At 34.8% G+C, this 67175-nt stretch overlaps 11 protein-coding genes and 1 long non-coding RNA gene across 24 annotated transcripts; 7 read left to right on the top strand and 5 right to left on the bottom strand.

Annotated features, from left to right (window-relative positions):
* Window positions 1–5895: 5895 nt before the first annotated feature.
* Window positions 5896–9482, top strand: LOC100245291 (protein IQ-DOMAIN 21). Its single transcript, XM_010664561.3, has 4 exons — window positions 5896–6484; window positions 7383–7685; window positions 8126–8491; window positions 8687–9482. The coding sequence occupies exons 1-4, from the start codon at window positions 6404–6406 to the stop codon at window positions 9323–9325; spliced, it is 1389 nt and encodes a 462-aa protein (XP_010662863.1). The 5' UTR covers window positions 5896–6403; the 3' UTR covers window positions 9326–9482.
* Window positions 9483–11194: 1712 nt separating this feature from the next.
* LOC100250417 (starch synthase 1, chloroplastic/amyloplastic) lies at window positions 11195–18150 on the top strand. Its single transcript, XM_002277336.4, has 14 exons — window positions 11195–11776; window positions 13027–13388; window positions 13501–13578; window positions 13679–13803; window positions 13933–14014; window positions 14370–14543; window positions 14723–14804; window positions 15248–15402; window positions 15485–15574; window positions 17075–17199; window positions 17284–17392; window positions 17490–17545; window positions 17631–17670; window positions 17774–18150. Exons 1-14 carry the CDS (start codon window positions 11512–11514, stop codon window positions 17930–17932), a joined length of 1902 nt encoding a protein of 633 aa, XP_002277372.1. The 5' UTR covers window positions 11195–11511; the 3' UTR covers window positions 17933–18150.
* Window positions 18151–18815: 665 nt separating this feature from the next.
* LOC100262242 (phytolongin Phyl2.2) lies at window positions 18816–19884 on the top strand. The gene has a single exon (XM_002277399.5). The coding sequence runs from the start codon at window positions 18816–18818 to the stop codon at window positions 19635–19637; it is 822 nt and encodes a 273-aa protein (XP_002277435.1). The 3' UTR covers window positions 19638–19884.
* Window positions 19885–20254: 370 nt separating this feature from the next.
* Window positions 20255–26473, bottom strand: LOC100267623 (PP2A regulatory subunit TAP46). Its single transcript, XM_002277294.4, has 9 exons — window positions 26193–26473; window positions 25997–26119; window positions 24068–24154; window positions 23777–23881; window positions 23432–23593; window positions 21783–21818; window positions 21611–21682; window positions 20908–21188; window positions 20255–20722 (listed from the first exon to the last, which is right to left on the bottom strand). Exons 1-9 carry the CDS (start codon window positions 26286–26288, stop codon window positions 20473–20475), a joined length of 1212 nt encoding a protein of 403 aa, XP_002277330.1. The 5' UTR covers window positions 26289–26473; the 3' UTR covers window positions 20255–20472.
* A 3752-nt stretch (window positions 26474–30225) lies between these two features.
* On the top strand, window positions 30226–37599 carry LOC100255603 (uncharacterized). Of its 6 annotated transcripts, none has more exons than XR_009464436.1 (6): window positions 31199–31841; window positions 32094–33305; window positions 33504–34429; window positions 34732–35114; window positions 35959–36065; window positions 37006–37599. XR_009464436.1 is itself a non-coding variant. In XM_059733638.1 (5 exons), the coding sequence occupies exons 3-5, from the start codon at window positions 32120–32122 to the stop codon at window positions 35074–35076; spliced, it is 2457 nt and encodes an 818-aa protein (XP_059589621.1). In that variant the 5' UTR covers window positions 30226–30434; window positions 30558–30722; window positions 32094–32119; the 3' UTR covers window positions 35077–35249. The 6 variants fall into 6 exon arrangements, 4 of the variants coding, with proteins under 4 accessions (XP_059589621.1, XP_059589622.1, XP_059589623.1 ...); XR_009464435.1 differs by having other exon boundaries at window positions 36998–37599; XM_059733638.1 differs by lacking the exons at window positions 31199–31841; window positions 35959–36065; window positions 37006–37599 and adding exons at window positions 30226–30434; window positions 30558–30722 and having other exon boundaries at window positions 34732–35249.
* A 697-nt stretch (window positions 37600–38296) lies between these two features.
* LOC100260674 (uncharacterized protein At4g00950) lies at window positions 38297–39657 on the top strand. 2 transcript variants are annotated; one of them, XM_019226222.2, is made up of 3 exons: window positions 38312–39181; window positions 39333–39354; window positions 39449–39657. In XM_019226222.2, the coding sequence occupies exons 1-3, from the start codon at window positions 38456–38458 to the stop codon at window positions 39460–39462; spliced, it is 762 nt and encodes a 253-aa protein (XP_019081767.1). In that variant the 5' UTR covers window positions 38312–38455; the 3' UTR covers window positions 39463–39657. The 2 variants fall into 2 exon arrangements, with proteins under 2 accessions (XP_010662866.1, XP_019081767.1); XM_010664564.3 differs by lacking the exon at window positions 39333–39354 and having other exon boundaries at window positions 38297–39181.
* A 60-nt stretch (window positions 39658–39717) lies between these two features.
* LOC100265885 (protein RKD4) lies at window positions 39718–40642 on the bottom strand. Its single transcript, XM_019226223.2, has 2 exons — window positions 40091–40642; window positions 39718–39998 (listed from the first exon to the last, which is right to left on the bottom strand). The coding sequence occupies exons 1-2, from the start codon at window positions 40607–40609 to the stop codon at window positions 39822–39824; spliced, it is 696 nt and encodes a 231-aa protein (XP_019081768.2). The 5' UTR covers window positions 40610–40642; the 3' UTR covers window positions 39718–39821.
* A 3607-nt stretch (window positions 40643–44249) lies between these two features.
* On the top strand, window positions 44250–48483 carry LOC100245321 (protein ABIL2). Of its 4 annotated transcripts, none has more exons than XM_010664569.3 (10): window positions 44250–44809; window positions 45695–45835; window positions 46085–46167; window positions 46258–46408; window positions 47201–47300; window positions 47433–47522; window positions 47617–47659; window positions 47741–47826; window positions 47906–48024; window positions 48100–48483. In XM_010664569.3, the coding sequence occupies exons 2-10, from the start codon at window positions 45734–45736 to the stop codon at window positions 48268–48270; spliced, it is 945 nt and encodes a 314-aa protein (XP_010662871.1). In that variant the 5' UTR covers window positions 44250–44809; window positions 45695–45733; the 3' UTR covers window positions 48271–48483. The 4 variants fall into 4 exon arrangements, with proteins under 4 accessions (XP_010662871.1, XP_010662870.1, XP_019081785.1 ...); XM_010664568.3 differs by having other exon boundaries at window positions 44259–44817; XM_019226240.2 differs by lacking the exon at window positions 44250–44809 and adding an exon at window positions 44813–44853.
* Window positions 48484–48783: 300 nt separating this feature from the next.
* LOC100250448 (uncharacterized) lies at window positions 48784–52354 on the bottom strand. 2 transcript variants are annotated; one of them, XM_002277001.4, is made up of 4 exons: window positions 52036–52354; window positions 49442–49514; window positions 49293–49348; window positions 48784–49087 (listed from the first exon to the last, which is right to left on the bottom strand). In XM_002277001.4, the coding sequence occupies exons 1-4, from the start codon at window positions 52098–52100 to the stop codon at window positions 48949–48951; spliced, it is 333 nt and encodes a 110-aa protein (XP_002277037.1). In that variant the 5' UTR covers window positions 52101–52354; the 3' UTR covers window positions 48784–48948. The 2 variants fall into 2 exon arrangements, with proteins under 2 accessions (XP_002277037.1, XP_010662873.1); XM_010664571.3 differs by having other exon boundaries at window positions 51383–52289.
* Window positions 52355–53039: 685 nt separating this feature from the next.
* LOC104882240 (uncharacterized) lies at window positions 53040–54618 on the top strand. The gene is made up of 2 exons (XR_787957.3): window positions 53040–53251; window positions 54195–54618. It is a non-coding gene; the product is annotated as an uncharacterized LOC104882240 (long non-coding RNA).
* Window positions 53727–58353, bottom strand: LOC100255632 (uncharacterized). Of its 3 annotated transcripts, none has more exons than XM_010664572.3 (11): window positions 58155–58353; window positions 57839–58046; window positions 57329–57411; window positions 56727–56827; window positions 56230–56325; window positions 55689–55742; window positions 54881–55029; window positions 54662–54779; window positions 54488–54575; window positions 54190–54392; window positions 53727–54047 (listed from the first exon to the last, which is right to left on the bottom strand). In XM_010664572.3, the coding sequence occupies exons 1-10, from the start codon at window positions 58270–58272 to the stop codon at window positions 54196–54198; spliced, it is 1212 nt and encodes a 403-aa protein (XP_010662874.1). In that variant the 5' UTR covers window positions 58273–58353; the 3' UTR covers window positions 53727–54047; window positions 54190–54195. The 3 variants fall into 3 exon arrangements, with proteins under 3 accessions (XP_010662874.1, XP_059589571.1, XP_002276809.1); XM_059733588.1 differs by having other exon boundaries at window positions 54190–54383; XM_002276773.4 differs by having other exon boundaries at window positions 53727–54392.
* A 1852-nt stretch (window positions 58354–60205) lies between these two features.
* On the bottom strand, window positions 60206–64434 carry LOC100243561 (uncharacterized). Its single transcript, XM_002272307.5, has 3 exons — window positions 64101–64434; window positions 61795–62742; window positions 60206–60998 (listed from the first exon to the last, which is right to left on the bottom strand). The coding sequence occupies exons 2-3, from the start codon at window positions 62736–62738 to the stop codon at window positions 60458–60460; spliced, it is 1485 nt and encodes a 494-aa protein (XP_002272343.1). The 5' UTR covers window positions 62739–62742; window positions 64101–64434; the 3' UTR covers window positions 60206–60457.
* Between the last annotated feature and the right edge of the window lie 2741 nt (window positions 64435–67175).

Below are 67175 nucleotides of genomic sequence, written 5' to 3'. Positions count from 1 at the left end.
ATCAACCCCAATCACAACTTAGTAGACACCCACCTCTCCTTGAACACTCTGATGTGAATAAGGCTCTAATGTCAAAGTCCTTGCCAACAAGTCAAAGTGTAAATGTTAGACCCCGTGCACCACAAAAGAAATTTGCTTATGGGAGTGATTCAAAATAGTTAGCTACTAGCAGAACTTCAAGTCAAGCCAAGGGATTGGTTAAACAAAGACTATATCTAGGGATGTTGTTTAGTCAGGACCATGCCATTGCTCATTATGGTGTTGTTACTGAATCTTCAGAGTGTAGATTCTGATTCAAGATTAAGGTTATGGGATTGTGTCCAACTATAACACACTAGTGAGCTTTGAAACTGTGTGGCTACAAACCAGCAAAGCAATGCAGTTGGCTATAACTAATCATCCAACACCTGCCCTACCTCACTGGGCCCACTCCCACATGGCCATGCATGGCCACCCCCCAGTGCACCACCCAAAAGCCAAGTGTCATCCTCTTAATTCTTCATCTTTTAATTTTCAAAATTTCAATTATCAAAATTTAATTTTCAAAACTCTAGTTTTCAAGTTTAATTTTCAAATAATTTTCAAAATTCCAATTTTCAAAATTTAATTTTCGAAACTCCAATTTTCAAGTTTAATTTTCAAAACTATAATTTTCAAAACTCCAATTTCCAAATAATTTTTAAAACTCCAGTTTTTTTTTTCAAATTTAATCTTCAAAACTCCAATTTTCAAAACTTCAATCTTCAAATAATTTTCAAAACTTTAATTCTCAAATAATTTTCAATATTCCAATTTTTAAAATTTGATTTTCAAAACTCCAATTTTTAAAATTTGATTTTCAAAACTCCAGTTTTCAAATAATTTTCAAAACTCCAGTTTTTTTTTTTTTTTTTTTTTTCAAATTTAATCTTCAAAACTCCAATTTTCAAGTTTAAGTTTCAAAACTTCAATTTTCAAATAATTTTAATTCCACTCGTGTTTTCAAATAAATTTAAGTCATTTCTTTTCTTCTTTATTCCTTAGGGTTTAGAGTCACCAAAAATATCATTTTTAATAAACTTGCTACTTTTCCCTTCAAATAAACATTTTTCAACAATTTTCAAAATTTCAATTATCAAAATTTAATTTTCAAAACTCTAATTTTCAAGTTTAATTTTCAAATAATTTTCAAAATTTAATTTTCGAAACTCCAATTTTCAAAACTCCAATTTCCAAATAATTTTTCAAACTCCAGTTTTTTTTTTTTTCAAATTTAATCTTCAAAACTCCAATTTTCAAAACTTCAATCTTCAAATAATTTTCAAAACTTCAATTCTCAAATAATTTTCAAAATTCCAATTTTTAAAATTTGATTTTCAAAACTCCAATTTTCAAATAATTTTCAAAACTCCAGTTTTTTTTTTTTTTTTCAAATTTAATCTTCAAAACTCCAATTTTCAAAACTTCAATTTTCAAATAATTTTAATTCCAGTCGTGTTTTCAAATAAATTTAAGTCCTTTCTTTTCTTATTTCTTCCTTAGGGTTTAGAGTCACCAAAAATATCATTTTTAATAAACTTGCTACTTTTCCCTTCAGATTAACATTTTCACAAATTTTCTTTGACTTAAAAAATAATTTTCCATTTTTCTCAATTTTTTTATATATAAATATGAATGAGTTTTCATAACTCCAAAACAATGTAATTTATGATATTAATTCATGCAAAATCAATTGGGTTTTGGTGAGAACCCTACATATGAGTTTTCTCATTTTGATTGTCAATTGTTATGCTTAATGAATATTGTTGATCTTTATCTTGCCCTTTATTATGCATATGATAATTTTATACTTGAGCTAACTTTGTCTCTATGATAGCACATTATTATTCGTTGCTAAGGTACGTTCTCGCTCTTACTTTGTTTATTTATTCTCCATGCACGATTGACTTCCAGTGTATAATTATTCATTGGTATTAATTGATTTTCTTGTCAATTGTCACACTTGTCTTATTTTATTTAGTAGAGACCCATTTTTAAGGACTTGGAGGGTGGTTACGGTCTTTTACCATACCTTCCCAATAAGTAACCTGCCTCTCGGACTCGACTTTAGTTTTTTACAGACTTGTTTTTCTTTCAAAAATCACACTTAGAGTTTTTTTTTCTTGTTTTTTTCTCTTAAAAAAAATAAAACAAAAATAAGTGACGATTTCAAGTCTTTTTCTAAAAATCAATTTTTTTTCACAAATAGATAAAAAAACGAGTTCAACATCGAGTGGGAATGCATCGTACAAAATGCAGGGTCCACAGTCTTTTTTCCAAAAAAAAAAAAAAAAAACCACCCTTTTATATAAGAAATATTTTTTAAAAGTGTCATCAAATTATCTCTAACTTAAAATCTTTATTTTGTTACCATCAAGTTTTTTTTTTTCGTTAACTTTGAGTAAAGAGAAGGAAGTGGACGAAAAAGGTGATCTAGTGTTAGATTCCACAATTTTATTAAAAAACAATAAAATAATTAGAGAATCTAAAAAAGCTTGAATTCAAATAGAATTCCCCCCAAGTCCAATTAAACGTTCAAAATTGTCAATTGAATTCACAATCACATCCTTCCAAACCCTAGAATGATTAATTAATGGGCTGCGATCCAAAACTTAAAAGATAGATAAATTAGATGCGTTACACCAACCCTTAATAAGATGTAAAGGAATGCTTAAATCTCATGATTGCCATAAGTAGTTGAGGTCTCAAATCATCTACTTAGTCATTTCTTTCTTTACCATTAGATAGTAGATGAGAGAGGTGTTGCTTATAATCCACTTGTTCCAACTCAAATTTCATACTATTTTGCTAAAAGTGACCACCCAACACCCTCATCTTCCAATCTTATAAGACTAGTCTTTCAATTACATGGCCCCTTTTTAGGGTACTTTCAATCACTTTTCAAGTCCATAAGCTTTTGCTTATTATGTGGGTCGATTTGACATTTTGTTTTATTGTGAAGGTCAATTTATTTGTTTGCCCCATTATTCTAAGTTCTAAATTTTTAATAAATAGGATCTCAACACTACCTTTGCATAAATTGAAAGGAACTTACATAAAAACATGTTTTGTAACTCTTTTATGAGATCATTAATACACATGAAGAAGTTGATCAATGTCCTAATTGTTTTAAAGTTAGTAAACTTTTAATTATTACATGTACAATGGTGCAATTTCGATATATTAGCCTAACAAATCTAAACCCAACACGATATTTAAGCGGAGTTTGACAATTATTTTCAATATTTGAATTGAGTTTCGATTATATTTTCTCACCCTAAACTCAATTTGGATTGGGTTCGGATAAAGGTTCAAATAACTTAAGTTAAACCCAAACACGATTTAATGTTTTATAATATTTATAACGTATATTATTTTATATAATAATATTTTTTAAAAATTTTAAGAAAAAAATATCAAACTATATTATATTATATACTGTTCTATATATTTGTAGAAAACTATACAAATTTATGTTTATTTTTTATTTTTATCTTTAAATTTTATCCTATTTATTATTTAAATTTTCATATAAATATATAAATAAATAAAAATTTATAAAAAGTACTATAAATGGATTTTATATTATGTAACCCAACCCTACCCCAACATGAAAAACCTGAAATTAACACGAATCTTTAAAATGAGATTGGGTTGAGGTTGGATTGAACTTGAGTTGAGCGTCTCGAATTAGAAGTTTGGTTAGGCTTGAGTTAGCCTTTAACTCGACCATTCCATCCAAGTTGCAATCCTAAATATATCAAAACAACTAAATTTTTATTATTTATTACTATATGGGTCGATTCCTTTGTTTTTTTTTGTTTTTTTTTTTATGATATTATAAATTATAGTATTATTGTTCATGTCTTGTTTGAGATAACATTTTGTTTTCGATGTGAAACAACTTATCATAAAAAAGTTTTACAAAAACATTAGAATATAATTTCCTTATTAATTATTGTTTAAATAAAAACCTCTTTTATTGAAATTATTCATATACATCCAAAGATATTTTTTGAGATTACAAAGAGCTTTTTTAGCTCCAAAAAGCCAAGCCAAATGGGATTTAAAGGATTACTCCTCAAAAACCAAATGGGATTTAATAATTTTCTTTTAATATTTATATTATTTTTTAGAAATCATTTTCCACTTATTTTCTACGAACATATTGTGGACTTGTATATAATACAAAAGTTGTTGGTTTAGTTTTCATATTTTCAATTGTTTCCATGATACTCTAATAAACCAACACACACTTGAAAACACTTTTAAACTTTGGTTTTAAAAATCATCATATTTTTAGAAAAAAAACAAATTATTTTTACTAGTAGTTTCCAAACAAAGCATTATTGACTTGACATCAACATTACACTTGTGTTTGTTTTTGGTCCCAAACAAAGCATTATTGACTTAACATCAACCTCACATTTTTGTTCTCTTTTTTGTCACGACTCATTTATGTAACCCATATGATCTCAATACTTTCCTTAGGGTAAGGTACCCTACAGAAAAACAAAAAAAGTCGATCTACGATTAATTCTATGTTTTAATTTAACAAATTTGGCCTCACACCTGTGCATACATACATTCATCGGTGGTCCTCCTCCGACATGCGCGCACGGAGAATGGCCCTCCGATGAAAAACCCTTCCATGAAGAAAGGTACTTGTGACCAAACCCAATCAATCCAACGTTTCTAAGTATAATTTGCTTGAATTTTGCCTTTAAGTGCAAGCAAAATGAGCCATCTTCTTTAAACTAAAATCTAGACGTGAGAGGTTGGATCTAGAAAATGTGGGTGAGAAAAAGTTCTTTCCTTCCCACCAAGCAATGAGAGAAGAAAAATATGGGGAATTTATTTATGTGGTGCACACCATATTGACCTTATTGTAAATGGGTTCCATGATATAGACCCTACTCACCCACTTGCGTTTACTTGTAACAGTCTCCCAACTCCCAAAAAATGAAAGAGTGAATGTTATTGGGTAGGTAAAATATATATAATAGTAATAATATAAGGGCATTTAATAGAGGGCATGCATGGGATGAATAAACTTAAATTTTAGAATTTATTAACTTAGGTTTTACATAATATAACAAAATATGCAACATGTTTTGTTGTGTAAAATTGAGAAATATTTAATGAATATGATAAAATAATTTTGATTAGAGTATAGGTTTTTTTATTTATTAATATTGTGCTATATAATTTAAAAATAATGTTCCCGTACATATTAATCCAAATTCAAATCAAGTAATTTTCTAGATTTTGAAAAATAATTTTAAAAATTCTACCAAATGATTAGGTGTTATTTGGGTATGTTTATTGTTTTATTATATCTTCTAAAATTAAAAATTAATATTAAATCTTATATAAAATGTGAAACTCTTCTTGACCTGTCTAAAAGGATAATAATTTAAAAAAAAATTATTTTCAAAATTAATATATTAAAAAAATTTATTACTTCAAATTTGAAGTAATGCTAGTCTTTGTGTTTTTTTTTTTTTTTTGGTTTATATAAAAATAGCTTATATTTAATAATTTTTTTTTGGTTTATATAAAAGATTGTCTATATTTAATAAAAATTTTACCATATTAATATAATTCCTATAAAATATGGTGTAAATATTTTAAATATTTAACAAACAATAAAGAAAAATTAAATCTCCAAATTATATTATATGGCAATTGGAGAGATCATTATATATAATTTCTTAAAAGATGCCGTGGCAACTGGGGCAATTTTTTTGCTTGCGTGTCAAAGCAGAATGCACGTGAGGAGGCCAATTTTTGGTTACGTGTCAGAAGCAGAGTTGACCACGTCAACAGATCCAACAGAACTCTTTCCTCCGTGAAAACGATAAATTCCAACGGCGATTCCGCGGGTGTGCAGTTACTCTCCTCACACCATTCGTCCACTCTCTCTCAACACTTTCTCTCTCTAGAGCCCACCTCCTTGTCTATCTGTATATCTTTCATTGCTCTCTTTTTCTTCTTCTGCTTCATCAATTCTCATCTCAGCTCTGTTTCTGATCTCAAAGCGATGCCGTTTTGTGGGTCTTCATATGCCCATTGCCCTCATCTTACTCATAAGCGATCGTCTCAGGTCCGATTCTGATCACAAAACTGTGCCGTTTCCTTGGTACGTGCGTTCGTTGCTCTCAGCTTCTTCATCAGTGTTCATCTCAGCTATGACTCAGATAGCAAAACGCCGCCATATCATGGTCAGAGCTCGTCGTGCTGATTAATAAACGGCGTTGTTTCGTGGGTGTTGATCCGGCTTTCGGTTCCTGGGTTTGGATTGGAAGCTTGGATGAGGGTTCGAGGTCAAGGTTTTTGACGTGGGTGTTTGGTAATTGTGGTGGCAATCTGACCGTGGCCTGAGATGGGGAAGAAGGGTGGCGGGTGGTTATCGTCGGTGAAGAAAGTGTTCAAATCTCCGTCCAAGGAGTCGCCGGAGAAGAAGGTAAACTTTTCTGTTATTTTCCATGGAAGTGATGCGAGCGCCTCTGGTTTTGATTTAGGAGCGCCACCCTTTCATCAGGGACTGTGAGTTGATTGGCTGATGTGTGGTTAGAGCCTAGAGGGTGCTCTTTCAATATAAATTCATTATTTTTCCAGTATATAATTATTTTTACCGAACATTTAGAAATGGGTAAGTAAGAAATTAAATGTATTTTGTCTAATCAGTAATAAATAAATTGTTATGAAAGTGGGTAAGTAAAAATTAAATGCAGTTTTTTTTATTGGATCTATGAGGGTAATTCAGGGATTAACTTTTTTAAATGATTTCACCTAATAATAAATAAAATCTATAATTATTTTCCTGTGGCATGATAATTTTATCATATGCAAGTCAAAATCATTCAAACATAATTATATTCTTAATTTTATAAAAAAAATGTATTGGAGGTTATTCAAATATTATCTCAAAATTTATAATAATAACAATAAAAATTATAGGTATAATCATTCATTCATTTATTACACAGGCAAAGGTTCATATACCTATAATTTAAAAATAAATAAATAAATAAAATTACAGCGATGTTAGATTCTCGAAATTCAATCATTTGCTAAACAGACAAAAGGGAACAAACAAGCCATGCTTATGGACTTGCAGGAGAGGAATGAATATAGGGTTGGATTTTTGTTGGGAGCAACATTTAAAGGCAACCTACTCTTTGATGAGTGCATAAAGGGCATGGTCCCATATCAACACATGTAGAGCTCAGGACACATTGTTATCAAGCCAACAATGCCATCACATCATCCCCCATTGATCTCCATGTGCTTCTTGTTGGCATCATTCACTATGATTTCTGATCAGTGTCTGTTGTTGGATCAATGGCTTCAATTTGCAGAAGGCTGATGTGGAGAAGTGCCACAATGAGGCACCGGAGGTTGTGTCATTCGAGCACTTTCCGGCGGAGAGTTCGCCGGATGTTACTAATGATGACAGTGATAGGGAGGAGGAGGGGTCGTCTCCGGTGACTGGGGATAGGAGCCATGCTATTGCTGTTGCTGTGGCAACTGCTGCAGCGGCCGAAGCGGCTGTTGCAGCTGCGCAGGCTGCTGCAAAGGTTGTTAGGTTGGCCGGGTATGGCCGCCACTCCAAGGAAGATAGGGCTGCCACCATCATACAGTCTTATTACAGGGGATATCTGGTGAGCTTCTCTCTCAGGCACTCATCAAACACTCTGCATTTTTTGATACCCTTCTGCTTAAATTAAATAGATTGAAGCTTTTGCATACTAGTTGGGGAATGTTGTGAATACCGGGTTGTTCTCTCTCAGGCACACATCAAGCACACTGCCTTTTTCGAAATCCTTTGGCTTAGATTGGATAGATTGAAGCTTTTGTGTACTAATTGAGGAATAGAAACCATCTTTTAGAGGAAAAATTGAACTATGTTAGCATTGAGAACCGACATAGTTTAGGTGTTTGATTAAAGAAGGTTGTGAATACTTGGTAATTCTATGTCAGGCACACATCAAACACATTGCATTTTACGATACCCTTTTTGCTTAAATGGAACAAATTAGAGTAGCACTATGTGTTTGGTAATTTGGGCAATTCATTGGATAATGTTGTGATTTCTTTGTAGGCTCGTCGGGCCTTGCGTGCTTTGAAGGGACTGGTGAGGCTGCAAGCGTTGGTGAGGGGCCATAATGTGCGTAAGCAAGCGCAAATGACCATGCGGTGTATGCAAGCATTGGTGCGTGTGCAGGCAAGGGTGCGGGCGCGGAGGCTTCAACTAGCCCATGAGAAGGTTCAGCAGAGGGTGGAGGACGAAGGGGAGAGAACACATGAGGAAGAACAGCCAAAGACAAAGATCCCAGTCAAGAAACTTGAGGCCGAAGGTTGGAATGGCAAGCACCAAAGGTCGGAGAAGATGAAAGAAAATCAGACGAGAAAACATGATGCTGTGATGAAAAGGGAGAGAGCCCTTGCCTATGCTTTTAGCTACCAGGTTAGTTTAAAAGTTTCATATCCTTTTCGTCACCTCTATATTATTAATTTCACGGAAAATGCTAAAATAGAGCAATAAAAGTAAAAAAAAAAATCATATCGGTGGTATGAATATGATGAGATATTCATCTATGTACTTTAGTGAGACCCTAATTTCATATGTACCCTCATCTCATTTCTATTTTTGATACAACAGCAACAAGAATCAATCCCGAGTCGAAACGATGGTGGGTTGAATGACAATGAGCGGGAGAAGTCCCAATGGGGGTGGAATTGGCTCGAGCGTTGGATGGCTTCACAGCCCTACCACTTTCGCCAATCCAGTCCTCATGACCCCTCTTACATGACCCTCCCCACCACCGATAACATGTCGGAGAAGACAGTAGAAATGGACGTCATCAGCCCTCCAGGGCTCGACAATATCTACACAGGCCAACATGGACAACATGTTGTCGGAGACTCATTTCGCACACCCACTGACCCGACCCGACAACTTAAGCAGCCAAGCTCAGACAATGTCCCTAGCTACATGGCCCCAACCAAATCCACAAGGGCCAAATTTCGCGCCCAAGGCCCAACGAAGCCCCGCCCTGCTCCGCAGATGCCCCAGTGGAACCCCTCAACAAAGAAAGCACCATTCCTCGGGTCAGGTTGTGACTCCTCAAGCTCGGGTGGAGGGACTGCGACCACAACATACCCAACACCGAGAAGCCCAAGCCCAAAGGCTAATGGACCGAGGGCGCCGGCAAGGCGGGTTGGCAGGTTCAACCCGGACTCAAATGGGGCAGAGGAATGGATGGTCCATGTGGGAGGTTGGAGACATGATTTCGGATGATTTTGCTAGGGTTTGAATAATGTGTCATGTGTGTGGTATGATGTATGAAAGTAGCATTAATACATTATTATTTATTTGCCACCCATACTTGTTTGTTTGGTGTCATGTTATGTTGTTTGAAAATTAATAAACACTTGTATGATTAGTTATGATGAAAGCAATCTTGTTTATCTTTTATGAAATTCTAAACTTGACCTCAAAACCCTTTTGTGTTTTTTTGTTTTTTTGCTATTATGAGGTAAAATTGCTCTTCAAATGCAGATAATTTAAAATTTCGACTTTTATTTGATTTTTTTTTTAAAAAAACCTTTATATTTTGTATTATATTAAATTAGTTGTTAAGTTTGAATATAAATTTAATATAGTAAGTATTAATATCATATTATTATTATCTATTAACATTATATAAAGCATCGTAAAACCTATAATTTTAACCCTTCAAACCAATAATACATAAATATTAATTTATTAATATAAAGGGTTATTCATTTAATATAATATAAATTTATTTATTATAAATTACATTAATATGAACTCATTATGGGTTTATTTATCATCAACAATATTCATAATTTATTATTAATAAAGAGTTATTCAATGTAAGGTAGTGTTTGTTTTTTGGCTAAATATAAAATTTTAAAATATTTGATTTTTTTTTATTAAATTAAAAGTAATTTGTTGATATTAATTAACATAATTAAAATAAATTTGTTATTAATATGTTGATTTTAGTCATTAGTTGATATCAATAAATTACTTTTACCTAAATAGAAAAAATTAAATATTTCAATTTTTTCTATTTAATAAAAAAATAAACACCATTTAAGTTATTTTATTAAAAAAAATTCTATTATATTTAATAAAACATTAAAAAAGTTATATTCTATTACTTCAACTCACATATTTTTTAAGTAGATTTATAAAAAGGGTCAATGATTTAAAAAATAATTTAATGTATTTGGATTTATAAAATAAATTATTTTATTTTTAATGATTTCTAATAAGATAATAAATTATATCTTATGCTAATAAGTCTTATTTTTTAGTATAGATAGGTGAAAATACGTTTTGTGATAAAACACGTGTCTCTTTCCTGTGTGGCCACGTTTTATCAAAATGCAGTTCAATACAATATGGTATAATATCTGCCCGGCGATTTTATATAGGTGATTTGGCAATCAACCCGGGTCAGACCCGCTACAGTGCCTGAGTCTGAGAGGATTTGAACCCCAAACCAAAAGGTTTGGGATTCACCCGCTTATCACCTGGGCTAAGTCGTCCTTTGATACATAATATGCAACAGCTATATATATACTTAAATTCATATATAAAGAAAATTTAAGAATATTTTAAAGAGCAAATTAATTATAATTATTTTATTATTAAATGTAAAGTCTTTTAATTAATTACCAAAAATATAAAAATTATATAATTTTCTTCACAATGTTTTTAATATCATTAATAATTAATTAAATATTAAAAAATTATATATATATATATATATATATATATATATATATATATCATTATTTATTTTATATTGTTTAATACAATTGAATTAAATAGATCATATTTTAATACTAAAATATATTTTAAAATTAGACATATTATAATCAAATATCATAATATTAGACGTAATTTAATAATAAATGTACACTTATAAAATTCATATTTTTATCGATGCATACGATATTATTATCAAATATGATAAATCATGTTATACATATATTAAAATTTTCAATAAAATAACTTTAAAATATCTATTATACTTCTAATTATATTATTATGAGATTTTCCTTACATTTTCATGAATTTTTAACAATTTTAAACTTATCCATTTTTTTTCCAAAATATCCACCGATATTTAGATCTCGACACATCACCTGGGCCTACATGATCTGACGTGGTGGCGGAGCAACCGATTTTGGAGCCGACACTGGATCTTGCTGTTCAAGGTTCTGTGCGGTCGAGTCGATCACGGATGCATCACGTGAGATCCAACGGTAGGGACTGATTGGAGTGGATATGAAGTTCTTGTGACTCTGGAACTACGTGAGGATTCTCCGTTTAGATTTTCTCTCACTTTCCCAGATTTTCTCTCTTCCTTTTCACAAGAACATGTGAGCCCTTGCTTTACAGCTCTCCCTCTCCTTCTCTCTCTCTCTCCTTCTCTTTCTCTGTCTAACATGGAGTCCCTGCAATCTCCTCTTGTTCTCTCGTCCAAACTTCTTCCAAATTCATTAAAAAAGCCAGTTTTAGAAGTGGGGTTTGCTTGCTTTTTCAAACAAAGAAGAGTCATCCAATCTGTTTCAATCAAAAGATCAGTTGTGTGCTGTAGCAGAAAAGGAGGAGGTGGTGGTTCTCAAGATGGGTCTTCTGCCATGCTAGTGAATACTGATAAGAAGGATGCCTCGGACTCTGTTGGGTTCCACTTGGTTCCTCCTCCATCCGGTATGTGCATACTTAACTTAAAAAGACAATTTTTATTTTTGGCGTTTTTTGAATTGGCTTTTACACCTCTGCATCTGGGTTTGTGTTGTTTTGCCTTCTTCTGATGTATTTTTGATGGGTTTGGTTTGAACTTTTGCATCTGGGTTTGTGTTGTTTGGCCTTCTATTGGTGGATTTTTAATGGGTTGTTTGTTCTGCTTCTTCTGCGATTTTGGCTTAACAATTTCTCAATGATTACAGTAACACTTTACCTCTTCCTTTTCTTTTCCTTTAGATTTGTCAATTGCTTTTGTTGCTGTCTTGAATAGTCTAATTGTTTAATGATTGGTATAAACCCTTTTGGTTGTTTACAGTTATTCTTTTTCATGTCATCCTTGATGTAAGATCATTGATTGTTTTTATTGTTTGAGGGTCTGCATAGTATATGCAAAAGTTTCATATCTTAATTTTGATTAATTTTGGAAATAGAGTTGGTTGGACTGATTCCATATATGACATTGAATTGGGTGATAACATGTGGTGAGGAGCAATTGTGACCCCACTATTGACATGGTAAGGGATTTTGATGCACTGAATTGGGATCTTTGCTTCTAAGTTCTGATGTATGCCATGATATATATGGCTGATTGGCCCTTATAGCCATCTGATTAGAGCTAATTTTTTTATCATGTATGCCATGAAAATTTTGCTATCATACTGCAAGACTGATTTTGAACCATGTTCTCATTGAAGAAGCAGTAGTTTTTTAATCATGGGTCCTCAATTCTGGATTGAAAGTAATGTTTTTCATCTCATATATATCATTCATGGGTGACCGATACATATTAGTATTCTGTGGCCATCACTTCTCCCAGGGTTGGTCTGACTTTCTAGATCAACTACATTTATTCCTAGTTGGTCTCAATCTGAAGGTTTGTACAATTCTGAAAAAGCTAGTTGTTGGAGTCTGAAAGATCCGTTTTAATCTGCAGTTACAATCACTTTATCTAGCCAAGGGTATCTTGGAAGAGAAATTGACGGGAACCATAGTTTTGTTCCCTGCATTTGAAGCACGTGGAAGTTGTTCTGTTTTGGAAGGATGCCTTAGTTATACTAAACCTTTTTTCATTATTTCCAAAAATAATTCTAGAGTTCCAAATGATCATGAATGGTGAATAATTTCCAAATCCTGAATTTGTCACTTTAGCTGGTGTATTTTGATTATGAACGTGTTCAGTAATTGACTGCGAATGTTGCAAACTTCTGCTACAGGTGATAATGGAGTCATTGACCCTCATGAGAAGTTATCTACTCAAAAAGAAGCAGAAACTGGAAACAGTGAAGGTGAGGAGGAAAGAAAAACCAAAGTGACCTACAATATTGTTTTTGTTACCTCTGAATCAGCACCATATTCAAAGACTGGAGGTCTAGGAGATGTCTGTGGTTCTTTGCCTATAGCTCTAGCTGCTCATGGGCATCGTGTAATGGTTGTATCACCTAGATACCAAAATGGTACTTGTTCAGATGAAATTTTTTCAGGTGCTTCAGATCTTGAGCACCCCATCAAGGTCCATTGCTTTGGAGGGGTGCAGGAAGTCTCCTTCTTCCATGAGTACAGAGCAGGTGTAGACTGGGTGAGAAATTTCGGCACATACATAACTTACTACCTTTTTTTTCCAAATAATTGTATAGTATATACAGAGATGAGTAGAGAATCTTCATTACATGAACTCCCTCTTTCTTTAGGTATTTGTGGACCACCCTTCATATCATAGACCAGGAAATCCATATGGTGATGGTTATGGCGCTTTTGGTGATAATCAGGTATGCGTATAACTATTCTAGTCATGGAGTTGAGCTCATTGGAGAAGTAGACCCTTCTCTATTCACTAACAAGACATTGTTTCCTATTTTGTTTTTGCAGTTTCGGTTCACTTTACTTTGCCATGCAGCATGTGAGGCTCCATTGGTGCTTCCATTGGGAGGGTTTACCTATGGGGAAAAATGTTTGTTTCTTGTTAATGATTGGCATGCAAGCCTAGTGCCAGTGTAAGTGATTTTCTTGCTCATGCCCATGATACTTGTTTCTAGTAGCTGTTTTTATAATTTGTGGTAACCATTTTTGGATAAAATCAGTAAAGGTGGTTGAGATGCTGAGTTTTTCTTGTCTTGGTTCAGGCTTTTGGCTGCCAAGTATCGTCCACATGGAGTTTATAAAGATGCACGAACTGTTCTTGTAATACACAACCTTGCACATCAGGTACAAATTCTGCACTATCTACTCTAAATAATTCAATTCGAATGTTCTGATTGAGAGATCCCTTAAAGGTTACTCTATAATCCTACTATTGGTATTAGAGACATGAACTCATGAAGCAAACAAATATCCAATGATTTCTGTATTCAGTGTCACATATTGGAGATTTTTTGGTGTTAACCAACTCAAGAATCAGTTACCAGCCATAAGACACATGCATCAGAGAGTAGCTTAGCTTTGTTCTTACACTATAAGCCTCTCACAGTCCATGAAACTCAGGAATCGACCATTCATATACTGGTATCTTGAAAGTATAATTCTGCAAAAATGATTTAGAAACTTATGTCGCATGTACCAGGGGGTGGAACCTGCAGTAACTTATGATAATTTGGGGCTGCCTCCTGAGTGGTATGGGGCTGTGGAATGGGTGTTTCCCACATGGGCAAGGACGCATGCTCTTGACACGGGCCAAGCTGTCAATCTTCTGAAGGGTGCTATTGTGACAGTTGATCGGATACTGACAGTTAGCAAGGTAATAAAATCACTAGGCATATTCCTTCTTGGAGGTTTCTCATTTGGTGAAATAGCAGGTACTGCTTGGTGTCATATACCAGTTCATCACAATATACCCATTACTTCTACCAGACAAATGCCTTATATCTCGCAATTTTCCAGTACTCTTCATGTTACGGTTTTTCCTTCTGGTTGCAGGGCTATGCTTGGGAAGTAACAACTCCCGAAGGTGGATATGGTCTGCATGAGCTCCTGACCAGTCGAAAAGCTGTTATAAATGGTATGTGTTTTGAACTTCATATCAACAATGCCACTTATGTGACTAAATATTTTATTGGATGAAAGAACAAAAAATAAAACAAAAAAACCCCTCATGATTAAGAGGTCAAAGGCCCATATAGCTCTATGTATAGGTTAATAGTGAAAAAGCATTCATATAGCTGATCTCGAGTAGTTGAATTTGAGGCTTCACAAGCTAACTACTATGCTGGACTTTTTTTTCATATTGAGTCAAGGATCAATCTTTGACAAAATTTCAAGAATTTTTTACACCATGTCTAAATTTCAACAATAGTCTGAATCAGTATTAAATTTGCATGATCCTAGGAGAAAAAAAAAATAATGGTTTATATATCACCTGTTCCACATATTTGTTCATAGGTCTGTAAAGGTGTCTCAGCTGTTGATGTTGTTTTTCAAACAAAATTTTATGGTTATAACCAGGGATCACAAATGGTATTGATGTTTCCGAATGGGATCCATCCTCAGATGAGCATATTCCTTTCCATTACTCTGCTGAAGATCTCTCTGGGAAGGTTCAATGCAAGATTGCTTTGCAGAAGGAATTAAGCCTGCCCATTAGGCCGGATTGTCCATTGGTGAGAGCACATTCCTATTTGTGCATTGGCGTTATAGTAGTTACCTACTCTAGCATTTATCATCTAAGTCAGAGTTTTGTAGATTGGATTCATTGGGAGATTGGACTACCAGAAAGGAATCGATGTGATTCGGTTGGCAACTCCAGAGCTTATGGGAGAGGACGTCCAATTGGTAAGTTCTATCTCATTAGAAAGATATGGTTGAAGGCATCCAAGGAAAACTGAACTTGTAGTATGAGTGAAGCCTGACTAAAGTTTTCCCCAGTAGGAAGTTTAAGTATGTCTTCGCCTTCTTTTTCTTCCCTTGACAAAGCTTCATCAATCGCTCATTCAACCATTCTTCCTTTCCTTTGTGCCCAAAACACCCGAAAAATCCTCGTGTAGAAATTTGTGGCTTCAAGTACACAGAAGCACCCATCCCCATACTAGCTAAACTAGCTATTAGTCCAAGGGTTCTCGTAATCATGTTTTGATAATAACAAATCAGGGTTAAGTTACTAATTGATTTGAATTATAAAGAATTTCAGGTGTTGATTTGAAAATTCATCAAATGACCTAATGGACGCAAGATCAAGACTTTTGAAAGACCTTTTAATCATAGAAAACATATGTAAGATGAATGTATGGGTGCACTTAGGATTTTTATATCATTTCATGCATCTTTAAAACTCAGTTTATGCTTTAAAGTTACATTTCCATCAAAATCCAAGTTCTATCAAATGAACCTAAGGCAAAACGTTTCAAAATTGGCATATTATTTTACCTAAAGACCTTGCCTAAGTGCTAGAAGAAAAAATACCAGAAAAGATAGGTTTTTGGGCCAAAAATGGTGAACTGGTCGAAGCACTAGCCAATCGGCTCAACTAGCTAGGGTACCGGTTGACCGGTTACTCCTTCCTGGTCGAGGTCCGATCGAGAGATGCAAAAAACACTCTCTCTTCTAGTAGCCTTTCTTTCTTGGTCGAGAGATTTGCCTTCCCGGTCGAGGTCCGATCGAGGGTAACGGTCACCTGCCAAGCATTAAATGCTCTAACGGTTAGTGAACCGATCGACCCCCAGCTCGACCGGTCGAGGCCACTTTTTGACTTCTTGGCTCCCGATGTTAGAAACCTATAAATTGAGAGCTTCACTTCATTTATGAGCAAGAGAACACCTGTATACTTGTTTACCTACTTGTTCTTGTCATAAAAGTTTTCATTCTTTTCTTGGTGCATTAAATCTTCATTTGCATATTCTTTAGTGCACCACCTTTGTGATTCATCCTAGCCTTGAGTTGTCTTTGAGCCATTATTGAGTTAGGTTGAGAGATTCAAACTTGTCAATTGAGTGTTAAAACCTTCAATTGAGTAGAGACTTGAAGAGATTGTGTAAGATTCCATTGGAGCCAGAATCCAAGTGTAAAAAGTGATTAGAAGCTTAGTTGAAGCTTCAAGTATAAGTGAAACCCTCACTTGGTTAGGAGCTTGAGGAGAGTGGATGTAGGCAAGGAAGTGTCGAACCACTATAAATATGAGTTTGCTTTCTATATCCTTATCTTTTTATATTTGTGCTTCTTGTGCTTAATTTTATTGTGTTTAAAAATAATTTTTTTTAACTCCAATTCACCCCCCTCTTGGGTGTTTTTATCTATTTAGATTAGTTCTTTATTTTCTCACTGGCTAATTTGTTTCAGGTCATGCTTGGGTCTGGGAACCCAGAGGACGAAGAGTGGATGAGAGTGATGGAATCAACATACAGGGACAAGTTCCGCGGTTGGGTTGGATTTAATGTCCCAATTTCTCATAGAATAACTGCAAGGTAATTCAAAGATTTGTGTTTCATAGTTCAGATTTCCTCAAAAAACTCAACGACATAAACTTACTGAAGTTCTGAAATGAATAGCTGTGACATCCTGTTGATGCCATCAAGATTCGAACCTTGTGGACTAAACCAGCTCTATGCAATGAGATATGGGGCTGTACCAGTTGTACATGGCACTGGAGGACTCAGAGTGAGTTGACTGTCAAAAAAAACTTGACACACATTGTTCTCTATATCTCTATGTCACTCATTATGCATCAAATTAACTCCTGCTCTTCGTATTTCAGGATACAGTAGAGAATTTCAATCCATATGCTGGAGGAGGCAGCGGTGAAGGAACCGGGTATGCTTTTTAAATTTCATGGATGCCCCCACATTAATCAGAAAAACTTAAGGTCTTACACCCTTTTCATGGAATGTTTCAATAGGTGGACGTTTTCTCCCCTGTCAAAAGACACTATGCTGGCGGTAAATCTTCAGTTTCCTCTGTTTCCTTTTGTCAGTTTTTGGATTCTTGGTTCTGGGTTCCTCCTTTCCCCATTTCTTAACATCAATGGGTGACTATCAACAGGCACTGAGAGTTGCTATCAGGACATACCGGGAACACAAGCCCTCCTGGGAGAGGTTGATGAAGAGAGGAATGGAGAAAGATTATACATGGGATAAAGCTGCACTTGAATACGAGCAGGTCTTCAAATGGGCCTTCATCGATCCGCCTTACGTTAGCTAGAAACAAACCCAGAAGAAGAAAAAGAAGCAAACGAAAAGGAATACACCATAGATTGCGGAGTGTTAGTTCTTCCATGTATATAGAGGAGGGGGAGGATTATATAACACTTTCTTTTTTGCCCATGTCCAAGACTGGTTCAAGTTTTTTTCCATTCTTTTTCCTTGTCAAACCCCTTTTTGATTGATTAATAATTATATTCTTGATTCTTAGATCTGTAATTTTCGATCTTCCAACAAGCTTCAAGTAAACAGGTTCTGTGTAGTGAACCCAAAACGGAGAAACCTACCGAACATGAAAGGTTTCATTAGTTTTTTAAATCGTTTTAAAGTGCCCCTTTTCACTCAGAGCCAAAAAAAACGGCACCGTTTCCACGAACGGAGAATATTGAGATGTGCCACGTGTCAGAACTATACTCAATGGTATTTCCGTCATTACATTGTTCGGTAAGGGCAATTCAGCTGAAGGAGGTGATATTCCCTTGCGATCTCTCCATTCCCGACCTCAGAGATTCCAATTTCTACGGAGAGAGAGAGAGAGAGAGGGAAACTGGAAAGTGAGAGAATAAAAAAATAATAATTTCGAAATTTCTTGCAATTATACTATCCTCTCCTCGGATCAGCATCTTCTCCAGCTCCCAGCCATCTGCGGATTTTTCGATGCTGTTGGTGATTTGTGATTCTCGATCCTTTTTTTATTTAGCCATTGAGAGTCTGCATTTCTGCGGATTCGATTACTGATTTCTGATTCATAGATTGCGGTTTGTATCGATTGGTTTGTTCGATGCGGAAATTAGCATTCTGAGCTTTCTACGGATTCGATCAATGATCTTTGAGCTATTTGATATATAAATTGTGGTTCTTCGTGTGAAATTGCGGTGCTATCGATGATTTCGGATCCGAAATTAGTCTTCTACGCCTGCATTTCCAAGGGGACTACGATTCTGGCGGAGTTTAATTCAGTGGATCCGGATCTGCAAACCCTAGCTCTCAAATGCCTGGAGAAAGCTCCTGCGTTGCACTCCATGTTCTCCCATACAGTTCGACAACGGACGTACACGTTCTTGCTAGACGAGCCCGATCCGTATGTTTATTTTGGCATTTTCGATGAAAAGATGGAGAGATATGAGACGCTATGGTTCCTCAATCGGGTAAAAGAGGCGTTCAAGGGCATGATTCGGAATGATCCGATAAAGAATTTCGATGATCTTAGCTCTCATTGCTTTCAAGGAGAATTCAATCCCGTTTTTCGGCAATTATTGTCTCATCCGGTGGAGCCAGAGCAATTGAATTTGGATTTGAATTCGAGTTTGCCTCAAAATGTCTTGAAAGATAAACGAAATTTGAGTCTGGATTGTTCTACCAGAGGGAAGAGGATTGTATCCTTGCCATTGCTTGGGAAGCCAGGTAAGGGGCTGAAGAAGAAGAAGAGATTATCGGGTGAAGTCAATGGCGATACCCGAGATCATCTAATGGAGAATAAGGTGGTTGATGTATCAGATGATGGCGGTAGCCAAACAAGGGATTTTCCGGCTTCTATGCAAAAGAATGGTGGATATTTGGGCGACATGGCTGCAGGAAGACAGAAGGCGAAGCAAGTCTGGAAGCAACAAGTTTGGATGGTGTTGATACTGGACTTGTGTGTGTGTTCGGTATTGTTCGGAGTTTGGTTGTGGATTTGCAGGGGCTTCAGGTGCGTTGATGGTTGAATTATGGGTTACAGATCTGAAGTGGGTGTTCTTGTTTCTTCTCAAGAATTATAGCGGAACAGTAATGTGGATTCATTCAACTCGTACTTTACTGATGTCATTGAGTTCTGAAAAGTGTGGTAATGCTTCTTGTTTCCTACATGAGCTGTGTATGAATATCATGAAGAGCCATATAGCTCTTCTTTTACGTATTTACGTAATGCTTCAAATTGTGAATATCCAAAAACCTGACCTCTGCCATCGCAAATTTCGAATGTTTCTATTTCTTTTGAAGTTCGTAGCACTGTTGTACTTCACTCGACCCAAAAGCACGAATGCAGATTCTTCCAATAACAGCTTTTCATATAAGCACCGAGGATTTAAGATAATTTATTTTCCTTCTCACCTTATACATACTGCGTCCTAGACTTACAGAAGCTTATCCGGTATCTTATCCATCCTATTACCATTATTGGGGGCCAAGAAAGATAAGAAACTGGGAAGAAGCCGGCCCCATTGGGAGCTGCTGGAGCTCAACTTGTACCTCTGGTGTTTCTGGTTTTCAACATGTCAGGCTCAAGAAAAAAATTGTTCCAGAGTCATCTTTTAAGTGCAGGTCAAGATATGTTACTCATCCATACACAAAAGTTCCTATATATGAATTCTTCTTTGAGGCATGATCGTTTTTATTGTACAAATAAATAAGTCGCACTCATTACTATATGGTAAAACCCTGCCCTGCTGACAACAAAAAAAATTGTAGGACTGGCTTTCAAAGACCTAAATGCGCACAAAACCATTATGAAGCAGGTTTTGGAAGATTACATGCCAGAAACAAAAAGCCCACCCACCAGTCTTACCCACAAGGAGTGAGCTTCTTATTGCCTGCACCACGAGGATTATCATCTTTCCAGTCATCCCATGCCCTTGCCTTCTCTTGGGCAGCATCATCATCTTCATCATCCTCTTCACTTGGCCCTGGTTTCCGACTCTCCTTGTGCCATGAGGAATTGGCTTCTTCAATGAGCTTTGCGTTCCTCTCTTGCCATTTGTTCATCATTTCCATCTCCCTTAATCCAGCTTCCTCTATGCTCATAGTTGGCAGTCTAATAATCCAGAAAACATTTTATTTAGCATTTCAAGTAAGAACGAGGACCACTTCCTTCATATATGGCCACGAGTGACAATTTATAAATATTAGGTTTTTATAATTTTTTTTCATACTTGAAGAGGATATTTTAAATGTCCCATTTACACAGCTCAATACCAGTTTATCTACACATGAATATACCTGTGACTAGGCTGGAAAACCTGTGCTGCCATTATTTCCCTTTCATTTGTTAGCCTTCCACCCACGAGACTTGCTGGTCCAAATATCATTGGCTGGTGTTTGTGCTCATGTACCTGAGAAACTGTAGCTCTCCCTTCTAAAACATCTTGAGCGAATGTGGCACATGTAATGGGCGGTGCAGGCTTTGTATATTGTGCCCGAGCTGCAGCATCACGATGCCAATCTTCTGTTCTCTTGGCACGTTCATCAAGAATAGCCCGAGAAACTTCCTTATCACCTTCCTGAAAAGTAAATGTCAAATTGTGACCTGCTTCATGCTTCATGTAGGGCATCTAACCTAACTGCTCATGGGAGTAGGAAACACATGTGGCTTTTAAAACAAAAGATTGATATATAAAATAGGCAAGGCCGACCAAAGAGATCTTCATTGTAAAGTATTACAATCACATGATCATTCTAATTTTACTTGTCACTCTACTGCTCAATTTATATGTATATATATGTGTGTATGTGTGTGCGCGCACATGCACACTGTTCAGCTCAGAAGCATTGCATATATTTTCCAGTGAATAAGGTTTAAGAAAAAAGGGCACAACTTAAAAACAAGGGACTAGATCCAAAGCACTGAGACACCAATGTTTTGAGAACCATCAGAAATGAAGCATGAAACATTGCCAACTCTCTCAATTAAGCATATTAGTACCTGTAATTGTTTTTCCTTGATAGCAGAAAGCATTTCTTCCTCTTTCTTGAGCATTTCCAGTAGATCAAAAGCCTGTAATATGGTTTCAAGACAAGAAGTAGCATGTAGATATGAGCAAAACTATAATCAGGAAATTGGGAAACCATAGAATCGTTTAATTCATATGACCTACCTTACAGAGTGCCAAAGAGATGGTTGTAAGCCAAGCCTGCACAAAAGAATGTCCCAATTTTAATAGGCACCAACAAATCACATTTACTTCACAAATTCAGTAAGTATTTTGAAGTTTCAATATATAGTAAGCTTTATTCCAACAAAATGAAAACAAAATCTTTTATAAGAAAGTGCTGTTAAATGACCATCATGGTCAAGGGTTCAGTTTCAGGAAAGAGTATCATTTGCATTGTTTGACACGGGGGCACATTCATAACCACCAAAACTAACTTGTTTAATTTTTTTTCTTGGGTAAGTAAGAGAATGCATTAAAAAAATGCTAAAAGCACACAAGGGTACACAAGACATATACAAAGTACACTTGGCAAAAAAAAGGAAAGAGGAAACATACAAAAAATACTCCCTCCCTCATCCAGACCCCAACCAATCTAAGAAGTCAACCATATTTGTATACCCACTGCTTATATACACTACCCACATAAAGAGATTGTTAAGGAAAATATTTTTTAGCCTCTGATCAGAACCTTCATCACAATTAAACAATCTCCTATTTCTTTCCTTCTAGATCGTCCAGAAAATACAGGGAGAAGTGGCTCTCCAAGCATTAATGCGTCTTCTATCTACAAAAGAGTCATACCACCCTAGGTGAGTCTCCCTAAGCGACTCAGATAAAACCCACCGAACTCCAAAAATGGAGACCACCAGCTGCCATAAAATTCTCGTCTTGCCACAATGAAGGAGGATATGATCAATGGACTCTAACTCCTCTTTGCACAAAGCACACCTGTTAGCCAACTTCCATCCTCTTCTTCGAAACTAAACCAACGTCAAAACCTTTCCCCAGCAAGCCTCCCAAGTAAAGAAACTCAACTTCACAGGGATCCACAAGTTTCAAATTGTCTTTAAATGGAAAGGGGTGGTATAATCTGTCTCTAACAAAGAGTAAAACCCTCTTACAGAGAAGACCCTTTTATTATGTGCCAAGGGCTCACTTTTCAGCAATCTATGCTGGTGCAAAATCAAATTCCTTGGAAGATAATCTTGACACCAAAAGATAAAAAATGACCCTATATGAGGAACACATTTTTCGAGAGTGAAAGAGCTCAACAAGCGGGACAGATAATTGACTACCATTCATTGAACCTAAGTTGACCAAGGTCTTATTACTGAAAAGCTTAAGAAATATAAGACTCATAAATTCAGTTTAATTATAATTTATTAAAACCATTCCAATGCCCTTCAATAGCTTAAATGGCAGTCTTGATGATCTTTCAACTTCCACAGTGATCGTTGCACCAACTATGTGGTGGTGGTGCTTGTGGTATTTGATTAGATTTTACTAAATTATCCTTCAAAATCCTTATTTCCTAATGGAAAAAGTATAAACTAACTAATAGAATCTAGATTTGATATATTATTATAATGGCCAATAGTTGTTTATTAATAGGCAAGGCTTTTTATTGATGCGGAGATCTATTCCCAAAAGACAGCAGCAATATGAATCCCTTCAAAGCCTTCCCATGTCATCTATTCAAAAAAAAAATTTTTTTTTTAACTTTTTATTTATTTATTTTAAAAGCAAATATCAAGTGTATTAACAGCGCCTAACATCATCTATTCAATAGTTAGTAAGGAATAAGATAAGACCTCCCGTTCTTCCTCGCCATCATCATCCAGCACATCTTCATCTCCAGTATCAACAGGAGTAGATAACGCAGATGCTTTAGTTGAACGCCCACGCCGCTCCTTCCGCTCCTTTATTTCCAATAGTTTTGACTCTGCAGCTCTTTGACGTTTGAACCGAGCAATCTGCACGGGCACAATAACATTAAGATCTGTGGCGTAACTCCAAGCTTCCATTACACATGCTTCACTACTACATAAATTGCATCATTTTTTCTTGGGTACAGTGCAATCATACATACTACATGGCATAAAGGAGAATAAAATCAAGACACCCAAAATTCTCCTTGATAATAAACTTGGAAACACCTTTTTTGCCCTTCGATCTGCGAAAGAATTTGGACCCCCCTGCGTGGATGTTTCTAACTCCTCTTCTGGTACAAGCTCCATTGCCTCACAAAATGAAATGAATTCCTGAAACATTTAGCCATGCCACTAATTTTATGTCAATATAAAAAATGAAATCTTGAGACAACAGTTCTAAAAAGATTATCACAGGCAGACAATGTAACATATAGGGCAAAGAATACATTCTAAGGCTGTAATGCTATGTATACAAGCATACTTTGAACTATGAGTAGGACAGGGATTGGTGTTCACCTTTAATTTTGCTTGGGAAACCTTAAGAATCTGTATCCTATCATCCTGTGCAATTTTCTCAGTCAACTCGGCAAGATAAAAAGGTACCTGTAGCAAAGCATCATGAGAAGCTGCTGCTGCTACAAACATAGATAAAATATTCTCAGGAAAACCAAACTGACTTAAAAGTTGAAGCTACCACATTTTTATATGATTGCATTTAAGTTCAATTATTGTTTAACCCATCGATTCTGTGGTAAAAGATTGTCCTGAAATTTTCAAAACTTTCAAGGTCATCCATAAAAAACTATTTTGTCTGCCCCTAAAATTAAGACATAAAAGAATAAAAGCTATAATAGTTATTGAGTACCAATAACATATGTTACATACCATCAAAAGTGAAAGTACAAATAAAATCCATAATCTGTGAACATAACAATGTATGTTGCATGCCAACGAGGCTATAAGGTGCCAAATACCCCAATTACCCAAACCAAGACACGGGTACACATTTGTCTGTTGACTTACTGTGCTGGATATATACATATGTTTTTTCAAATGTTTTCTTACATAAGTGAAAAAAGTAGTAAACACAGCAACTTTTTTTTTTTGATAGATAAATGCAGTGACAACTTTAGAAATGAGTTTGATAACTAGAAGGCATAATTCACTTGTTCTTTGGCACATTTTAGTATGATGGATAATTCACTTCATTCGTAACTAAAAAGCATGAAGAGTGGACTCTCTAGTAAGTGCCTAAAGTTCAGAGTTGTTCATGTAAAAAATATCCGACATGCTACTCGTTTATAGGAATGAGGTCCTAAATTCACAGACATAAACTCATCATGTGCTTATTCAATAGGAATGATGATCAAAGTTATTGAAAACTCATGCTCATCTGGCTCATTTGAAGTGCCCCCAAAATGTGAAAACTATCCCATTTATGATCATATCCCTTGCAATTATACAACTATTTGCTCTTTTACCACACATTTTTTTATAAACAATGACAACGATATATTTAAAAGCACCAAAAGAAGGGCGTACAAAACACATGAGACGTATACGAGAGTGCCACAGTGCAAAAAACAAGACAAGCAGAACCCAAAAAATTCCCTCCCCTAGTTACAACCTAACAAATCTACGTAATCTACCAAGGACATGGGCACATCCTTCAAACCCCCTTTGACCCACTCCGACAAATTACCTTAAAAAAGGGATTTAAGCTCCTGATAAGTAAGCTCTACATTATCAAAAACCCTCCTATTTCCATCGTTCCAAATGGTTTGCAACAAGCATAAAGGAGCAGCTTTCCATATTTTCTTTCGTTTCTTCTTAACAAAACAACCATGCCAACTTAAAAGAGTTGATTTCACCGAAGAACTTAGCACCCAAGCAATACCAGACAAGAAGAAAACTAACTTCCATGGGATTCTTGCCTTGGAACAGTGAAAGATGATGTGCTCAACAGATTCTTACTCGCGTTTGCACATAAAACACCTTTTATCACACATCCTGAGATATATATTTTTAAGGTAAAATCATCAATACAAAGCACGTCATGAAATCAATCCACTTGTCAATATGGTTCCAAAAATTCTAAACTAGATTTTACTAACCTAAAACACTATCAGTAAGTAAGGCTACGTTTGGGCATCCCCTAAATGACAATGTCCCCACTCGTTTCTAGGCAATATTTCAACATAAAACAGAAAAAAGTTTGCAAACCCTCCTTTCCTTTTCTTTTCCCACTATTTTCTCAGCAACAAATAAGAACATGAAAGGGGGGAAGAGAACGAAAACCCAATCGTCTTTTTCCTGTTATTTTCTTCCGTTTTCCTACATTCTCACCAACCAAACAACCCAATACAATAAAGGAAAAAAAAAAACAGATGAAAATTCCACTAACCCATGAATCAAAACATAAAATTCAACCACAGATCGCCATACCAGAAGATATTTGAGATTACTTGTGCTGATATCATCCTTAGTCTCGTTCGAGGAGAACAACCCCAGCTTGCTTACCATCTCCTCGCACTTCTCCAGCGCCTCACAGCCCTTCCTCACAGCGTCCTAAAGTCCAATCAGAACATAAGTAAATTGGAAGAAAAAAGGACCGCATGACCAAATTTGTTGACGAGCGTACCTGATCGGCGCCTGATTCAGATGCCGCTAGATGAATCTTCCGAGCTTGTTCGAATAGGGCTAGGAGTGACATCTCCTCCATTTTGTATTCACCCATCGGTGAAGTTATCAGAATCAAAACCCCCAGAGTTGTACGGACTCCCAAATCTGGAAAATTTTAGGGTTTGGAGATTTGGGGAAGAAATATGAGGGAAGGTGAGCAGCGGGCGCAGGTTAGAGCGGCCCCTATTGAAAAATGAAAGATAGAGCCGAGGCCAGATGGGTTAAATGTAGAATTTTTGTATACTGCGGACGACTCCTAGAACGTTTGATTGTTTGACCATCTGAGTTTTGTTTTGACCCAGAACGTCGGTTGATTTAGCCACGTGGCAAAACAACTTATCACGGACCAACTTTAATAATCTGAAAAATAACTTCAATCCGGAAATTTATTTTAAAAGAATCTTATTTAGTTAGATTTATAAATTAAGAAAATATGAAGTTTATGGATAATTATTCATATTGATGAAATGATATGTTATTTTTCTTTGTGCATTCTTTAATTCTTATTTATTTTCTTATGCTTTCTCCTTTTATTTTTTTAATTATACCCCAAGTTTTCTAATACTTTGAACATCATTCATTTTTTTTTAAGACTTCTATGTCAAATATTTTGACAACATATGTCATAATACAGTTTTCATAACCTATTTATATATAATATTTTTTTCCCATAAAGCTATGAAAACAAACATGTAAATATCATTTACATATTTTTATAATAAAAAATAAATAAATATTTTGCATATTATAAGGTATACAAATAATTCTTAATTCTATTGTATAACCAAAGATTCGTGTATATATATATATTTTTTAACAATCATATAGCTAAAAGCTACATAAAAAATATTTCATAACGTGAAGTTATGTAAATATTTTATTTTATTATAATATTTTTTTTTCATAAATAGAAGGGATGACAGAATTGTTCTATTTTATTTTTATTATTAGTTAATGTTATGAATTTTTAGTATAATTTTTATTATTAGTTTAGTATGTTTTTATATAATTCTAATCAAATAATATATGCGAAATCATATAAAAATGATAAATTCTCTTAAGGTGTGACTATAAAAAATCAATAAGAAGATAACAAGGGTGCTTTAGGATTAATATCTAAAGTAATGATAGAGGATTCATAACATATTTTAGGCAATGTCATGTAATATATTTAATTAAATTATGTCCTTATATGACCTAAATTTGAGATTTATAACTATTATAATATTATAAATAATGACAATTTTTGTTATAAATAAGATAATAAAGAACTACTTGGTTTAAAAATATCTCTATCTCAGTGTTTTTTGTGCACTATGTATCTTGATAATTGTACATGACTAAATATAGTATTCTTTATCATCCTGCTTGCAAAATATAGTCATACACAACTCGAAAACAATGAAATAAAGCCAAACATGTACTATAATATCTTATTAAAGTGCAACCAACATAAGTTTATTTTATTTTAAAGGACTAGAATCAAGATTATTTGGATATGTTGATGTCAAGTATCTTTTGAACCCCTAGAGAGGTTAATCCCAAATGATGCATGTATTTACCTATAATCAAACAACGATATCATGGAGATCGGTTAAGTAAATAATGGTGGTTGCTTCCTTAAATCATTTTGAGACACTCTTAATCCATGAAGTAGGTCGTGAATATGGATAGCCCTTCATCAAAGACAATGTTATCAAGTTATATGAAGATAATGTTGTTTATATTATATAAATTAAAAGATAATTTATAAAATATAATAAAACTAAATATATCTTCCTCGAATTCTTCTATACTCACAAGTTACAGGGAAATGATGAAAATAATGTTCAGTAGATTTGATAGTGTGATAATCTAGTAGATCGATTCATAAAAACATTGTCATCAACTACAATGAAAAAAAATTAAGATACAATATTAAAATGTGAAAATTGAGATATTTATTAGTTGAAAACAATAAAGAAAGTATATTCATGTTTATATGAAACGGATAATATTTAAATAAATATATCACTTTTTTTTCTTTCATCTAAAATTTGTCTTATTGGGTTTTACTAACAAGGTTTTACAAGGTAATTATAACAATCAAATCATTTAAAGGATATTGTACTTTTTTTTCATCTACTAAGCTATTTTTCATTGAATTTTTCTTAGCGAATTTTTAATAAGATATATTCTTATGATAATCCAATGAGAAATTTTTATGATCATTCACTAAATTCGAGAATGATAATTTATATTGATGTAAATCTTTTCCCAATTCTATAAAAGGAGAAGATATGTTAATAGATTGTATTCTATTTTTCTCCTAACATTTTCATTTATTCTCTTTTTTTTTTTTTTTTCAATTTCTTTATTTTACAACAAATTTATATTTTTAAAATTTTAATCTATTTAGAGGAGGATTGTGACGAAGATACTTCAAATATGTCCTAGCTTTTAAAAATTTTGTTTTATTGAAGATAATGTTTTTAAAAATTAAAAACATGTTGGAAAACTTATTTTTTTCAATGTTATTTTTTGTCTTTTGAGGTTTTGTTAAAAATTAACCTTTTTTTTTTTAATCATGATGCCCTCTATTGGTTATATATATATATATATATATATATTAGTTAGCTCATCCTATAAAAAAAAATGAATAAGGAATAATAATATACATGGATAGAATATTTTCATAAGACAAATGTCTTATTTTTAGATTAAAAAAAAATTATAACACATATCATTAAATATAATGATGGAGTAAATCAACAATGCAATCAAGTGAATAAACATTTGGCATAATCATGTGACGGTGACATGAGCCATCTATGCATGGTCGAGGGCTTCAAGATGTGAAAAGATTGATTGGAATGGGGGTATGCAACTAGGGATGTAAAAGATTCATAATGATCTGAAATGAGTTTTGAACATTGTGAAAATATGAAAATTTTGGTATATTAATCATCAAATTAATATTTTTTATTTACAAATATTATGATATATATTACAAAGTTACGTTTAAAATGACTTTTAAATTGGATTGAGATTTAAAAGTTGTTTTAAGTTTATTTAAGAGGTACTTAAGTTTAGTATAAATTTTAGCTAAGAGAACTTAAACTTAACTTTATTCGATCTATTTACATATCTAGCTGCAATACTTACTAAATGAAAAATTTATACGCCTAACATGTCATTCCGACGGATAATATCTTAACATGGGCCGATCATGGATGCCCCAAAAGTTTTAACATGTGAAAGAAATTATTGAAACAAAGAAAACACAATGATTGTTTTAAGAGGTAAAATTTAAGATCCAAGAGGTATGTTAAAGAGTCATTAAAATCAAATATGGGTTAGAATTAGGGTTGATTTCAAATAATTGAGACATGGATTTGGAATGAAAGCGTGACTTGTAAGGTACTTAAAAAAGGGGTCCATTCCAACGTGAATGGTAACAAAACTTTTTCTTTTGGGTATTGAACACATGATGCCTATTGACATGCCTTTTTGAACCCTAGACGTGGAACAAAAACAATTGCTCATAGCTGGGTTTGTACTTAGGGTTGGCCCATGCCCATGCCCATGACTATATTTTTCCACTACACTTCGGAGTTTGGCACACCCAACATTTCCTTTTTACAAACTTGGATTCTCTATCATAAAATTTTTACGTTATACTTTAGTTTTCCCTATAATATGTGGTCATGTATGATTGTTTTTATTAAATATTCAATTAAATCTTTTACATATTATCATATCAATTGATTCTTCATTATTGGTGATTGGAGAGTGATTTTTTCATCAAGCATGATATTGAAATTGAACCACCACAAGTTGGTACCTTCATGTGGCACTAGAATTTCCTTCATCTTCATAATGGTAAGAAAGCAGAATTCACTATTTTCCGTACAAAGTCTACTCAGAGATTGCCCACAAACCTCTAATCATTAATTCAAATCACACGGCTGAGAACATGGGTTGTCACCCCAATCCTCACAGTTGACTGTGACACACTGGTTCTTTTCCATGCTTTTCTGCTCTTTTTCCTCCATACTTTCACCAATATTCCAAAAAGAAAGGAAAAGAAAAAAAAGGAAAGAAAAAAAAAAAGAAGAGGAAAGGGTTTGGCTATTATCAAATGAATCCAGCATAGGCAGAAAGAAACCCAGATTCCAAGGGCGGATCATAGCCAAAAACAATTAAAAACGGCATGTGGGTGGTGAGTGGTGATTGGAGATTAGATCATTAGACTACCTTTTTTTTATCATATACATGTTGGAAATTGGTGATATTCTATAGTTATGTTGTACAGCTTTTGTTCAACAAGGTTCCTGCTTTACAGGTCTCAGCCAAGGTAGCAAGTTGTGGAGAGGCCAGGCTCTCTCTGGACCCATGAGGAACTGGTTCCTTAGGTGGGCCCATGATGATGATGATGATGATCATGCATTGACAGTGATGTTCTCCAATACTTATTTCCATCATTTCCCCAAGGAAATTCTCCTCACAGGTATATCTGTTTCAATGTTTGTATGATAGGGGTTTTTCTCCGGTGAAAAGGGTCAATTTTCTGGCTCGTGGGTTGTTGGTAAACTTTCGGTTTTTGGAGAAATGATTGGTTTTCTGGTGGTTTTTGGAGGCAATTGAAGAGTGGGTTTGTTGGGGTTTTAGGGCATTAAGTGAATTTGGATTTTTGGTGAATATATGTTTGAATATCCGGGGATTGAAGGTGATTTAGTGCTGCGAATGACAATGATACTGTGGTCCAATGGGAATTTATTGAGTTTCTCAAGTGGCCTCACACTGGATTTTTTTCTTCTTCAGCTTGTGAACCATATTGGATTTTTTATTTTTTATTTTTTATTTTTTATTTTTGCTTTTTGTTTGCTTATTCAGCTTGTGGTTGATATTAGGCTACCAAACCCTAGAAAATGACCGAATTATTAGAGGTGGGTGAGAGGTGTAATCAATACTGCAGAGAATCATTTTCAAATGGTTCTCCAATTATAGAAAAAATGTTGTGGAAAAGCACTTTTATCATAGATGAAAAGTACTTGCATCTTGTAACTTTTTGCTGTTTTCTTTCTTTTTAATAAGTATTTTTTTGTACAGGAAAAGCCACTCTGGAACAATACAATATCCTCTATGTTTGATAGAGACATGTTCCTTCTCTTTTTTATTTCAACCCCCCCCTTTTTTTTTCTCATATTTTGTTATTAGTAATGGTGACAAACCATCAGGAATCTAGAGCTATTGCTTCCCGGCAGTTATGATCAGAGGTGAGAAGGAAAGGAGGGAAAAGAGGACTTAGTGGGTTGAAATGGGTCATGGTTTTCACTGAAATCCAGGAATAAATTTCCAGGATTTCTCTTCCATTCTGTTAAAGTACAAGCCTTTTCAACCGATTCTGCAGTTTCACACGTGTAAATTACTCATGATTTTGGCATTCTCTGGGCATTTATCTTGGATGATTTCCATAAGCCACAGATAAAACAAATTTTCTGCAGTTTTGTGTGTGGCTGTTACCTTGGAATTTGTACTGGAACACTGTTTCTTCTGGGTTGCAATCCCTTTCCATAGGGCTGTGCCCTCTGGTTTTGAGTTGAGGAAGACTTAACCTGTGGTTTCTGTAAGTTGTTGGGTTGTTTTGGGTTTGAGTCGAAGTTGATTGTATTGTGCTTTTTGCATACATTTAATTGTATTGTGTTTTCTTGTTTTTCTTTCTTTCTTTTTTATTTTTATTTCTGTGATTTATGTGGGTGTTCTTTTTCCAGTTTGATTTGTCTGAACTGTTTTTAGGCTTTGTGAAAGAGAAATTGGGGATTTTATAATTTTGAGTGGATTCTAACTTTTAATTTCCTCTTTGACTTGACATTTTCAGAAGGAGAGGAAGCAAATTCTTGAGCAATGGATGAAAAGGAGGTCTCGAGCTCACACTTGATCTCTGAAGGCAAAAGTAATAATGTTTATCCGATCTATTTTGGTATTTCTTGTGCATTCTCTGCCCTCAGGCTGATTTCAGGGCCTGACGAGGATGATGAAAAATGGTCCAAGATACGGGATAGAATGCTTCAAGGAACCGCTCAACTCTTGGGATTGCTGGTATGGAATGTTCAAAGAGAAGGAAACAATGTGGGGAAGTCTGAGCTTCTCCATATGCTTCAGGTTGCTGAGAAAGAAGTTGAAGAGTTGAAGAAACTGAGACGTGAAGATGCAAAAGCCAATGAGAAAGTTGTGAGCATCTATGCTGCACAAGAACAGACCTGGTTCAGCGAAAGGAAGAGGCTTCGGCAGCAAATTGGAGCTCTTTTTAATGAATTCAGGGTTCTTCAGACAAAGAAGGATGGAGCTCTCTCGGAATTGAATGAAAAAATAAAGGAGTTAGAGCTTTTGATACAGTCTAAGGATAAGGTATTGGAGGAAGAAGAGCGAAAGAAGAAAGAGTTAGAAGAACAGCTAAAGAAGGCTGAAGATGCAGCAGAGGAATTGAGAGTAGCTGCAAAACATGCAGCTCAAGAGCATTCTTCTGAGCTTTGGAAGCACAAAACTACCTTTCTTGAGCTTGTTTCAAACCAGAGGCAGCTTGAAGCAGAGATGGGTCGAGCCCTGAGGCAAGTAGAAGCAGGAAAACAAGAGCTTGATTCAGTCTTGGAGCAAAAGGAGGAATCGGTCTTGATGGTCCAAAAGCTATCCATGGAGATTGTAAAGATGCGAAAAGACTCTGAACAGAAAGACAAAATTTTGTCTGCTATGCTGAGGAAATCCAAATTGGATACATCAGAAAAGCAGATGCTTTTAAAAGAGGTTAAATTATCGAAGGCAAAGAGAAAGCAAGCTGAGCTAGAGACAGAAAGGTGGCGGGCAGCTTCTGAGTCTAGACATGAGAGGCATTCATTGAAAAGCTTTTTGTCTAACCAAATTTATGGTGCAAAAGGGGCGAATCCTAATGCAACCGCATCATCACAGATTGGAAGGACCAGATCACAGCCAGCTGATCTTCTTCTTGAGTATGTGCAACCTGAGCTTAGAGACGAGTCAGAAAACCTCTCTCTCCTTTCTGAACAATACCCTTCAGAAGAAAATGAAGAACTAGGTAAGATCAAATTCAGTTATTTCCCCTTCATTTAGAATTTATGTTTTCTTCTATTTAACCAGCATCAAATATAGTCAGCTATGATCATCTTCTTGGTTTGGTTCCCTTTTTATTAAGTCCAGTCCCAATGCTTAAAATTATAACTGTGAGCTTGTTCTAATTTCTCTCTTCCTTTATTTTCTTTTTATCACCATGAAGTGATAGCAACTGATGTTAAGCAGTTGGAAGGTTGGGTGCGCTCAGAAGCAGAAAAGTATGCAACTCTAATTGAGCAGAGGCATCACCTGGAAATAGATGCTTTTGCAGAACAAATGAGACTCAAAGATGAGAAGTTAGAAGCTTTTCGGTGGCGGTTGATGAGCATGGAGCTAGAATCAAAGAGGCTGCAGTCACATGTTGAGGGGCTGAACCAGGATATGTCACAGCTCCGACAAAAGAATGTGAAACTTGAAGCCTTGTTAATGAGCCGGGAAGCAGAATTAACTTCCTTGAAAGAGCAGTTGACATTGCATTTAAACCCCTTAATTTTCCCAAAGACCAACTTCAATTCATCTCCACCTGATCCAGCTTTAGCCCATGATACCATTTGGTCCAAAGTTAAGATCATAAAGGGAAAATTGGGGGAGGAAGAGCAAGAAATAAAGACGAGTACAGTGGAAATTTCTGAAGAGGTGGAGCATGAGAAAGAAGAGGATAGTCCATTTGTAAAACAGTCTAGAGAAACAATTTTGACAGTCCAATCCCCAGAAAAAGAGTTTGAAGAAGAAAAGGTTGTGCCCCTCTGCCCAAGTTCCATTCAACATCAACATGCGAGCAGCCCAGAGAAGGTTGATATTGTTGAAAAGTTAGCACCAGTGGGTCAGTCCTTGAGTAAGAAAAATAATACTCCATGGAAGATGGATCTTCATGCTCTTGGAGTCTCTTACAAGATCAAGAGGCTGAAACAGCAGCTTGTCATGCTTGAGAGGTTGACTGGAAAGCAAGAAAGTGGTGAAGATAGGGAAAGTGATGAGAAAGGGCAGTTGGGAATAAAGGGTTTTCTTTTGTTAATGTTTTTACTGAATAAACAAGTTAGCAGGTACCAGTCCCTCCAAGAGAAGATAGACGATCTTTGCAAACGAATGGTATGCTCCTTAAAATTCTAGCAGAAATTTATAGTATTCTTTACATTTTATGAACTTTTGACCTGTTTTAAAGTTTCAATTCTTTATTTTCCTGTACAAACTCAGAACAGATCAATGGAACTTCATATGATATAAAAGAGACGGGACTGGTTTTTTTATTTCAACTAGGTTTGAAAGTGATGGTATTAAAAGTTAACATTTCTCCTAATTTGACTATCTGACAAGACTTGTTAGTCCATCTTTTGGAGATTGAAAAATTAGAGATGTAGTGATTTGATTATTGTTTCTATATCTATTTTCAGCATGAGAGTGATGTAGATACAGGCCGAGGAGATTCCAGTAGTTCAAGAGCAAGGGAGGAAACTAAAGCACTTGAACACTTTCTTGAGGACACATTTCAGCTGCAGAGATACATGGTTTCAACAGGGCAGAAATTGATGGAAATGCAATCCAAGATTGCTTCTGGATTCCTTGGAGTTGCTGAAGATCTGGATGGGTCTGCCAATTTTGACATGAAGCGGTTTGCTGATAATATTAGAACTCTCTTTAGGGAAGTTCAAAGAGGTCTTGAAGTTCGAATCGCTCGAATTATTGGAGACCTTGAGGGAACCCTGGCATGTGAGGGGATCATTCATTTAAGGAGGTAGAAATGTGAACTATAAGATCAAGATGAAGGCTCAATAAGGTCTGAAAGTCGTAGTGTGATTTTCTACTGTTCTTTTTTCTTTTTCCTTTTTTGTCCTAAATTCATAGTTGAAGGTGTATAGGGAATTACACATTTGTTTTTAATGCAATAGAAATGCCTTTTGCCCTTGCTTCATGTTCAATTCTACTTTCTTTGAAGCAAATCATCCATTAACTAGCAAAACAGTTGGAAAAGAAAATGACTAATGTCAATGCCATGCAAGTGTTTTGGTGAGTGCTGCCATCTGATCACTACCTTAGTGAGAACATGATTTTTCTTGGAGGCTTAGAGCCCTTTCTTAAGCATTTCCTTTTCTTTCTATTTTCTTCAAGCATTGGGTGAAGCCCCCTGGTGTCTTTCATGTTTTGCTTTATACTTGACTGCCGATAATCTCTTCTGAATGTTTTTGATGGATTTTCTGTATTCAAACTATGTTGTCTGAATGGTTACAGATATTTCTAAGATTCAGGATTCTATTTTCTTGTTCCAATTTTCTCTGCAACTAAATGGTTTGCTGCATTCTTGACAAAGAAGAGGCATGGAGTATTAAATCAATTCTGTCTAACTATGGTGGTTCATGGGTTTTTCTATATTCTCATGAAGCAATAGTTCTTTTGGTTTGGGTTCCAGGGGTGTCACACAAACATTTAATTGAGGGTATAACATTCACTGATTGATGCTGGCAGTAGGAAACCTGATTCTTAGAATCAGGTGATACAAATAATTTTCTATTTGACAACACAGAGGGCAATAGCAGAAGCAACTGAGGAGTGGTTCCAGTTCTTTCCTCAATGAATTCAATTTTGTATCATTTTATGGTCAAACTTTCCGTGTTCTTTTGCAGGAATCAAATATCCTGATGCAGAAAAGCATATATCTTTCAATGACCTGTGCTTGCCAAATGTTGATGGCCTCTTCCAGCCAAGATGTGTCTGCTGAATTCATGAAAAGGTAAATGACTTTATAATTCAACACGTATTATTCCATGATTCTTGCAATGGATTCATTATACTCAAATTTGAACTAGGTCTTTATAGCCAAGTTGTTGGTCTCATTTTTGCTTGATTCTCCATGTGTTTGATTCTGGTCTTAAACTGCTTGAATTTCTTCGCACTTTTAGTAGCAACCGAATTTGGTCGTGTCAGTTTCTCATCTACCATACTTTAAGAGCTACTGAAGTAGCATTTGATATTGTTTTTGTTATTGATTGAACTGCTTTGAAGTGACTATTAATAGGCTCTGGTGCTGAGATTTTTTTAGCTAGTCTACACATTGGGTTACATGATACAGGACTATTGAGTGCTGATTGCCCCCTCTTTTCAAAACTTAGTGTTCCTTTTGCTTTTTCTTAACAAATGTGAAGGAAAAGCAGAGGAGGGAGCAACTAGAATCATTTTCGATTCACCCATGTGACTGGCCTAAATTTCATCAGCCATTAAGTGGCTATCACTCCGTTGGAACAAGCTTCTGGTTCTAAATTCATGTTACTGTCAAGCTTCTAATGGTACAACTAGATGCTATAATAAAAGCATACATGTCGTCACCATCACTATGACCCCCTATTAGCACTGCCACGATGGCCAGAGCCATGATCTCCTCCATGTCTTCAACCCCAACACTGATCTTTGCCATTTCCACCACCAGTATGCTTGTTTCTTAGTGTAGAAAAGACTTTCCATCTGCTTAGTTCTGAACCCAGGGTCATGTTGGTTATGGAATCAAGAGTCAAATCTTCCTCACCGGTTCATTTCAAAGTCGAAGAGCGTGCTTGAGCTCTCTCGCTTTTTTTTCTCCTTTGTTAACAATTCAACAGTTTACATTGATGACTTTCTATTTCCTGACGAAGTCAAACATCAAACCAATTAAATGGCCCGACTTTGAAGTGTCACAGCTGGTTGATGATGAGGATGGAGCAAACAGAAAGGGACCCCAAAGCGCATTGAATCCTCCAATCCACGAGCTCCTCCTAACAGGGACCCCATGACACATGACAGCATGAGTGGTATTCGCTGTTTTTGTAGCAGAAAAACATGCATGGGGAGGTAAGTTTCTGTTGGCCCACTTGTGATTAGTTCTGAAATTAATGGTTTCGAATAGGAGCAGGATGGGATGTGACCCGGGGCAAGGCCGGAAGAACATGGGTTTGTTAGGGAGAATGGCTGGGGATGAGGTCTCATGTCTCAGTCGGTTTGAATGGGGACCATCTGCTTCTGTTCCCTCTTTCTTCAACATAATTTCAATTGGATTTTGGGGTGGTTGTGTTGGGCTTTTAGCCATTTATTGTGGCCTGTGGGTGGTGATCTCTTCTCATCCACTCCGCTTTTCTCTTTTCTAGGTGGTAATGCCCAATGGGGTCTCTCTTTAATTAAAAGGTTTGGGACAAAAATGTGCCAAAGAGTTCATGCAAATTTTACTTTTTTTCTTTATATAAGGGGGAATTCATTTGTTATTTATCCTAACTGCCAGTGAAGCAAATTTCAGATGACATGGATTTGTCCTTTTACCCTAAATCCCTAATCTCCAATGAGCTCAACTCGGGACCTCAAGGTCAATGCTAGGCATGATGTCTCCTACTTTCAAGCTATACTGCTATTATTTAAGGCATTGTTTGGATTCATTTCGAGAAGTCAAAAGCTCTCTATTTAGCGAGAGCTCGTGTACTGTTTGGTTAGAAAGAGCTTATGATTTAAAAGATCATTTAATTTGAAAACTAGTTGTAATAAATCATTTATAATATCAATTTTGTATTATTTATTTTGAAAGTTTAAAACTTAAGTGTTGTTTGTTTTTTTAATTTTTTGTTTACTTTCAGGTTTGGATCCTTTGTTTATTTACCTTTTGTTAATTTAGTACTTATTTTTATTTTTTTTATTAAATAGAAAAAGTTAAAATATTTGATTTTTTTTAAATTATAAAATAACATTATGATTTTCTTTTACTTGTTAGTACTTAATAAAAATAAAATATTTAATAAATCAGTAATTTGACACTTAACATTGTCGCAAAAAACAATGTTTGGTGTTTGATAAAAAAAATAAGAAAGCATAGCAAATTAAACCTAAATATTAATTTGACTGAAATGGGATTCAGAAGCTTTCTATGCCCACTCTGTAAATGTTATTTAGATAAAGACATAAATGAGAATTTGGATTTTATAAAACATTAGATTTAGAAAGTGAATATTTTTTTTTTTTTTTTTTTAAATTTAGTCATTATGATTGCAATGGAATCATGGGATCATCTCATATGCGCAGTGGACATTGACCAAGATGCCCTTGACCAAACCCAGTAAATACATGACCGTTGATGGTCCCTATCAAGACGATTGACCCACTACCTCCATGGTAGGACCAGGAGGGTATTTGGGTATTTTCATTCCAATGTTCATGCATGAATTTCAAACGTACAAAACCCACCCTCTTCATGTGAAAACAGAGAAGAAGAAGCGCAAGGAGCCTCTCCACAGTCCACTCCTCCCATCATTAATTTCTATAAATAATCGAAACCCAGTTCACAGAATGAAAGATCAGGAAATGGGTTCGGATCAATTTCTCCCAATTTCATCTCCCAAGCTCCCAATTTACTCGCTACCAGTGAAGAAGGAGGAGCCTCCGGGGATGTTGACGCCGCCGCTGCAGGCTGCTGTTTCGGTGCCATTCGAGTGGGAGGAGGCGCCGGGGAAGCCCAGGGCCTGGAATAGAGGAGAGAAAGCTAGGAGTGCCCGGTGTCTGGACCTGCCGCCGAGGATGTCGGCAAGGGTGAAAATTAGCGATGTTTGCTCTCCGACCACTGTGTTGGAGGGGCCATACGTGGGGAGATCAGTTTCCTTTGGAAATGGAGGAGGAAAGAGCGATGGAGCGAAGGAGAGATCCAGGTTCGGGTCTTCGAGGTGGATGAGCTTGAAGGAGAATGGAGAGGTTGGTGGTGTTAGAGGTGGGGATGTAGAAGAACCTGGTGGCAGTGTCGCGGCCGGCGGTGGTGGTGAGAAGGAGACGAAGGTAAAGATTACAAGGATGACTAGAAAAGGCAGTTTCCTGGGCATGTCTTCAACCAGGTCTCATCTCTGGGTAAGTACCCAAACACACAGTTCTCCACTCTGTTTTTTCTAGGCCTAGAAAATGTTTGTTTCTCTTCATTTTCTTAGGGGTTTGCTTCCTTTAAAATTCGAGAACGTTATGATCACCAAAACCATCAATTTTTTTCATTTCGTTTTCTTAGGAACAATGTTCCTGCTCTTCTGGTGAATTCACTTTCTGATCATTCATGTCAAGTTCCCTTTTCGAATTCACTCTGTTATCCACCCTAACATGAATCTTCTTCTGAATTTTCTGCAGTCGAGCGTCTGTGAAAGCTTCAAACAAGTAGTTCCGTGGAGACCAAAGCCAGAAAAAATGAGGAAGATGAAATCCATTCAATCTGCAATACTATAATAACACCATATTTCGTGCAAGAAAGATGTTTGATTTTACCCAAAAAAATGTTTCAACTAGTGTATAAAAATAAATTATTTACTTTATATCTGGTTTTTATTTCTTATTTTTCACTTTTTTTTTTCTTCTAATACATATTAAGCCTTTGATTCAAACAACACCAAACCCGGAAAATAGAGCAAAAGAGATCCAATTCCTTTCATTGAAACAAACTCCACAATTATATGAATGCATTCTGTGGCAAGCATTCACGCTTAAGGAGAAAACAATGATAACATTATTCATATGAAATCTGAGTAAATGGAGCCTGCAGAGCTCTTTTCCTCTTGTAATTGGCCTTGAAACATGCCTGCCTCAGCTTCTTAGCTTTCTCTGTTAGTTCCATCTCCGGCTGCTTCTCCAACATCCTTCTATGCTCCTCCAGCATCTCTATCTCCTCTGTCAACCCCAGTTCCTGAACCCCATCAACAACAATCAGGATTTGTTGATTATTAATAGTTGAGATTATAAGGGATAAGGATAATAAACCCGGGTTTTGTTAAGTACCTTGGCATTGGTAATCAGAGCTTTCAAGCTTTTGATCTTCCTATGAGGCCACCTAGTGATATTGAGCTCTCGGCATCTCTTTTTTAATACTGTCAATCCCACCTTCAGCTCCTTGGCAGCTCTGGTTATGGGCACGTTGAAATACTGCTTTATATCGTCCATCTCCAATGCAGCCGTCTTCGACCTTGAGCTTTGTTGTGTGCCCTCTTCATGCTTCCAAGAACCCGAAAAACCGCCATGAATTACACTCTGCAGGTCGCTGAATCCACCTCCAATCTTCAGACGATCCTCAGAGTCATTTCCGGAGGGGAGTTGTGTCAAGTGTTCTTCACTACCAACTTCAAGATAATGATCAAAATCATCTGGGTGATCATGGATTGAGACACCATTGCAAGAAGGAAGATTCTGGTCCAGAAAAAGAAAATGATCCTCCAACTCTCTCAAGTCTACGAAGTTGGGAAGATTGTAGTTTGTTTGGTATGAAAACAAGCTTGGGTCATACTCAAAAACTCTGTCCATGGGATACACCAAGCCATTTTGTTGTGGAAATTCAAAAGCCCTGCAAAAGATTTGTAGTACACGAGTACATAAAACTCTGCATTTTGTCGTAGAAGCCATTCAACATGATGAGAAAAAGATGATAAGAGAGTGTTAGAGTATTGCTTTTACATTTTTCTTACCTATGGAAGTGTTCTTGAGAGTACACCCAATCAAAATCTTCATGTGGGCACTCCTCCTTTGGGAGAACTTGGGTGGTCTCCATCGAGGGGAGTGAGATGAAAATGGTGAGAAAGAGAATATAAATTGGAAAGGAGATGGATGAATTGGAGTTCGTGCAGAATGGGGAGTTACAAATCCTTTTTTATTTCTCTTTTTTTTTTGGAGGTAATCCACCAAATAAATTTCACATTAATTGTTTTACTATTTCCAATAAAATAAAAAAAATGGGGGCCTGTATAATGCATTTGTGATTAATGTTACTCATTATTTGGGCCTTATCATACATGTATAAGTCATCATCCTTTTGAAATAATAAGATTGTTAATTAAAAAAAAAAAAGGCAAAATGTATGGATGTACATACATGCATGAGAGAATGATGCGTATGGATGTGGAAGACAGGAGGTTACAAAGAGGGAAAGGACGTGGGTTGTGGAGTAAATACATATTAAATTTTCAATTAATTACGTAAAACCTAATCAAATGAAATGAATTTACATCCCATTATCTTAATTATTGTTTTTAGGGTTTTTTGGTTATGCATTAAATTTCAAGGCTTTAGCCGTCTTTGCCTACCATTGCCTCATTCCCTATTTTTCTTAATTATTATTATTATTTATCATTTTCTTTTTTGTGCTTTGATGCAATTTTTTCAAACTTATCCGATAAATTCAAAAGGTTAAATGTTTCAATATCAAAAATGATTTCTTAGTAATTACTCCATACACTTTTTTAATACATAGAATAAGAACACGAACATCGTCAGCGACGCCTGGACCTCTACTAGGCCCAGAAAAATCAATGGACCGTAGAAGGCCCATAAAGAACCAAAAGGTTATATCAACCAAGACCAAGCCCAAGCCAATATAGCTTAGTAGATGTGCAAAATGGGCCAGGCCTACTATTCACGTAATGGCCCACAGGAATAGTGGGCCAGGCTAGGCTCGCTCTTGTTTGGTTTAAAAATAATAAAAAAGAATCTTGGTAAAATGTAAAAAATGCAAAACCTTTTAATACATGTCAAAAGCATTCATCACTTTATTTAATAGAAATTACATTTAGGTGAGATATTCATAATATATCATCAATTTACAAATTTACCCCTTCACCAAACCGTTATACAACTGATCAAAGAGGTATTTTAGACTTTTGAATGATTGAACAAAAATAAAAATAAAAATGTTGTAGAATCTGTTGGGCCATATGGGCCGAGGAATAGGGCTGCTGCTGGGCCTTGCCTAAGGGGAAGCCCATCGAGCCACAATAATAAGCCAAAAATTCCAAATTCCAGTGGGACCCAGCCACCAATCACGGCACTGATGATATGATAGGCCAAAAAAAGGGACAAATTCAAACTCAGATTCCAAAAAAGGAAGAAGATTGCTTTTGAAAAGGCCAAGGGAACGGTGACTGTGGGGTCTATGGTGCCCTCCTAATGTGATCAAAGCCGTTGAACCTGTTTCTGAGGTGGGCCATTGGGATGTTTGTTTGACGGGATTGGGCACGTGTCTCTCGGGGAGGGGGAGGGTCCATTGGGGACGTTGGAGATGATAAGTTGGGGAAGAAAAGATTGGTAGGTGGGTACGTGCCAAATCATGATTGGTTGGGAGTGGAACAGTAGACTTTTGGAGCCCCAATGATGTGCCCCTGCTTTGTCCACGACCAAACCATGAGTTGTCTCTAAGCTCACGTCTTCAACAAGTGGTTACCCACTTCTCTTTTGGAGTGAATGTTCTTCACGCGCCACCTGTCCCACCTTCTCTCTAAAGACCGTTAAAAGAAACTAGGCTTGATCAATCAAATAGAAATTATATAAAAATTAGAGTTTTTTTTTTTATCAAACATTTAATTATATTTTACATCACACTCTATGTGTCTATCATGAGAATCATAGTCTAAGTGATCATCCCGGGGCTTCAAATGACATTGTTGGACCTTAATAAGTCAAAATAATATTCCCATGACTCGAAATCATACTAATTTCTAAATTGAATTTTGATTTTTTCATCTCAAAACTAACTAGCATCCAATAAAAGTAGATAAATTTTTTATGATATTTGGTATTAGATCTAAAGAGTCTATTATAATAGTCATCATTTAAATGAATCAATCATTGAGTTTAAATTGACATTTATAATCATTTTAAAGATATAATTATAGATAGAAATAGATGGTTATTGGACTATCAGATATAAGGAAAATGAGATGACTTGCCACAATAAATAATATATTAGGAAATTATGTTTTACTTTTAATTGTTTTTATATCATAAACATTAATTAAATCAGAAATAATAAATATTTAGAAATAATTTATTTTATATTTTGTGAAACAATTCATATATTGATGTTATAGAAAATGAAAATTTTCATTTTATACTCAATTATATTGGAAAAAGTTTGTAAACCTTATTATTATTGTCTTTCATTAATTGTCTCTCATTTATTAATTCTCTTGTTATACAATTGCTTATTATTAATAGATTAATAAAAATATTATTCCAATTTCATTACTTATCTAGTTGATTAGTTTACTTCCATTTATTTGAATGATGGGCCTCAATTTGGTTTTTATTTTTTATTTTTTTATTATTGGAATATAGTATAAATATTCTTAATTTGCAAAACATTATTAATCATGCCATTATATTTGTTGGAGAAGGATAGGAAAAACCAATTTACATGTATCAATTTTCAATTTTTTTGAACGTTGAAGTGGCGCGTGGAGGAAAGCAGTTTCAAGAGTGTGAAATGCACTCAGTGGTGGAATTGAATATCACGCGCGTGGGCCTGGCTTCTCTCTCCCAAATAATGGTCTCCAACCATTTGAATTGAGGATGCCACTCTCAGACATCTATTTTATTTATTTATTTATAATATTTTTTTCAATTCTATAAAAATCAATCTAATCACACAACAATATGTCAAAAATCTACATATTCATATATTTAAAAATAAAAAAATAAAAAATGAAAGAATATTAATTATTGAAAACTAATTTTATTTTTTGAGAATATTCTCCAATTTTCTCTCCTTCGTCCTTTCCTCCCACATTTTAGTTTTCAAGGTATGCCTCCATTTTTATAATTATTGAATTGAACAAAAATAGAGTTAAAACTATGGAATCATATTAGTTATATACAAAATAATTGAATTAAAAATATGATAAATTATTACCTCTTCTAAGGATAGTTAAGAGTTGTTTAACGATATTTTTAAAAAATACTTTGTATTAATATGAATATTTTTCAAAAAATTACTTATAATATTTTTGGAAGAAATTCTTCATGGATAATTATTTTGAAAAATATTTGTAGTGTGGTCAAATGTCGTCAGATTATCTAATTGAATCAAGTCACTTTTCATTATGAAAAAAAAAAAGGTCCAAATATTAATATGGAAAAATCATATTTTTATCCACCCACTAAGATCCCACAAAGGCTTTATACAAGAAATGGTCAAAGGGAGCCGAGAGAGATAATCAGATGAGGGAGAGAGGTGATGAAATGTTGAATCAAACTTCATTATAAAAAAAAAAAAAAAAGTTCATGAAGTTTGGTGGAATGAGTGACATCCCATTAAGCAGATAGAAATTAAAGTAGTAATAGCAGGAGTACCGTTGAGCCCCACACATCAAAATAGTGATGATAAAGATTGGGGCTTCCAAAATCACAAGTTTTTGGTACCAAAAGTAGCACACTTTCTCTGAAAATGCTCCGGATTCCACTCACATACCAACGTGCCCACCTTGATGTTGTCCCTACTCTCTCCTTTCTTGCCCTCGCATGTCTTCATATCTATCATAATAGTCCCAAGTTTTTGTTGTCTGGATTTGAGGTTTAGTCAAAATTTGATACCAACCCACCTTGGTCTCTGTCAAGGGAGTGGGCTGTGGTCTCATTCTTGGCCTTGGCTCTCCATTTCCCATTTGGGTTTCACATTTGATGACCAAATTCTAATGGGTTTTGCATAAGGTTGGAATTCAGCTGAGGATCAGTAAGGTAGGCTGGTGAGCACTCTCTCTCTATGGCTTCTTTTTTTTGAGGTTTTGTAATGTTTTCTTGAGAAGGGTTTTCGTTTTTCCTTTCTGTTACTTGATTTGGAGTTTAAAATGTGAATTGTTTTTTGACATTTTTGGGAAAAAAACCCATTTTTTTAATGGACTGAAATGGACTCATTGTTCTAAAAAACTTTTGATGGTTTTAAGGATTGAATGGGATTTGCTTTATTTATATGTGGGTTTTGTTTGTTTTTTGTTTGTTTTTTTCTAATGTAATGGGTGTGTTGGTGAAGATTCAGACAAAATGTGATTTCTGCAATTTGCAGAGATATAGAATTCTTTTTTCTGGATTTCGTTTCAGAATAATTAGAAAAAAAAAAGGAAAAAAGTACTTGCTTAGCTTACTCCATTGATTGTTTCCCACTTGTTTTCTTTATCTTTGTTAATATTGAGTTAATACCTGCTTTTGAACATTGAATGGGCTCCTGTGTTTGTTGTAACTTGTGAAACCCTCTCTCTCTTTTCTCTCTCTCTTCTCCATCTCCCTCTTTTATTTCCTGTTCTTTGTCGATTCTTTATAGGGTCTTCAGTGTAAAAACCCTCAGGGTTGAACTGGGTTTTTGTTCTTGGGTGTTATTGACTCCAATATAGCTCCTCACTTCAAAAGTTTCAAGATTGAGATATGAGTTTTTGATTTTTGGGTTCAAAGATGAAACCAGGTATCCTATCAAAAAAAAAAAATGAAACCAGGTCAATTTTTCAGAGCTGTGAGCAACATTGTAGAAAGGATTGGAACTAGAACATATCCCATCTTCTTTGAATTCTGAGTGTCCTTTTTGCTTAGATTTTATCCGAGTTTGATTGTGATTTTTGTTGCTCGTTGCAGGATAAGGAAAACTCCTCCCAAGCTCAAATTTTCTCCTCCATGGAGACCATGACTTCATCTTCACTCCCCCTCCCTCGAGAAGCATCAACTTATGATGAGGTTTCTATGGAGCAGAGCCTCCTGTTCTCAGATAGTCTCAAGGTACTCATTCTCTCTTGAGCTGAAATTTTCGGATTCAAAACAGATTCAGTTTATTAGAATCCATTGTTGTTCATCTCATTGTAGTTGGCATCAGAATATGAAAGCTTTGTGTACATGATAGCATTTATAATGGGTTCAATTTCATGACCCACAACATTTATTGTAGGTTCTGTGAATCTTAAGCCTCTGCAGCTAGGTTTTCTGACATGGGCTTTCAATAATTTCATCTTGTTGGATTTGTGCTTTCAGGATTTGAAGAATCTGAGATCACAGTTGTACTCAGCAGCTGAGTATTTTGAGCTATCCTACACCAATGATGACCAAAAACAGATGTGAGTTGCTCAGATTCACTCAAGCATTGACTGGTTTTTTTCAATTGAAATTTGGTTTTTATCGTTCTAATTGCGTTTTGAATCATGCAGAGTGATGGAGACATTGAAAGAGTACGCCATTAAAGCTCTTGTGAATACTGTGGACCATCTGGGTTCTGTGACATACAAGGTGAACGATCTCTTAGATGAAAAGGTTGATGAAGTTTCCGGTACAGAGCTTCGAGTATCTTGCATTGAACAGGTGCTTTTAGTTCATTGTTGATACATAAGAGGTTTTAGATATTGTTTTAACAACCCTGCAGAAAGAGATCCAAATGAGAATTGAAAACTTATGGGGATACTTTATAACCATCTTAAGACTAATCCTCGGTTTATCTACTTAATTTAAGATGTAATCTTGAAAAAAGTTGGAATCATGATATGTAAAGGACCCATGAAAGTTCTGCTCTTGTACCGTTTACTTCAGCTATAGTTTTGGAAGCTGGTCTTTTTAAAAGTTTTAGCTTTGATCATATCAAATAGGAAACTGAAAATTAGGCCAAACACCACTCAAGCCTTTCCTGTTTTCCTTGTGTTTGAAGATTTCTGAAATCAAAGATATCAGTAGCTTGAGATGGTTCTTGAACCTGAACTGCAGAATCAGAACTTGGAAGTTCTATGTAGAACAAAAATGTAGTCTAAGAAAGGTAGAAGTACCCTTGTATTATCTTCAATTCTTGTTGATTGGGTTATAAAGATATGGAACTTTAGATCCAGACCCCAACATTTGGTCGAATTTCAGACTGGAAATCTCGGGCAATATTGGTAAACTGGTAGCCCAAGTATTTCTCATGTATGCATATATGTGCCCTGCTTGGAGATTGGGGGGGAATTCTCCTCTCATTCCAGTAAGATTTTCCTAGAACTTCAGCATATGGGTCACTGCTCTGCTAACAATGCCAAATATTCTCAACCATGCTTCTCATTCTAAACAAAAAAGAACTGGGATTTACACCAAGTATTGACGTTTTGTTCCCTTGATATGTCATCTTAGAGACTGCGGACGTGCCATGAATATATGGATCATGAGGGCGTCTCCCAACAGTCACTGGTGATTGATACACCCAAGTACCACAAACGATACATCTTGCCAGGCAAACACCCTCCTCTCAATCCCTATTCTCTCTTTTTCTGAATATCATATTGAAGTTTCCTTTCTTTTTTCCATATACTGGGTGATTTTGGATGGTTTTAGATGTTTACAACTTCTCAAATTTCATGTTCAGTTGGGGAAACCATGAATGGTGGCAGAACTAAATCGAAGTACCAGGGACGCAGCCTGGATGATGAAGATGACTGGCATCAATTTAGGAATGGTACCATACTTCTTTTTACATCAAATTTGTATAGTTTCTTCTGCAAGATCAGGTGTAATTTGATTGGTTTTTATAATCGGTTTGTTTCTTGAAGCTGTTCGTGCCACAATTATAGACACCCCATCATCTTCATTCAGGTAACAGCCATGAAATATTTTGTGTTGTATATCAATTCTCTGTAACTAGAATGATGAACAATTCAACAATTATCAATGCAGAAAAGGGAATTCACCATCACCTTCTCCACGGCTTTCTCGGCCAGCAACCTTTTCCTTCACTGGCACCATGCCCAGAAAAGATCTAGGTTTGTTCATAAGAGCTTTGCAGCTTCATATTTAAGTATCATTTCATTGAGGTTCTAATGATGATTACTTATGAATCAGAGAAGCGGGCAGTTTCACCTCATCGGTTTCCTCTTTTACGATCTGGGTCTGTCTCTAGTAGGCCAACCACTCCAAACTCGAGCAGACCGACTACTCCCAACACTGCTGCTGCAAGACGGGTGAGTAGAGAAGTGAGGTATAGCGTAACTTGCTGATTCAATATAACAACTAACTGATATTTTCTTGTTTATCAGTACCCTTCTGAACCAAGAAAGTCAGCTTCAATGCGGCTCCATCCTGAAAGGGAGAACCCCAAAGATATGGAGCAATACCCCAGCAAGAGTAAACGGCTCCTCAAGGCATTGCTCAGCCGACGCAAGTCGAAGAAAGATGAGATGCTATATACTTACTTGGATGAATACTGAGATGATAGATAATAAAGGAAGACAGAAAAGAAACCATGGAAGCCAGAGGGAGTCACTGCAGACTTCCATTTTTCAATATCTTCTATGATGCACAATGTATTTTACCAATTGACGTTATATGAAATTGCTTCCAGCTATTGTTTAAAGTTCTACCAAAGGTTGATCATTTCTTGTTTTTTCGATATTAAATGGCAGGGTTGAGCTTGATGGTGATATTATGGTTTGGTTATCTTGAAAACCCTAGTATCTGAAATGAAGTTTTTCAAATTCATGGTGGTTTGATTCAACATAGCCTTTTCAACACCACAAATTCCAATTGTTGCAGCAGATTTTTCGGTTTTTGGAGCATTTTCTCCATGCTGGATTTCCATTTTGACATAGTTTCAGATTACCTTTCCCCCTAGTTTTGATCTCAATCATGGAGACATTTATCCTGGTGTAGAGATGATTTGCTCAAATGTTTTTTTTACTCCTCATTTTCCCAGAAGCCAAACAGAGCAATTGAACTAAACATTCCACACAAGCTAAACAAGATCCATTTCCAGAAAGTAGAGGGTTTTACATGGTAAAATAACTTAAAAACATCCCAAAACATTTGTGCAAGTCATTCTACAACCAAATCAAGAAAATTTTCAAATCAATTAAAGTAACAACTCATTGATGAAGGAACTGGAGGTCCTAATTGGGTACTGGTGAATGGTGCCACGATTCCATTCCTTTCCCAAATTCCTCGGCTGTTTTTGTAGCGAGGGTTAGAACGTCAACAAAGGCACTAAATGATGCACGAAGAAATCTTGCCTCCACCCCCTCAAAATGCCTGCACAATAAAAAGGATCTTCAGGTTGTGTTTGCAGTTATGAAACAAGGATTGTGATTTGCGAAGATGTTCATGTACTGATATCATGTTCATATGTTTTTCTCTCCTAACCATATGAGGATTATTCCTCCAATATACCAAAATATCAACAGAGTACATAGATTAACAAGATTTCAACAAATAATGTCACAGAAAAGAAGCTCACACTGAAAGTTTCCCATCAGAGACTGACATTTGCCTCTTTACTTTGTCTGGATGCAACTGCAAGTGAGAATGGGATTGGATATGAATCTAATTAAACGACTATTAACCAATCAAGTGATGATTTAAGAGCAACGAAGGGTCAGGAGTTACCTCCTTATCAACATCTAATGCTGAGTAAACAATGGAAGCAATCTCCTGAGACTCATAATCTACTTCCAAATCACTGCAGACAAATTTTTGTTCTTTAGGAAAACAAAAAACACAAAAAAATTCTTGCCATGTTGCTGTGGAAGATTTCTGAAAGGCAGACAAGGTCAGAAACATAGACAACGAACAACAGATGATATCATTTTTTATACCCTGACATAAAAAATACCTTAAAAATTGCAAACATTTTATTCTGCTTTCCCCAAAATCCCCACATACGATACTAAAAGGAAACTCAAAAAATAGCCAAAAGCCTTGTCCCCTTAAACTGAGAACTACAGGGTTATAGCTAATGAAGCCCATGTGCTAATGCTAGAAAAATTAAATAATTAACAACCTTGTTATTAAGAGTATATTCTGGTTTATCCCTATTTCCTATAACTGGGTTACATCAGGTTCTGTTCACCAAACCAGAACATGAAAAATTACAAAGTTTTCATGAAAGATATGGAACAAAAAAGGCACATTGCAAAATTGGCTACATGGTACCAACAGGCATAAAGGACATCGGCTTTCTTTCCATGACAAGAAAAGAAGCAGGAAGTAGCTTCCTCTCATTTTCAGTGAAACGATGGAATATTTCGGAAACAAAAGCTGGTGGAAAATGTGTAAATTAGCAAGCTTTATCACAACATATCCCATTTAATAAGGTAGCAAGCTGAGACCCCAATTTTCTGCCTGAGAGTAGCTCCCAGAAACAAATGGGGCAAATCTTTGCCCTTCATTTGGTTGCCTAGAAAACCAAAGGAAAAGAAAGAATAAAATCTTGAATGTTATGAATTTGAGTTCTTTTGGTTTCTAAAAACCTCAAGAACTTATCACAGCCAAGCAAAATGGATGTGTTAGGCTCTGCTGAGTAGGGTTTTTTTGCCTCTTCAAGTCCCAATAACAAGTAACCTAACTTCAAAGCTTAATTTTTTTTTCTTCTCCATTCCTAAATTTTCTCACCAACAAAACAGAACATTTAGATATTAAAAGAAAGAGGAAACAAAATTCCTACACAATCAAGTTCTAATTTTCTTGCTCAATTGTGTTGCTGATCAAATACATTTCCAAGTAATGTTTTAAAAACCGGACCGGTCATTGAACCGAAAAAGTTACCGGTTCACGGTTCACTGGTCGGACCGCCGGTCGAACCGGTGACGTCATAAATATATATTTTATTATTTTATATAATATAAAAAATTAAAACATTAATAAATTCTATGTAAATTTTGACAGCATCTACTTTGTTTATTGAGTAACTTGAGTTTTGTCACAAAATTTTTTACTTGTAGAAGTCATCAATTATCATATATGATATTTATAACACAATATAAGATGTTATACATTCATAATGTCAATAAACTCAATATTTATCAAATAATCAAACCATTACTATCCTATAATAACCAAATTATCAAAGAGTTATTAACTTAACACATTGTCCATAACAAATAATACAAATGTCAACCATAGGTCCACAACACTAAAATAATTACTCAAAATAAAAACATAACATGTCAATGTTTGAATATTCATGAAGATTTTTGCATACTAATAAATATAAAATTCATGTCTTCATTCATTTTGGAAATTAGAATATGGAGATTGAAAATGAGCATTTGGAAAACCAAAAAAAAAAATTAAAATCATTTGAACCGGTTTTTTCCCTCAGAACCGGCCGGTTCGTCCGGTTCACCGGTTGGACCGCCGGTTCAAGCGGTCCAATCCCGGTTCGGTCTCCATCCGGTCTAATGACCGGACCGAACCGGAACGGTGACCGGTCGGACCAGCCGGTCCGGTCCGGTTTTTAAAACCATGTTTCCAACTTCCAATAATTCTTCCAATTGATCTGAACAGAAACCAGATCAAATTGAATTACAGTATGAAACCCCCACTTACCATACACATGTATTTGTTAACTCTGGTGTCTCCCCCATCACCAACAGAAACCGATAGTACATCTTCTAAGTCCCATATTTGCAACCCCTATACATAATAATAGAAGGGTCTGAACTCAATTTGCCCCAAGCCTCAAATTCACCCTAAAACTCAGAGAAATCTGAATTAGCCGCAACTTCTAATATAAAAAATGTAGCGTTCCACTCTTCTGAGAAAACCTAATTAGTTTCATCATTGTATGTTCAATTTCTCCAACCAATATGCCTATAATCCCATAAATACATTCATAATGGTAAAGAACATGACTTTCTCCATTGACCCAATGAAAAACACATACAAACAAAGCAGACACTGATGCCCAAATCAACAATGAACATGCCCATGAAGAAAAACACATACCCAACAAAAAATGAATGACACCCACATGATATTCCACGCCAAAATCCTCATAATACCATGTAGATCCATCCATAGATACACAACATACATAAAGCAACGATCATACCCATGAGAAAAGATATACAAAAAAAAAAAAAAAAAATCAATGATACCCACATAGTATTATCAGCAAAAATCTTCATACAAACACATCCATCTATGGATATACACACACAAATATAAATATACAGAGAAAGGGAGGCGAAGAGAGAGACCAGCTGAACCCCCATTCAGAGGGAAGGGTTTGAGCATCTGGGGTGCGAGAAGCAACAGCCTCCATCTTCCCTCAAGCTGCAAAAGGCCTCCGCAAAGGGGTGAGTTTCAGTGCAAAGTCTAGTCGTCTACTAGGTTTCGGGGGGAAAAAGATGAAACGATAAATCCTTTAGGGTGGTGGGTGTGGAATTAAACCATAAACGACCCGATCCGAATTAGTGATTGAAATTAACCCTCACTCGACAACTCCATTTGGGTGGGTTGAAATTAACCCACACTCGACCCACTATTGCTTTGTTAATTGAAAAAAGAAACCAGGTCATTTTGTTGGGTACAATAAGTCGATAACTTCTTTTTGGGCGGGTTGAAATTATTTTATTGACCGCAAAAAAAAATATTTAAGGAAAAATTTAAATTATCATATGAAAATATTAATGTGACATATAATTTAAATCATTGATTAATATAACATATTTTTAAATAGTTAATAATAATAATGATAAAAGATACCATTGGAATTCCAATATTGGTTTTCTTCTTCTTTTTTTTATTTTATTAAAGGTGTTTGGTGTTTGAAGGTTACAACTTTTAAGAAAAAGGGTTTTAAGATTTAAATATTTTCATATATAAAATAATTAAATCTCTCCATCCTTTAAATAATAATCCATCTCAAAAGACCATCACATTAAATTTAATACTATATAATGAAGATTATGGTGGAAAATGAACTCTACTATTCTAGCGATTTGGTAAAATTGTTAAAACTACGTAAACAATCATTTTTATTATTTAATACTACCATAATTTCCTGAAATCAGCATCACATGAATAGTGTAATTCAGAATGGAAAAATCACTCTTTCAGTAAGCAATCGTTTTTATTATTTTATAGCATAATCATAAGGATATGGTTTGTTGACTACGCTACATATTCATGAAAATAAATATCATAGAGTAATATGATATGATAAGATAAGAGCATCTTAGTATATTCCACTAGTATATTATCCATTGGTGGGCATGGAATGCTGTTCTCCTTTTGGAAGCAATGGAATATTATTGGGAGACTTGAGAATCTCCTCTCCCTCTCCCTCTCTCTCTCTCTTTCTTTGAATAATGAACTTCTTGCCTCTCTTCTCTACTCTCTCTCTCTCTCTCTCTCTCTCCCTTTATGTGAGGAATAAAGAGCGTAGGCATGCTGTTGTTGCAGGCTCATCAGGTAAGTGATTTGCACCTCTCTCTCTCTCTCTCTCTTTTTCAGTTGCTGCCTCTCTTTCTCTCTCTCCCTGTGAAGAATGAATAGTGTAGTGCAGGCTTATCTATTATGGACTGAGGTATGTACTCTGACTTCTTGTCATCAAGTTCTGCCTGCGCTGTTCTGTCTCTTGAAAGTTCTTTGATATGCATAATCCAAATGGCCATTTGTTTTTTCCTGTGTGGGATGGCTTGGGGTGGGTTGCTTGGCATCCAAAACCTCCTGTAAGGTCCATAGTCTGAGTTTCCCGGCTCAGTTTTCAAACTAATTCAGAAGTGCTCTGTATTTAGGGTTTAGACTAAAAAGACTTTCCCCATTCTACCTGTGTTTTTGGCCAAATTTGATTGTTGGCCTTTTTTCCGTCTGCTTCATAAAAACACAATTGTAAGTTTTATTTTATTTTTTATTTTTATGGACTAGACTCGTAGATGTATAGAGATTCAAAAAACTACAAGTGAGATAATCTTTTTAAGCTTAGTGTAAAACCATTCTTGAATCATGGTACATAGAACCACGAGGTGAAGGAGAGAGGGATGCTTTTTGTCTGCCATCCTCTTCCTGCAAACCTTCCCCTTTCAGTGTTAGTACATACTGGCCATTCTGATCTCCCTCCATTGTTGTTGGATGGAAATCTAGTCATAGAAAATCTGGTCGGTTCAGTTCATCGTGTTCTTCATAACTTTGCCAAGCAGGCAGTATGATGGGTCAATTGCTTAAATCAGAAAGCCGATGTTTCTGGGCTCAGAAACTAATTTAGTCCCTACAAAGTCAAGGGACACAAAGCTGTTGAGCTCCCTATAATGGTATGGAAGTATGTATTTGAACAGAATGAAGTGAAAATATCAGGGTAGGCGAGAAAGATGAATTGTACTACCAGAAAATAACTAGGGTTTTATTCTTACATCAGCTTATTTGACGGAAGCTCCAACTCCAACTGGTTTTATACGTCTCAAAGCTCTTCTTCCATATTCCTGTGCCAACATGAAGAGACCAAACAGGTACAATATGCAAAGATGAAGCTTTTCTAGAATTGAAAACAAGAAACATGGACTGCTTCCTCCATCGGCATCGGTTCTTCTACGTGACATCCATGTGACTAGGCACCCTGAATTAGAACAGCGTGTGTCAGCAGAGGATATTTGATTCCATAGAAATGCACAAACATACAAGAAAGAGGAAAAGATCCTCAGTAATCCTTACCAGAGGTTTCCTTGGTCAAATTTGTCCAATCATGCGGGCTAATCTTTGTTTCTGATGCATTAATCAACTCAAGAAGAGCTTGATTGACCTAAAATTTTATTTTAAAATTTACAAAAATTCAGCTTCACAAAGCAGAATTAAGAAAAATTTTATGTTGAAAATGTCATAAGGTACCTCTTCAGTCCTCTCATGGCTCACTAGATGTCCCCCATGAAGCTCAATCATTTTAGCACAAGGCTGAAGCTTCTCTGCAAGTCGCCTTGCGTGACATATTTGAGCAATGATGTCATATCTATGCATCCAGGGGAGCTCTAGTAAGTTTTCTGAGAAAGTATTATAAATCTCGAAGCCAGTAGGATAGATGAGCAGTAATTTTAAATTCTAAGCACATACCTGCCATGAATAACTGATATAAGAAACCCAGCCGTGCGGATCAATTCAAGTTCTGCTTTTGTCATTTTATGTGTCCAGCATGCATTAATTTGACCTTCAAAACCATGATTGGATTGCATCCCAGTCGATGATATACCTTTCACATATTCCTGCATAAGGCGGGTTTCAAGTGAATTTAGAATCCGCAATGCAACATGGTCACTGCCAACAATTAATTGAGCTATTATGATGTCAATAAGACAGCGGTTTCGAGTGAATTTAGAATGCACATTGCAACATGGTCACTGCCAACAATTAATTGAGCTATTATGATGTCAATAAGACAAAGAAGAGCATCAACATAAGTTGAGAGCCCAAGATTATCGTCCCAACTTAATCTTTTTTTGACCCATAATGAACTTCCACATGATGATTGCAAACAAGCAACTGCTAGACTTAGAAAAGGAAGTTTATCGTCTTTGAGATCCTGGAAACAAACTTCCAATATGCTAGTCCTTTTTAAGGATAAAGATGTTAATACTCTTCTGAATAGTCCTCTAAAACATTAGTTCAGAAAACATGTAATCAGGGAACAAATGAGAGTTTCCAATAGCTTGCATACATATACAAATTTATATCTCGCCATGCTGCTTTACATTTTAGCATGTGTCCTCAGTAGAGCTGGAAATCTAATATTCATCGGACATGAAGGTTGGCAACATCTTGTCAGACGTATCAATCAGAAGAAAAGTAACTTTGTCCACTTTTAACTTCAAGAATGTGATTATAATGCATAAGTTAATGTCGGTCATCTATATAGTATCCTTACTTGATACAAAATATCTCTTCTCGTGTTAGGTCCAATGAATTCCTCAAGATATTCCTGTACATCAAGGTGAAATCCCATGAGTTTTCTGTAAGCCGCAGAAGAAAAGTAAATCATATTCTCTTTTTTTCTTTTTCTAATAGAAATTGCAATCAAATTCTTCAGTTTACAACCTGACTGCAAATAAATTCCATTTCTGAGATTTGACTGGCTTAAAATGAAACAAAGCTAAGTTAATATTTAAAGATTTAAACGTTCGTATGCAAAAATTGTCTTTAACTCAATATCAGAATTGAGGCCAGCAGGTAAAAATTACTACTGTATCAACTTGAGCCAGAGTAGAATCCTACTGTCACTATAATCATCCACCCAAGCCAATAATGAAACTTGGCAAAAAAACTAGAGAGAGAGAGAAGGAGAGTCTGTTTTTTGAGCAAAGATCAAACCATTTGATTTAAAAACTGCCTTTCGAGTACTCCTCAGCAATCATCTATAAATAATTTATATAATAGCACAAATAGACAAGAAAAAGAACATTATTGACCTCTGTGTAATGAGTATCTAAGTCAACAGCTGCCCTTTGCTCAGGAGTTTTTGCCTTCAAGAAACGGATTGCGATCGATAGAGTCTTTCGGTCAAGCTGCAAAAAAATAAAAATAAATAAAGGAAAATAGTTTGACCATTGATAAGTTCAACAAGGGTGTGAGCCCAAAACTAGCTCAGGTTGAATTTGCCTAACTTGAATTTGTCTTGAAATCAGTCAGGACCATTAGGCCTGACCATGTCCAACTTGGACATGTTCGATGCATGCTTTACAGATATGATATCAGTGGAAGGAGCTCAACAAGAAAACGTTAAGCCCTTGAACTTTAACTTCTACACTGTTTTCTTATGTTCACTAAAATGGTGATAATGAAATGATATCTACTTGGGAGAAAACCAATAAATTTGTATTCATTCAATGTTTACACACATTAATGATCTGCAGTTAAAGGAGAACTGTACATATCCGACTGTAAGATACCGACAAAGACATAATACCTTTGGAAAACATTCAAAACCACCACCTGTTACATTCAGTAAAGCCAAAGACAGAACTCTATCAGGCACGGTTGCTGCCAATTTGCAAGCTATCATAGCTCCTGTTGCAACAAGATAAATAAGTTAACAAGGGGGAAAGAAAAGAAAAAGGTTTTGCCTGCAGTAGAATGAACTCAGCTTATCCTCCAAATTTTCTATCACATATAGAAACAAGCGTTAATACAATCAATCATGAGCTTAACTCTGCTCTGTCTCGGGTTGATACTGTAAATCTAGCACATTTTAAATAATACTAAAAGTTATTCCAAATTAGCATCCTTTCTCGGGGAATGCCAAGGTTGTGTTTTGTTGAATGGTGGAATTGGAACTGTTTGATGAATTCACAAAAGAATACATTCAAAATTGAATTTAGACACCATGGACCAAAGAGGTTATATTCAAATCTGAACAGCCAAATGCAGAAGGGAGCCTAAATTTTTTGACCCCTATGCACTTTTCTTTTGGAGGAAACAAAATTAAATTCAAAAGCCATCCTTTTTGGGATAAATTATAAGAAATACTGGTCAGAATCTTGGTATGAAAAATCAGAATCATTGACTCACCCATTGAATGCCCAAAAATGTGAGCTTTCCTCCAACCCAAATGATCCATTAAAGCTATTGCATCTTTTGCCATAATTTTTGTTCTGCACTCAGCAATCATACAAAGTTCATTTCAACTGATATAAAATACCTTTTAAAGCATATCCTTGCTAAAAGTGATAAATATAATGCTCTGATTGGTAGCTAAGAAAATGTTGGTTACGAGTCTTGGGGGCCAGAAAACACAAACCTCCACTCAACTGTTCCTAATTCAAACACTTGCCTCGGCTCAGGCGACTCACCATTTCATAAGAAAACCCAAAATAGCATAAAACACACAATTCAAACTTTACTTCCCTTCCTTTTTCCCTCATTTTCTCAGAGACCAAACAACTTTTGAGTTATTAAGAAAAAATTCATCCTAAAATTTTTATCAAAACGCATCAATAAAAAAGTACCCAAAAGAATCAAAATTAAAATTACAGGAAATGAAAAAATAAAAAATAAAGCACCAATTTTGAGAAAACTCACGTATATTCTGATTTTTTGGTGGGCACAAAGCTCTGACCCATTCCACGATTATCAAATGCACAGACTTCAATACCTCCATTGCATCCACCATCTCCATCCTCACCGGGACCCCTCCCATCGGCGCCAGAATCATCATCATCATTTGGCGTTTCCGTTCCGGTCAGCCCCCTGATTTGTGGGCCCCAAGAGTCATGGGTCCCCGCCAATCCTGACCATTGATCGCAAAACCATCAATGACCCACAAAAATTAAGCCAAAATCCAATTCAAAAAAACCCCAACAAAAAAAAAAAAAAAAAAACTCATCAGATTACAGACCTATGATGAGAAGAACCTTTATGGGTCCGTGGCCATAGGTTCTATAGTAAATCCCGATTCCATTGTTACCTCCGGTATCGCCGGCGTTCTGGTAGTGCCCGACGCGGCAAAAAGGCATCGTTTTGGGGGGTTGAATTCGAGAAAAGCGAGAAAATCGGATGCAGAGTGGTAGAGGAGAAATGGGAATTTTCAATGAAAATCCTGGATATGAGCTGGTGGCTTAGACACGTGGCAGTAAACAGTGGGTGGTCAGATGGCCGGTAGGTCAAAGTCCACCTATTTATGGCATATAATTATTCACGTGCTATTATTGCTGAAGGTGTGGTAAATTTAGAATCATCTTCCTTATTATTATTATTATTATTATTTGTTGAATTCAAGGGTCTCAACCGATTTTTGAATAATTCAAAATTGTTTTTTTATGTGTATAAATATTTTTTTTAAATGATTTTTATATATAATATTTTTATTTTTTTTTATTTTTTTATTTATATAAAAAAATTTAAAACAATAAAAAAATATAATTCAAAACAATTAAAATATCATCTTAAAAACCATATACAATAAATAATAATAGACAATTAAAAAAACAAAAAAAATCATTATGAAGAACAATTTTTTAAAATAGGTTAAAACCTAATGATATATCTTTTGATTTTACTCCAAACTTTGAGGTGTGTATTTATGAAAAATATTTTGACTTTAAAAAGAATCTAAATTATGAAAAATCCACATAGTTATAATAGATAGGCTTTTGAAGTCATTTTTGGTTTTTTACATGCAAAGAAATGATTGAGGATCAATTCCTAGTCATCAACAGGTGGGCCTGGTAGTGGATCCAAAGAAATGGAGACAGGTCAGCATTATCATAGATAGGCTTTTGAAGTCATTTTTGGTTTTTTACATGCAATCTAGAAGTCCAAGACAAAGGAAGAAGTTTCAAGACAATCTACGTGGCAATTGGCATCGTTGAGGAGTTCCATCATTCCATCATTTGGCCTAGACTCCTTTATTTTTAAGTTAAACCCCAAAACAAAAAGCTTTTCTCCACCTTAATCATTTTTTTATACAAATATGATACCACACTTGAAAAAATTAATTCTATGTTTGCCCGATTACTTTTTATAATAGTTTTCTATTTAAAAATAAATAAAAAATATATTTAACGACTAAAAAATAAAAAATAAAATACATTTTTATTTACGTATCGATGTGTTTTAAGATAAAATTTAATAATCGTGATGTTTTAAAATTTTTTTGGCAATTACCCATGAATATATATCTTTATTAATGAATAGGTTTAATCCCAAGCTTCAACTATTTTTGCTCCTACTCAAACTTTTATAGGTGTGTGAATGAATTGAATAAAAAAATAATTTTAACTTGAAAAGAATTTAACATTTTTCCCTTTTTTGCCCCTAATTTTATACATTAGGTTGATTAATATTCAATGAAAAATAGTATTAAAATTTGCATATTTAAAATAGGATTTTAACTTTCCATTGAATATGTTACCAATTTTTTCTTGGTTAAAAAATATGGGGGTAAATATTAACATCCGATTAGTTAATATTTTCATAATCTGAATGGTTAAATCATGATAAATTGTGATGTTAATGACACCATAAATATATAACTTATATATTATTTAAATTATATATAAATAATTAAAAATTTAAAATATTTCATCATTTTATCTTTAATATTATTCTATAAATCACCATAAAGATAAAATGTAAATATATGAATATTTATTTTAATTAAATAGAAAAATTGTAATATTTAATTATGAAAAGGATGTTACAGGTCATAGTCTCATTGATATACTTCTGGATAATGATAATGGAATCAAATAGGACTAATGATGGATAAGGTTTACAAGTCATTTTCAGATATAATAGAAGGATGGCATCATATTAGGGCAATTCCATTATGGCTCTAACCCTTCAATTTCAAGTTACAGCAACAAGAAGTTTTTTGATGGAAAATGAGGCTATGGTTCAAGAAAAAGGAAACTGAGGCTGCCCAAATCACAGCACAAATAGGCTAAATTTCAATGCCAACATGAACCTTCATTCATTAGGAACTCATTTCCAACTAGAACAATACGTCAGAAGCACCTTTTGTGAAAGAAAAGAACAATGGTTCCCTTCAATATGTACACAAATTTACACCTCATGAAGTCTTCTGTACAGAGAAATCATTAATCGATTAAGCAAAAGGATTAGAGAAGGTTTTATCAACATGACATGGACAAATCTTTAGGAAAGAGTCTGGATGGATGAGGGGTGGGGGCATGCATACTAACCAGAATCTGAGTTCTGCAATGAAGATGATGCGGATCTGGAACTAGAAGCAGTTTGGAGTGCAGGGAACAACCAGCCCAGGGTCCAACCAAGGAGTAGGCCAGCACCAGCAAGACCCAACCCCAGAGCAAAGGCAACGGTGGTATACCTGCTTCTCCCATTTCCATTTGTTGTTGAGCCCTTCTTCGAACCATTGTGCTGACCCTTTCTGGGTTTCTGGGCTATGTATGGGATCCAAGGCAAGACAGTTGGAGCGTGGCTGGAGATCGGTTGGTCCTTGTTCTTAGGTTCAAGACAAAGGGTCTCAAGCTGCAGCAGCTGGAGCCACTGCTTGTAAGCAAAGAGTTGGGAGGCCTGTTTGAAGAAGAGCTTGATGATGTGCTCCTTCTCTTCGTAGGCCTGCTGAGCTGCCTTCTCAGCTTCCCTTGCTCGTGTTTGAGAATGGCAGAGCGCTTCCACCAGCTGGGCTTTGCTAGCATCTTCAGGAATATGGCATGTTTCTTCCTGATCCGTGCCAGTTATACTGTGACTATTGTTTCTGCAGGAACCGGATATAAATAGTGACTTCGAGAATTTAAGTCTCTCAATAATTTGAAAAAATTATGCCCAAATATTTTTATCACAAAAAAAAGAATGTATCGGCACTAGCCTGATGATGACTTTGAATATTCAACCTCACACTACTTTAACTCACAAAAATATTGTGCTGAAAATGCGAATCCATGGAGAGGGCAAATGTATTTTTCCAAGTGTTCCAAAAACAGTTTGGGAAAACTTTCGAGAATGGATTTGTAGAATCTGCAGATTAATTTTGAAAACTATTGTATAAATTTGGGATTCATTTACATATTCCTGAAAAACTCGACATTTCAATATACAGTAATCATACAATCAGACACATTAACCAAGAAACTCGAGTGTAACCCACAGACTGCTTAAATGTCTGCAAACTCTACCACTAACAAATACTAGCTGAAGATGGGAAATTTACGGGGAAAACACACACTCGCAAAAGGGAGAGAAAAAAAGGAAAAAGAAGAAGAAAATCCTGTGAGGACATTCAATTGAAAACGCTGATTACACATAAACACCTCAATTCATCATCATATTTTGTTTGAGAAATAATTCTCAGACAAAAATAACCCATATGTTGTTTTATACTTAAAATTTCCAAAACTTGGAGTGGACACTATAGCTACAATATGAGTTTAAAAGCCCTATAGGATGTTTTCATGTTTCATCTACCAATGTATTTGCAATATTCCTGAAAACAAAGTTTAAGACATGGCACAAAACCTAGTATGCCCGAGAGGAATGTCTGTCAAAGAAAATACCTGAACAATGTGTCTGAACGATTTGGCGAGTACTCTATAGCACCCAAACTGGACTGTTTCTCATCTATACTTGCTGAAGTATGACTTTTCCATGTGCAGTCAGTGAGATTCGAAAACCCCAGCTCTGCCATCTGATCTAAGGATGGAGCGACCATCCAATCCTGATCAGACCACTCTAGAGAAGCAGATAGGCCCCTCCTGAAATGCTTAATCTGGGGTTTTGGAAGATCACAGTTCTCAATGTGCTCAACTGACTTCTGAGCAACCATGGAAGCAAGCGTATCTTTGTCAGCTTTACGCCACCATGGTTCAGTCTTCTCGGCTCCCATCCAATGGGATTCCAAATCAGATGAAAGCTTCTTGGATTGTTCAGAGACTAAGCTGTTAACAGGGTCCAAGTCCTCATCTGTGTACCATAACTCCTCAATGTCCTTATCCTTACCTATATCTTGTGGATTACTATGCAGTCCAATCTTGGGTTTGGACATTCTGGCAAATTGGTCCTCTTTCATACTTGCGGCAGAGGCCTTCCTGGACCTGTCCAGGAAAAAATCAGCATTCTTCTTTGTTTCAGTTTGGGCACCAAGTCCTTCAATGGCAGTTTGGTTAATGAACTCGTAACTCAGGATGTCAAACTCATTCTCCAAAGTATTTAACTGTTCATGTTCAAAACCCTTCTGATGCCCGAAATTGGGTTGCGGGTATAACCACCACTTTGAGTCAGGTGCTGGATCCTCTAAGGGATTACAATTCTGGTGCATGCAATCTGGCGAGGGATGATCTGACCGATGTGCTGCATCACCAGGTCTACCATCAGACTGACGTTTGGATGAAGAAGATGATGATGGGAAGGAAGATGAGTTTGGAGCTCTTGAGGCATTTTCATGGATGAAGCAACGGTTAGTATTTCGCTTCCAGCCAGCCCTTGATTCTGCTGCTGCCATTATCCTATCAATCCGGAAATTGTTTTGATAAAATACATATCAGTTACAGGGAACGCTACTCAAAAGGGCATTTATTCTCGAGCATGTAACACCAAAAAAAACTCTTTCTTTTTTTTTTAAATGATACTTTACAATGACAACTACACGATCGTCAACAACACCTAAGCCCGCTATTTTGGGGCTAATTCTGACTATGCACAGAATGGACAGACTTCAGATCACAGAAAGATTGTTAAAACAGTAGGTTAAATCTGGAAAAAAAATAACACTATACAGAAATATAAAGCAAAAAACAAAGTCACAGTAGCTTGATAACATACAGAAACCACAATTGACTTAGAATCTCAGGCTATAATTGAATCACAACATGGCTACTAGCATCAATGAAGTGGGAACCGAGAACCTAATTCCCCCATAAAGTTCAAGAATATTCTCAGTTTTTTCACTTTGAAAGCAACAACAAATTGCAGAGAGTGTTTTCAAATATTAGGCAGCTTATGCCTCAAGACGTTATCCAGGACCATCATAAAACCAAAATGCAGTGAATAAACAAAATCCATATGTGCACATGATTCTCCAGTATCATCTTTTGCGACTGAAAACACTCTCCAATGGCAGTCCACAAATTTGACAGATTCCATGTGTAATACAGAGAAAAATGAAAAAGAAAATATTTCTTACAGTTCATAAATGAGGGCAGATCCCATATTTAGCATACAGAGAAGACAAAAAACTTCAAACAAACACTTGTTTCTTAATCGAAAATCAATATAAAAGTGCTCACTTCTTTCATTAAATGGACCAGAATTTTGAAGCAGATTCTTAAAGACCCTTCTCTTTACTGAACTTTAAAACCCCAGAATCATGAAACATCACATAAAATTAAGTCAAGATAAGCAGAACTCGAATTGAATTTCTCATTTTCAAGATGACCCCAATCAGGAAAAAAAAAAACCCTAAAACCCAACTAATATCCACTTGTCACCAACATCAGCCACAGAAGTGCAAGAAAAACCAATACCCACTTCACAAAATTCTCACAAACTTCCACAGAATCGATGAAGATTACTACAGATAACTGATTAACTGACACCCATGTCATATCCCCAATTATTAGATTCAATATCAGTAACCACAACCACCTCATTACAAGTAGAAAATACAAGAAAAACTTTCTGAGTTCAATACGCATACACAAAATCCGAGCTCAGAGAAATGATAATTTCAGAGTAAACAAACATCTGCTGGCTTCAAGTTTCAACATGAAATGGAAACATCAACAACATGAACAAACTAAAAAAAAAAAAAAAGAACAGAAAAAATCAAAGAATTTAAGATTATGACGGAGAGAAAGAGAGAAACCTTGTGGTATTGTTTGGGAGGAGAGAAAATGGAGAAGGGTGCTTAGATTTTGTTCAGAAAACATGGAATTTTGAGATCTAAAGATGGAGTCCAAGGTGAATGACCCCTGTCAGCGTCCCAGAACTTGGCTCCTAACCCATTGTTTATTGTTTTTCTCCTATCTTTATACATGAGAAATTTCCAAAACCCACCTAGAAAATATTTTCCTTCCGAACAGCAGTGGCCTGCTTTAGCTAGTTATACCTCTTGGCTGAAAGCAGTGGTACCTCAGAATTCTCTGTTCCAAAACCCACCCACCTCTACCAAGTTACCAACTGATTTTTGAACAAATTTGATTTTTTTTTTTTCGGAAGTTATGTTTCGCTAGCAAGAAAATGACGAAGAAAGTTTTTTTTTCAAAAAAAAAAAAAAAAGATTTTGACTTTAAAAATTCACTAATAATTTCCTTAGATTCTCTTACCTTCTTAAAATTTATCATTTTTTAAAATTAATTGGTAGGGTTTTTAAATGAAAAAAATCACTTTTCAATATCATTAACTAAATTGTCATTTATAATTTATTTTTTTTTTGGTGCAAGATTAGTTATATTAGATTAAAAGTTTAATACGGTATCATAGAATTTCCTTTTTGGGTTATTAGATTAAAATGGACGAAATCATCCCCATTTATAAAATTAATCTTCCCTTTTTTTCATTAAAAAAATACCAATTTTTGGATAAGAATGTTTTTTTTCTTACAAAAGCATATATGTAAATGATCAAAATGTTCAAAGGGCATTTATGTCAAAAAAATAAGTTACTCTTCCAATTAAAAAAATAATAGAGGTAAGTTTTACAAATGGGGGATGTTTAATCAATTAATCATTTTTTGAAAATATTATGACTTTTTGTTCATTCTTATCTCATTTTTAAATTTTAATTACAAATTATATATTAATTTTCACTTAAATTTATGCTCTAATAAAAAATAAAAATTAAGGTTTATTTATTTAAACCGTTTTTATTTTCATTTTAAAAAACGAAAATCAGGTAAAAAAAACTTGTTTAAATGGTTTTTTTTTTTTTTTTCATTTTTTTGAAAATTTTGATTTCAAAAATAGAAAAAAAAAAAAAGAAAACACTAATTTAAATGTTTTCAATTTTTTCTTAAGAAAAATTCAAACTTATTTTCTAAAAAGTTAAAAACAAAAATGGAATAAAATAACATAGAGAGTATAATATAAAAAGAATAAAATATTATATAAATATTTTATTTATATATTATACTATAAATTATTGTAGGCAAATATATTTATATATTAGAAACTAATTTATTTTATTCGCTACATATGAAAAAATCACTTTTCAATATAACAACTTATTAAAATGACATTTATAAGTTAATTTTCCCTTTTTATCCAAAATTAACATCAGAATGAAGTGTTTGTTTTAACCATTAAGAGTAGATGACCTCTTCCTTGTCTTTCTTTCTATTGCATTATATTTCATGGCTAGGAAAAAGTTTTTCATAGAAAATGATAATACTGAAAAATCTTAATCTCTTATCAAATTTCACTCTATTAATACTAATTAAGATTGATTGACTGAATATAATATGAGACATGATAAGAAAAGAGATGAATATCATATCTTATATTTTGATTGATGATGAAATATAATAAGTTATTGTATCATTTATTTTATTTTATTTTATATGGAATCAAATATAAAATAAAATAAAATTAGTGATGAAATATATACATATATTATTTCCTTTTATATAGGATAAGTTAATTCTAAGCTTGGAGGTAGGACATAGGTATTGTATGTATCATAAATTTGTCTTTTTTATCAATTTTTTATTTTTTATATTACTTATTTTGTAAATTAATTTTTTTATTTTAAAATTAAATTTGTAGTTAAAAAGAGCTAAATAATATTTATAAAATATAAAATAATATATATATATATATATATATATATATATATATATATATATATATATATATTGAATAACATAATATAAAAAGTTGTATTTATAAAGTTTTAGTATATTAAATATTAAAAAAATATTTATTCTAATTTAATTTTATTCATTTTACAAACTACATGTAAGCATGATATTACATATCTCATTAAATATTTTACCTTACAATATAATATCGATTGGATTCATATCCTGTTAGCTACAAGCTTTACTCTTATGATATTATGATATTATGATATTTATACAACTTGCATATATTGGATGCTTTCAAGAGGTGGATAGCACCCTTTGTTTTTTTTGCCAACATTCATGAGAAGCCCCTTTTTAGAAATCATGAATAAAAGTAATGAATAACGTAGTTTATATTTGGTTTTTAGAAAATATTAATAAAAATAATTAAATAAAATTATTTTTTCACATTTGATTTTACTATAAGAAAAAATATGAAATTTTTTTAATATAATTAAAATTAGTAAAAAAATTTAAATTATTTAATCTTTATTAGTTAATTGCCTAATAACTAAAAGTTTCATGTCAATCTGAAATTTAACATGCACCAAAATCTTAGGATCAATTTTGTATGTTCTTAAAAATAATTTTATATGCTCTTTAAAACAAAAAATAAAAAACTTTTAAATTTGTTTAAGTCTTTTATAAAGTATTTTTAAGTATTTCTTTGTAAAGTGTTACAAGAAACAATTGAAGATATGAAAAATACTTTAAATACTTTTACATTATATATAAAAAACAAAGATGACTTCAAAACACATTTGACAGTGATTCTACGAAGTATTTCTACTATTTTTAATAATTAAAAAATAAAAATTTTCAACTATTATAAAGTTTATAAACACTTCTTAAAATCACTACCAAAAACACTTTTGTATTAATTTATACTTTTAGGTTGAATTAAAACTTTAAGTTAGACAAATAATATAACCGATCCTGATTACTTAAGCTTTGAGGTCAAATTAGAAATTTAATACTATGGCTCCTCATGTTATAGGATGAAGCTGGCCACATTATTGATTGCATTGAAATGAAATTTAAAAACAACCTGCCAATTTATGAAACCCACAACTATACGACTATTTTCCCGAGAAAATTCAC

The sequence above is a fragment of the Vitis vinifera genome, chromosome 16 (assembly GCF_030704535.1).
Source record: "Vitis vinifera cultivar Pinot Noir 40024 chromosome 16, ASM3070453v1".
Classification (NCBI taxonomy): domain Eukaryota; kingdom Viridiplantae; phylum Streptophyta; class Magnoliopsida; order Vitales; family Vitaceae; genus Vitis; species Vitis vinifera.
This window is presented reverse-complemented; position numbering and strand designations above follow the sequence as displayed.

What these genes read in the sequence shown, in the direction of transcription:
- LOC100243561 (XM_002272307.5), bottom strand. Translation starts at nt 62,738, where the DNA reads ATGGCAGCAGCAGAATCAAGGGCTGGCTGGAAGCGAAATACTAACCGT. An exon ending in CGTTCAGACACATTGTTCAG is followed by an intron (nt 60,999 to 61,794) that starts GTATTTTCTTTG and finishes CGGTTCCTGCAG; the next exon opens with AAACAATAGTCACAGTATAA.
- LOC100250417 (XM_002277336.4), top strand. Translation starts at nt 11,512, where the DNA reads ATGGAGTCCCTGCAATCTCCTCTTGTTCTCTCGTCCAAACTTCTTCCA. An exon ending in TCGAAAAGCTGTTATAAATG is followed by an intron (nt 14,805 to 15,247) that starts GTATGTGTTTTG and finishes GGTTATAACCAG; the next exon opens with GGATCACAAATGGTATTGAT. An exon ending in TGGGAGAGGACGTCCAATTG is followed by an intron (nt 15,575 to 17,074) that starts GTAAGTTCTATC and finishes AATTTGTTTCAG; the next exon opens with GTCATGCTTGGGTCTGGGAA.
- LOC100250448 (XM_002277001.4), bottom strand. Translation starts at nt 52,100, where the DNA reads ATGGAGGCTGTTGCTTCTCGCACCCCAGATGCTCAAACCCTTCCCTCT. An exon ending in CATTAGATGTTGATAAGGAG is followed by an intron (nt 49,349 to 49,441) that starts GTAACTCCTGAC and finishes TCTCACTTGCAG; the next exon opens with TTGCATCCAGACAAAGTAAA. An exon ending in TCTGATGGGAAACTTTCAGT is followed by an intron (nt 49,088 to 49,292) that starts GTGAGCTTCTTT and finishes TTTATTGTGCAG; the next exon opens with GCATTTTGAGGGGGTGGAGG.
- LOC100255632 (XM_002276773.4), bottom strand. Translation starts at nt 58,272, where the DNA reads ATGCCTTTTTGCCGCGTCGGGCACTACCAGAACGCCGGCGATACCGGA. An exon ending in TAGATACTCATTACACAGAG is followed by an intron (nt 55,743 to 56,229) that starts GTCAATAATGTT and finishes CTTGATGTACAG; the next exon opens with GAATATCTTGAGGAATTCAT. An exon ending in GAAGAGATATTTTGTATCAA is followed by an intron (nt 55,030 to 55,688) that starts GTAAGGATACTA and finishes CGCCTTATGCAG; the next exon opens with GAATATGTGAAAGGTATATC.
- LOC100245321 (XM_010664569.3), top strand. Translation starts at nt 45,734, where the DNA reads ATGGAGACCATGACTTCATCTTCACTCCCCCTCCCTCGAGAAGCATCA. An exon ending in AATGATGACCAAAAACAGAT is followed by an intron (nt 46,168 to 46,257) that starts GTGAGTTGCTCA and finishes TGAATCATGCAG; the next exon opens with AGTGATGGAGACATTGAAAG. An exon ending in CATGCCCAGAAAAGATCTAG is followed by an intron (nt 47,827 to 47,905) that starts GTTTGTTCATAA and finishes CTTATGAATCAG; the next exon opens with AGAAGCGGGCAGTTTCACCT.
- LOC100260674 (XM_010664564.3), top strand. Translation starts at nt 38,456, where the DNA reads ATGGTAGGACCAGGAGGGTATTTGGGTATTTTCATTCCAATGTTCATG. An exon ending in CAACCAGGTCTCATCTCTGG is followed by an intron (nt 39,182 to 39,448) that starts GTAAGTACCCAA and finishes AATTTTCTGCAG; the next exon opens with TCGAGCGTCTGTGAAAGCTT.
- LOC100255603 (XM_059733638.1), top strand. Translation starts at nt 32,120, where the DNA reads ATGGATGAAAAGGAGGTCTCGAGCTCACACTTGATCTCTGAAGGCAAA. An exon ending in AGAAGAAAATGAAGAACTAG is followed by an intron (nt 33,306 to 33,503) that starts GTAAGATCAAAT and finishes ATCACCATGAAG; the next exon opens with TGATAGCAACTGATGTTAAG. An exon ending in ACGATCTTTGCAAACGAATG is followed by an intron (nt 34,430 to 34,731) that starts GTATGCTCCTTA and finishes ATCTATTTTCAG; the next exon opens with CATGAGAGTGATGTAGATAC.
- LOC100267623 (XM_002277294.4), bottom strand. Translation starts at nt 26,288, where the DNA reads ATGGGTGAATACAAAATGGAGGAGATGTCACTCCTAGCCCTATTCGAA. An exon ending in CTGAATCAGGCGCCGATCAG is followed by an intron (nt 26,120 to 26,192) that starts GTACGCTCGTCA and finishes ATTGGACTTTAG; the next exon opens with GACGCTGTGAGGAAGGGCTG. An exon ending in TCTCTTTGGCACTCTGTAAG is followed by an intron (nt 21,683 to 21,782) that starts GTAGGTCATATG and finishes ACCATATTACAG; the next exon opens with GCTTTTGATCTACTGGAAAT.
- LOC100265885 (XM_019226223.2), bottom strand. Translation starts at nt 40,609, where the DNA reads ATGGACAGAGTTTTTGAGTATGACCCAAGCTTGTTTTCATACCAAACA. An exon ending in CTCTGATTACCAATGCCAAG is followed by an intron (nt 39,999 to 40,090) that starts GTACTTAACAAA and finishes GATGGGGTTCAG; the next exon opens with GAACTGGGGTTGACAGAGGA.
- LOC100262242 (XM_002277399.5), top strand. Translation starts at nt 18,816, where the DNA reads ATGATTTCGGATCCGAAATTAGTCTTCTACGCCTGCATTTCCAAGGGG.
- LOC100245291 (XM_010664561.3), top strand. Translation starts at nt 6,404, where the DNA reads ATGGGGAAGAAGGGTGGCGGGTGGTTATCGTCGGTGAAGAAAGTGTTC. An exon ending in AGGAGTCGCCGGAGAAGAAG is followed by an intron (nt 6,485 to 7,382) that starts GTAAACTTTTCT and finishes TTCAATTTGCAG; the next exon opens with AAGGCTGATGTGGAGAAGTG. An exon ending in CCTATGCTTTTAGCTACCAG is followed by an intron (nt 8,492 to 8,686) that starts GTTAGTTTAAAA and finishes TTGATACAACAG; the next exon opens with CAACAAGAATCAATCCCGAG.